The following is a 72,089-nucleotide window of genomic DNA, read 5'->3' on the forward strand; positions in this document are numbered from 1 at the left end:
TGGTGTTTGTTTTCTTTTATTGTTATTATTCCAGCCGCATGTGGCTGAGGTATATAGTGCTTGTAGAAAAGTTTCAGATTGTCCGCCGTACAGGGGAGATGCTGCCGAAATTTCTTCGGACAGAGACTCCTCTGGGGCGTGACACTAACTGCGTCTTTTGCTCCTCGAGCAATCTTCTGCTTCGGCTTCTTGTCTCTCAGAAACACTGCATGCTCCCTTCTCGTCCGTCGGTGTACTCTTCGGCAACACCTGGTCCTTCAGACGCACTGAGCCCGTCGGCTCTTTCACGTGCCATCCTTCTTGCTAGTTACATCTTTTGCTCGACTTCCTGTGCTTCTAAGTTCCTGCACACTTAGACACAAGGTTAAACACAATAAGACCTAACTTAACTTGTTTGATCACATCAAAACAACCTTAGGTACCAACAAATCCATCTTATTAGCATTGGAGGAGCTTGCTTTCAAGTATTTTGTTGCAAATCATCATGATTCAAAACAAGCGAGCTATTCACCCCCCTCTAGCTCCGAGCATCCCAATAGTTTCATCATAGTCAAGTCTTTCGACTTGACTAAATCCTTTGGCTACTAGCCTAGCTTGATTCCTATGATTTCTCTTTTTTTGTTTAGTTCGTTTCTAAAAACTTATTTTGTTTCTATAGACTTATTGCTTTTGGGTAATGGAACTAAGTCCCAAATTTCACATCTTTCAAATTGAGCCAATTCCTCTTGCATGACTAAGATTCAATCTGGGTTAAGTAAGGATTCTTTAATAGTTTTAGGTTCAATCTTAGAAATTAAGGCAACTTGACTTAGATTTCTAAAGGCTGACCTAGTTTGAACCCTCAGATCTGGGTCTTTTATTATTTGATCTATTGGATGGTCTTGGCCAATTCTTATTATTCTGGATTCAATTTGTATTTGTTCATTTTCTGGTGGTTGATTTTGTTCATCTTCGTGTTCATCTATTTGATTCAGGTTTTTACTTGCTCCTCCTAGATCTATTCTAGACCTAACAAAGTCCATGGGTTGGTATTGAGTTTGAGTTGAGTTAAATTCTTTAAAGTTAGTATTTTCATTGAATTTCACATTGGTTGTTTCCTCAATTCTTAATGTAATTTTATTATAAACCCTATAGCCTATATTGTTTAGGGAGTACCCTACAAAGATTCTGTTGTCTACTTTTGAGGTAAAATTTTCTAAGTATTCTCTTATATTTAATATGTAAATCGGGCATCCAAATACCTTGAAGCATTTAATGTTTGGTATTTTATTATAATATAGTTCATATGAGGTTTTGTTGTAATTTTTGTTTATTGTTATCCTATTCTGCAGATAGCATGTTGTATTTATGAGTTCAAGACATTGATATTTGGGTAGTTGGTATTCATTAAACATTGTCCTATTTGCTTCTTGTAGTGTTTTATCTTTTCTTCCAACTATTCCATTTTGTTGAGGTACTTTAGGACATGAGAATTTTTGATAATACTCATTTTCTAAACAGAATTTAGTAAACCTATGGTATTTAAATTTCCACCGTTATCACTTCTAATTCATTTGATTTTCAAGTCTTTTTCATTTCAGTTTGTTGCAAAAGTTACTAAAGATTTTAAATGTTTCATCTTTATTTCTTAAAAATTTTAGCCAGGTGAACCTAGAATAGTCATCTATTATTACTAAATAATATAGATTTCCATTGATTGATTTGTATCCATGAGAGTCAAATAGATCTAGATGTAGAAGTTCAAGTATTGATTTAGTTTGAGTTTGATTGGTAGGTTTGTAGGTTGACTTGGATTGTTTTCCTTATTGACAAGTATTACAGATTATTACATCTAAATAAGGTAGTTTTGGTAGTACTTTAACTAGTCTATTTAATTTAGAAAGGTTTCTAAAGTTAGTATAGGACAATTTTTATGTCATAGCCAGGTTTTCTCTTCTTATGTCAAATGACACTTAAGTGAGGGGTTGACTAGATTAATTGTGTAAATATTATTATTCATAAATCCTTTTAATTATATGTGGGGTCTTTCATATGTTTAATTAAATATTTAGTGGATGTAAACCTAACCTTATACTCTGAGTCATAGAATTGACTAATATTGAGTGAGTTGAATTTGAAATTTTCAACAAGTAGTACTTTATGAATAATGAAATTTGACTCTAGTTCAATGTTACCTATATCAATTACCTTAAGTTTGTTGTTGTTTTCAAAGACAACTATTCCTAGGCTTTTATATCTGAATTTGGTAAATTTGGTGTGATCCTCAGTTATTTGTCTAGAACAACCACTATTCAGGATCCACTTAGATTCCTACAAGAGGGTAGGAGTTAGAATTTATCTTTAAGTGTTAAATTATTATTTAATTTTAAGTTTAAACTTAAGTTTAAATTTAAGTTTTAATTTAATTTGATTGAATTTAATTTTAGTTTAATTTTAAGTTTAAGTTTAAGTTTAAGTTAAATTTAAGTTTAAATTTAATTTGATTTAATTGATCCAATCATCTCACCTAGTTTAAGTTTTCAGACAATGATATCCTATCATTTTGTGAGATGAGTTAGGTTAGATTTTTAGGGTTAATTTAACTTGTGTTAGATTCAAGTTTAACTTTGGGTTAATCAGGCAGACATTCTTTGATTCTAGCCTGCGGTGAGTCACATAGAAATCATTAGAGTAACCACGTGCTTCGAGATTTTTCAAATAGCCCTACCCAAAGAGATTAATACAAAACTTTAGTCTAGCCAGTTTAGATTAATAAGGGGTAGCTTTAATTAATTCCACTAAGCCAAATGCACCAGGTTAAACACATATGATTCTTCCTAAACATGCATAGACAGAGCTTTCTTACATATTATCATCCTAAACCTCTTTAGTACTATTTGTTAAGTTATATTTGTTAGTTAGAGCCCTAGAGCCAATCATTTGATGATTATTATATGGACTCGTTGTATCATATTCTTGTATATAAATAAAGATATTTATTTTTGGTTATTATACTTACTTGTATTGGTGCCAAATAACTAAGTATAATAGCGTCCTTGAGTAGAAGGTTCTTACCTATATCAATCGATTGGTTGAATCGATAGTGAGATGATATAGGGAACACTACTCTTAATCATTCCTAGTCAAGTATTAACATTCAGGGACAATGTTAATGCGACGAGACTAGCATGTAGGTCAACTCGATGACTTGATCTCACAAGTCATGGATATGGAGATATCAAGTTGACACATGAGTATGCATTGGAGAATGTATACTGAATGACCCACCATGAGAAAGTATCATGGATCGTTATATGAGTGTCATATACTTTCTCATGTGGCTATTAGTATGACTACTAGTCCTTGGACCTGAAGTCGCCATAGTTCCCTACATAAGGAGTTACATACTTTGACTTCGTCAAACGTCACCCGTAACTGGGTGGACTATAAAGGCGATTACTGGGTATGTAACAAATTATGCGGAGGGATGTGAGTGATGTAGATAGGATCTATCCCTCCTATATGACGGGAGAGACATCGATATTCTTGATAGAGTGAGACCACTAAGTGCATGGCCATGCCCAAATGAGTCAATATGAGATGTTGAGCTCATTTGATTGAGTGAGTCTACTTGGGATTCAAGATTTAGATTGATTAGAGGATGACACGGTCTATACCTCATATTGATCAATCTAGATGTCTAGGATAGAAGGACAATGTCATATATTGTGAGGAGCCACAATTAGTAGTCATAAGGTGATGTTGGATCTCAACATTATTATAACATGGGTAGTAATGATGTGTTGCTAGATACCGCTCATTACTTATGCTTCTAAATGGGTTTAGGAGCATTGTCAACATTATAAGAACCTATAGGGTCACACACATAGGGCAATTAGATGGTGATTAGGTTCATTTGATGAACCTAAAGGATTAGGTCCATGTGATGAACCAAATTGGATTAAGAGTAATCCAAATTGAGTTAATTGAGTTAGACTCAATTTGGTTCATGTGTTAAGTGAGTCTAATTTAGACTTAGACTCATTTAATTAATTTAATTCAATGAATAGAGATTCATTAAATTAAAATTGACTTGAACCAATGGTTAGATTAGATCAACCAAGGGAGAGAAGTGGTCAAGTTTGACTTGACTTAAGTAGGAAGATGAAGAGTCAAGTTTTGACTTGACTTTGACTTGACCAATGCCACATCATCAAGGCTTCTTCATTTGGTCAAGTTTGACTTGACCAAATTCCACCTCATAGAGGAGATCAAGAGACTTGACTCCTGATATTCCATGGGGGTTACAAGCCATGAAGTGGCCGGCCACTTTTAGTGTGGAATGGATTGATTTTCATTCAAGGCAATTCATTTTTTCTTCTTCCTCTCAAGGCTTCTTCTCTCCCTCTCCTCCACCTCCTTGGCCGAAACTTCTAAGGGTGCTAGCACACCTTTTAGTTGTTTTCTCCATCTCTTGCTTGTGTGGATACACATAGAGGAGTGTCTATTTTGATACTCTCGAGATCCGGCGAACCTTGGAAGAGTGGGATACGCGAAGGGCTTCGCATCAGGGGTAAATTTCTTTTATTCCTTGTAGATTTAGTGTAGATCTAGGTTAGAAACTCGTACATGAAGTTTTTCGAAATTTTATAAACTTTGCACGGATCCGTGGCATGGGTTTCGGGGTTTCCGCAACGCAAAAAGCGGTTTTTGCGACCCGAAAAACCCAACAGTGGTATCAGAGCCACGTGCAAAGCGTGTACGAATTTTGTTTTTATTTTTATGAAAAAAAATTCAGATCTATAAGTTTCTGTATATTTGTGATTTTTATAGATTTTATGGATATTTTTCTCGTAGAAGCGAAGCACAAGTGTTTAGACACTTATAGGCTTTGACTACCGAGAAGATCTTTCCGAAACGACAAGGTTTCACCCCAAATCGTTTTGGAAAAGTGGGCTAAGGCGCTGTAGGATCACTAAGGAACACTCGCGATGGTTATATCGCGGGTAGGGGTGCTGCCCCTGACCCCACAAGGGGCTTCGTTCCGCGATTGCGCCCGAAAATCGCTAAACGGGACCGCCGGGAATTTTTTACTCATAAAAATTGTAAAAATTATGGAAAATTTATAGAAATTTATAGAAATAACATAATTTAGAATTATGTATTATTTTGTGATAGTCATGGCCCAAAAGACCCAATTAGATTAAAAAATTGTGTTGTAATTCATAATATGGCCTGCGTGCCATTTTGTGTTTGTGCGTGTTGTACTTGATTCGTGACCTGCGCGTCGTGCCTTCCTCTATTTTATATTCCTGTTGTAAAATAGTTTTTAGACTCGAATGTAACTCGAGTTTCAAAATTGTAATGTATAAAATTGGAGCAGTGGAAGGTCCACTCGAAACGGAGTTACGAGGAGGGCGCGAGCAACACAAGGTGGTCAATGGAAGGAGCTTGAGAAGCTGTTAACCGTAGGTTGACCATCCGATCTTCTCATTAGCTTGAGAAGATCGTAGTAGGGCCATGACTAATCACAAAAAATATTTAATTAATTGCTTGTGTGTGTATATGTGATGCATGCTAGAATAATAATTAATTAGCGCCTTGACGATTAGATTAGATCTAAATCGCGTACATGATGCGCCCTAACGATTAGATTAGATCTAAATCGCGTATATGATACACCTCGTCGATTAGATTAGATCTCAATCGCGTCAACTCGTAATGCCTACCATGCCGTGATACCTATCGCTACCTCGATCACATGTTGTTGTTGAATTTGCCAAAGCAGAGCAACACATATTATCTTGGTAGGGTACGGAGGGACAATCTTGGTCCCGCCTATCAACGCATGGGTGAGTACAACTTAATTAGATTGAGCAACTAGTTAACTCAATTGGATCGAATTTAACTATAGGCATTTTCCAATGGTTGGTAGATAGGTCAAAATCGCGTTTATATTAACTCTTGGGCGTATTAGCCAAAGCTAACTCGAGTTTTAATATAAAATGTGGATCTTGATCCTATAAACAAGAGTTGCATAGAGATGTAATTGGTAATTAGTTATCTACCGATCATACTAAGTCTTGGGCGATTTAGCCAAAGCTAACTCAAGGTGTAGTATGATGTGAATCTTGTCCCACATGAATTATAGAATTCAGTAGGAGCATCATTTAATTAAAGGCCTAATTAAATGATTAATAGAATATGATATTTATTTATTTTCTGCATTTTTCTATTGTAGATTGCCATGACGTCAAATACGAACTCTTTCTCCCTGCGTTCTGTCCTTAAGAAGGACAAGCTCAACAGAGCTAATTTCCTGGGCTGGTACAGGAATATGAGAATTGTTCTCACACAAGAACGTAAACTGTACTTTCTGGAGCAGCCCATTCCGGAGGCACCTCCTACCACTGCCACACAAGCTGACCAAGATGCTTACAAGAAGCATCAAGATGACGCATTAGATGTGTCTTGTCTCATTCTCGCAACCATGAACTCTGAGCTTCAGAAGCAACACGAGTTGATGGGTGCTTATGATATGGTTGAACATCTTCGTCAACTGTATCAAGGACAAGCAGGGCACTGGAAGAGGAACTGCACAGGATACCTAGAAGATCTTAAGAAGAAGAGAAATAAGATTTCTACTTCAGGTATACATGTTATAGAAGTCAACCTCTCTATTTCTTCATCATGGATATTAGATACCGAATGTGCTTCTCACATTTGTACTAATGTACAAGCGCTAAGAAATAGCAGAGCATTGACGAAGGGCGAGATAGACCTACGAGTAGGTAATGGAGCACGGGTTGCTGCTGTTGCTGTAGGAACTTACTATCTATCTCTATCCTCTGGGCTTGTAATAGAATTAGATGAATGTTGTTATGTGCCTGCCTTGACTAAGAACATAATTTCAGTTTCTTGTTTGGACAAGAAAGAATTTTCATTTATAATAAAGAACAAATGTTGTTCAGTTTATTTAAATGATATGTTCTATTGTAGTGCACCTCTGATGAACAGACTCTATATTCTAGACTTTGAGAACCCTATCTATAACATAAGTACCAAGAGGTTTAAGTCAAATGACATGAACCAAACCTATCTCTGGTAATGTCGCTTAGGTCATATAAATGACAAACGCTTGTCCCAGCTCCATAAAGATGGTTTGCTGGACTCATTTGATTTTGAATCATATGAGACATGCGAGTCATGCCTTCTAGGCAAGATGACCAAAACTCCCTTTAGTGGACACAGTGAGAGAGCGACTGACTTGTTAGGTCTTATACATAGTGATGCGTGTGGTCCTTTCAATGTCAATGCTAGAGGTGGTTATAGGTACTTCATTACATTTACTGATGACTTTAGTAGATATGGTTATGTGTACCTGATGACACATAAGTCAGAATCCTTTGAAAAGTTTAAAGAATTCAAGAATGAAGTACAAAACCAGCTTGACAAAAGTATTAAGATACTTCGATCAGATCGAGGTGGTGAATACCTTAACCATGAGTTTCGTGACTATCTAGCTGAGTGTGGGATTCTATCTCAACTCACTCCTCCTGGAACACCACACTGGAATGGTGTATCCGAAAGGAGGAATCGTACCTTATTAGATATCGTACAATCTATGATGAGTCACACAGATCTTCCTATGTATCTTTGGGGCTATGCTCTAGACACAACAACCTTCATTCTCAACCGAGTTCATCTAAGGTTGTAATAAAGACACCATATAGGATATGGACTGGGAGAGATGCCCAGGTGTCTTTTATGATGATTTGGGATTGTGAGGCTTACGTTCGACGTCAAGTCTCGGACAAACTAAGACCCAAATCCAATAAGTTCTATTTCATTGGATATCCCAAAGAAATAAAGGGATATTACTTCTACATTCCCAGTCAACACAAGGTAGTTGTGGCTAAGACTGGGGTATTTCTAGAAAGGGACTTTGTTTCTAGAAAGACTAGTGGGAGTACGTTCGATCTTGAAGAAGTTCAAGATGTGGACCATAGCACTGAAGCCTCGATGGAAGTTGAACTGGAACCACAAAGTGTTGTGGATGATGTTGTTCCACAAGGAGTTGAGGAACCACAACCAGTTCAAGTAGACCTACCTCTTCACAGATCTGATAGGGTACGTCGTCAGCGTGAGAGATATTCATTTCTCTTGTTTGACCATGATGACGTTGTGCTCATTGAGGATGAGCCTACCTCCTATTAGGAAGCTGTGATGAGTCCAGATTCCGAGAAATGGCTAGAGGCCATGAGATCCGAGATGGAATCCATGTACATTAACCAAGTATGGACTTTGGTTGATCCACCTGAAGGGGTCAAACCCATTGGGTGTAAGTGGGTTTTTAAAAGAAAGACTGACATAGATGAACTTATTTATAAGGGTCGCTTGGTAGCTAAAGGTTTCAAGCAAATTCATGGTATTGACTATAATGAAACCTTTTCTCCAGTAGCGATGTTTAAGTCCATTCGGATCATGCTTGCTATTGCAGCATACCATTACTATGAGATATGACAGATGGATGTCAAAACCGCATTTCTAAATGGAAACCTGCTTGAGGATGTGTACATGACACAACCTGAGGGTTTTGTAGATCCACAACATACTAGCAGAGTATGCAAGCTGCATAGGTCCATTTATGGACTAAAGCAAGCTTCTCGGAGCTGGAATCTTCGATTCGATGATGCAATCAAATAGTTTGGTTTCATCAAGAATGAAGATGAACCTTGTGTCTTCAAGAAGGTTATTGGAAACACAGTTGTCCTCCTTATATTGTATGTGGATGACATACTACTCATTGGGAAAGACATCCCTTTGCTGCAGTCTGTCAAGACTTGGCTAGGGACTTGTTTCTCAATGAAGGACTTAGGTGAAGCATCCAGCATCCTAGGCAAACAGATCTATAGAGATAGATCTAAGAGATTGCTTGGCCTAAGTCAGAGTACATATATTGACAAGGTACTCCTTCGGTTTGCCATGTAGAACTCCAAGAAGGGATTTCTGCCGATGTCACATGGTGTAAGTCTTTCGAAGACTCAAGGTCCCTCTTCTAGAGAGGAGAGATACTGCATGGATCAGATCCCTTATGCCTCAGCCATAGGATCTATCATGTACACCATGCTATGTACTCGTCCTAATGTCTCGTATGCTTTGAGCATGACGAGCAGATACCAGTCAGATCCAGGTGAAAGTCACTGGATAGTAGTTAAGAATATTCTTAAGTACTTGAGAAGGACTAAAGAATATTTCTTGATATATGGAGGCGATGACGAGCTAGCTATAAAGAGTTATAGTGATGTCAGCTTCCAGACCGACCAGGATGATTATCGATCGCAGTCAGGATTCGTGTTTTGCATAAATGGTGGTGCTGTGAGCTGGAAGAGTTCGAAGCAGGACACAGTCGCTGATTCTACAACAGAGGCTGAGTATATTGCTGCATCAGAGGCAGCAAAGGAGGAAGTTTGGATCCGCAAGTTCATCACTGAATTTGGGGTGGTTCCTAGCATCGCTGACCCTATTAAGCTCTATTGTGACAACAATGGAGCAATTGTGCAGGCTAAGGAACCTCGCTCACATCAGTGGACCAAACACATACTACGATGCTTCCATCTCATTAGAGAGATCATCGATAGAGGAGATGTGAAGATTTGCAGAGTACCCAGTGAGGCTAACATCGCAGATCCCTTGACCAAGACTTTGGCACAGAGAAAGCATGATGGTCACACTAGGTCATTGGGCCTTAGAGGCTATACTGATTGGCACTAGTGCTAGTGGGAGATTGTTATTTAGAGCCCTAGAGCTAATCATTTGATGATTATTGTATGGACTCGTTATATCATATTCTTGTATATAAATAAAGGCATTTGTTTTTCGTTATTATACTTACTTGTATTGGTGCCAAATAACTAAGTATAATAGCGTCCTTGAGTAGAAGGTTCATACCTATATCAATCGATTGGTTGAATCGATAGTGAGATGATATAGGGAACACTACTCTTAATCATTCCTAGTCAAGTATTAACATTCAGGGACAATGTTAATGCGACGAGACTAGCATGTAGGTCAACTCGATGACTTGATCTCACAAGTCATGGATATGGAGATATCAAGTTGACACATGGGTATGCATTGGAGAATGTATACTGAATGACCCGCCATGAGAAAGTATCATGGATCGTTATATGAGTGTCATATACTTTCTCATGTGGCTATTAGTATGACTACTAGTCCTTGGACCTGAAGTCACCATGGTTCCCTACATAAGGAGTTACGTACTTTAATTTCGTCAAACGTCACCCGTAACTGGGTGGACTATAAAGGCGATTACTGGGTATGTAACAAATTATGCGGAGGGATGTGAGTGATGTAGATGAGATCTATCCCTCCTATATGACGGGAGAGACATCGATATTCTTGATAGAGTGAGACCACTAAGTGCATGGCCATGCCCAAATGAGTCAATATGAGATGTTGAGCTCATTTGATTGAGTGAGCCTACTTGAGATTCAAGATTTAGATTGATTAGAGGATGACACGGTCTATGCCTCATATTGATCAATCTAGATGTCTAGGATAGAAGGACAATGTCATATATTGTGAAGAGCCACAATTAGTAGTCACAAGGTGATGTTGGATCTCAACATTCTTATAACTTGGGTAGTAATGATGTATTGCTAGATACCGCTCATTACTTATGCTTCTAAATGAGTTTAGGAGCATTGCCAACGTTATAAGAACCTATAGGGTCACACACATAGGGCAATTAGATGGAGATTAGGTTCATTTGATGAACCTAAAGGATTAGGTCCATGTGATGAACCAAATTGGATTAAGAGTAATCCAAATTGAGCTAATTGAGTTGGACTCAATTTGGTTCATGTGTTAAGTGAGTCTAATTTGGATTTAGACTCATTTAATTAATTTAATTTAATGAATAAAGATTCATTAAATTAAAATTGACTTGAACCAATGGTTAGATTAGATCAACCAAGGGAGAGAAGTGGTCAAGTTTGACTTGACTTAAGTAGGAAGATGAAGAGTCAAGTTTTGACTTGACTTTGACTTGACCAATGCCACATCATCAAGGATTCTTCATTTGGTCAAGTTTGACATGACCAAATGTCACCTCATGGAGGAGATCAAGAGACTTGACTCTTGATATTCCATGGGGGTTACTGTTGGTGTGGGAAGCATCCGACGATCGAACCTGAGTTTTGATAATGGCAAAGGATTCAAAGTTAAGGGTTGTTGTTATCTAACATGTTGAATGAGTGTTTCAGGAAAGTCCTAACTGCGGTTAGGCAGGTAAAAATCCTAGGGGGTGGTAACCCTAGGTGGACAAAAGTCCTAGCTGCAGTTAGGCAAAGGGAAAATCCTAAGGGGTGGTAACCTTAGGTCCTAGGGGGCAGTAACCCTAGGTGAGGGAAAACCCTAAGGGGCGGCAACCTTAGGTCCTAGGGGGAGGTAACCCTAGGTGAAGGAAAACCCTAAGGGGCGGCAACCTTAGGTCCTAGGGGGTGGCAACCCTAGGTGGAGAAAAACCCTAGGGGGCGGTAACCCTAGGTCCTAGGGGGTGGTAACCCTAGGCGGAAAGTCCAGTCGGTCTGGAGGACCGGACTGACATCAGGTAATCTCTCCTGAGGGGAGTAGGTGAGGACGCGTTCTCCGTAGAGAGAACAGTAGACGTCGGGTCGACCTAGGGTTTCCGGTTGGAAATCCGAAGTCAGACTCGGACAGTCCGAAAACTGTCAGTTCCTCTTTACTATGATTTATCAAATTCTAACACTGTCTTGCAGGGTATTTGCTCGGACTAACCTTGTTTTGCAGGAGAGGAACCTGCTGGAAAAAGGTGGTCCGGGCGCCCGGGATGGATCCGGGCGCCCAGAGGTCCAGGCGCCCGGAACAGGTCCGGGTGGCCGGGACCAAGTTTTATCCCTGCCGCGACTTCGCCACGTGGAGCATCCTGGTTGGTTGGCCACGTCACACTCCAGGCGCCCGGAAGGGATCCAGGCGCCCGGAATATCATATAAAAAGAGGGTCGAGGGAGCATCACAAGGATACCAACAAATTCTAAGCTTTCTTCTGTGAAGAGCTGCTTACGAGACGATCCCGAAGTGCTGCAACGACACCCCGACAACCCGAAGCTTCAGATTTAGTCCTTTGTTGTCGGTATAATCTTTTTACTGCTTTGAATTGTAATTAGTTTGTAATAGTTTTTACGAGCTTATAGTTGTTGCCCACGGAAAGCGATCAAAGATCGCGGGCCTTCGAGTAGGAGTTGATCAAGGCTCCGAACGAAGTAAATCCTCCTGTCTCTGTGTACTTGCTTTCTTATTTTCCGTTGCATTTTAATTACTCGAGTGTTTTACGAATCAAACGAATTAGCCGCGAGCGCTATTCACCCCCCCTCTAGCGCGTCTCGATCCAACAATTGGTATCAGAGCGGGGTCGCTTTGAATTGGTGCAACCACCATTCAAGCATTTTTCGTGGCTTTCGTTTTTTCCCTCCAAAACTGTTTTTGAAAAATTAATTTTCATCTTTTCACCATTGGTTGGAATTAGCGAAATATTGCATTTTCAAAAATTTGTAGTAATATTTTTTAATAATATTTTAATAATATTTTATTATTTTTTCTCAAAATTCCTGAATTACTATTTTTATTTCTCTCCCGCACTACTAATCCAAGACTAAATCTTGGAACAAGTTTTATTGTGTTTATTTTGCGAGATTATCTTTCTAAGATGACCCATCAAGAAGGCTACAACACTGCTCGCCCACCGCTCTTCTCCGGAGATGATTTTGGAGATTGGAAGGGTCGGATGGAGGCGTATCTCCAGACTCACTTTGAAGTCTGGATGATCATTAAAACCGGGCTTCAACTGCCAACTAACGGCGCCGGCAAGCCACTACCGTACGAGAACTGGGACGCGAACCTTATCAAAAAGGTAGAAACAAACGCAAAAGCAACGTATACACTTCAGTGTGGCTTAACGAATAAGGAGCTGAATCGCGCCGGCCCATTCTCAAGTGCCAAGGAGCTATGGGAGAATCTGATTGAGTTACACGAAGGTATTCCTGATACAAAAATAGGTAAGCATGTTTTAATAAATAAATTATTTGAGCAGACTAATACTAGTCCGGCCGAGGAAGGTGTTGCGTTATTTGCAGGAACAAGCAAGACGAAGAAAGCACTGAAGGCAACATGGTCTGAGTCATCAGATGAATCCGAATCGGATGAAGAAGAGCAAGCGAGCCTTCTCGCTCTACCAGTACTAGCACATGTTGTTGAAACCGAGTCCGAGTTCGAGCCCGATTCAGAAACCGAGAGCGAATCAGACACCGAGTCCGAGCGAAGCCACGGATCCGTATCCGTTTCTGAAGGACCCAAAACCACTGTAAGTGCTCTAATTTCAAGTATTAGCTTAGATGATTCAGAAAATTTAATTCCTTACTTATTAAAGAAGTTGGCTAAATCCAACGTCCGGGTTAAGTCACTTCAAAAGGAGGTAACAACCCTTAAGGAAGCAACTGACTTGAGTGCTTTAACTGAGCTAGTTCAAATTGGAAATTCGACTCAAGTCCAACAACTTGAGGAAGAAAATTCTAATTTAAAAACTCAAATTAAAGAACTCAAAGACACGTTGGAACGGTTCACCTTGGGTTCCAAGAATTTGGATCTAATTCTTGGAAAACAACGAGCCATTTACAACAAATCCGGACTTGGATTTAAGACCAAAACAAAATATAAATCATATCTGTCTCTAGTTAATAGAAATAATAGAAACATAATTCAAGCATGGGTCCCAAAGTCCAAATTGATTAATCAAGTTGGACTTGGTCAATATTGGATCCCGAAGGATCAAATATACTACCTCGATAGGCCATATCGAGGCTATGATCCAGGGGGAGTTAACAGAAAAATCATTAAAATTAAACGAAATTAAATTAAATTCAAAATTAAATTAAAAATTTGAAATTAAATTAAATTTAAATATCAAAATTTGAAAGTAAATTAAAATTCAAAATTCAAAATTCAAAATTAAATTAAATTCAAAATTAAAAATTTGAAATTAAATTAAATTTAAATCTCAAAATTTGAAAGTAAATTAAAAATTAAAAATTCAAAATTAAATTAAAAATTCGAACTTAAATCAAAATTCAAAAATTCAATTTAAATCAAATAAAAAATTTAGAAGGAGGATCCAGAATAGCTGGCACCCCTAACTAATCTACCCGAAATGGGTAAACAAGAGTAGACTACCCGGCAGGGTAATTAAGGTTAGGAAAAATGGGCTAGGTTTAACTTGACCCACGGTACTGATGAAGTTTTTGGATGATAGTAAGTTAGGGAAGCTTGGGCATCGCATGTCTAAGAAGATATGGCTTCAACCTGGTGCATTTGGCCAAGTGGAACTGACCGAAGCTACCCTTAAATGGATCCTAACTAGTTAGACCAAGGTTTAGTATTAAGTTCAATGGGTAGGACTATTTGGAAAACCTCGAAGACATGGTTACTTTAATGAGTTCCTTGTGACTCACCATAGCCCAGAAGTTTATCCAAAGAATGCTTACTTGTTGAACCCAAAGTTAAACCTGAATCTAACACAAAGTTAAACCAAACCCTTAAATTGAACCTCAATTCATCTCACAAAAATTATAGGATTCCTTGATTGAAAATTCAGATCGGGTGAGATGACTAAGTAATTAAAAACAAACTGATAAATAATTGAAATTCAAATTAATTTTAAAATTACTTCAAAACTTAATTTTAAAATTCATTTAAAAATCTTTTAAAAATTATTTTGAAAATCATTTTAAAATTCCTTTAAAAGTCCTTTAAAAATTATTTTGAAAATCATTTTAAAAATTCCTTTAAAAGTCTTTTAAAAATTATTTTGAAAATCATTTTAAAAATTCCTTTAAAAATTATTTTGAAAATCTTTTCAAAATTATTTAAAAATCTTTTAAAATTTAATTTCATTTAAAAATCTTTTAAAATCGAATTTTAAAAATCCTTTAAAAATTATTTGAAAAAATCTTTTAAAAATCATTTAAAATTATTTGAAAAATATTTTGAAAATTGATTTCAAAAATATTTTGAAAATGCATTTCAAAATCATTAAATTTCTTTTAAAATCATTTCAAAATAGTATTCAATTAATTTCAGAATGTTATTCAATTAATTTAAAAGGGTTTAAAAATCTTTAATTCTCAAATCATATTATAAAATTATGATTGCAAATGTTAACTCCATCTCACGTTCACTCATATGCTAAACATGCTTGTTTATCTAGAATGAGTGAGATGGAAAGATAGGAAAATTATTTTTTAACCTCTCATGCTTGGACTCCTGAACTCAAAGAATTTATTAAGACATTTATTAAGGGGAAGTGATTTTAAATTGGTTTTAAAATTAGTTTTTCGTTAAAATAAAATTTTAACTTGACCTCAAAATTAAAAACTAATTTTTACTTATCTTCAAAAATTAAGGTTATTCTTAACTTAACTTTTAAATTGAAATTATTTATGACCTGGATTTTAAATTATAACTCTTCTAGAATGTTTTCAAAGCTAAGCCTTTATGTAAAACCTCTTTAAGCTAAGTACTTAATCAAGTCTTCTTTAACTAAGCTTAGTTAGACTATGCTCTAAACTTAGCTATTTGGCAAGAAGTTTTCTCAAAGCAATCATTTTTAAGCTGAATATATAGCTAAGTATTTTCAAATTTAGCTAAATATTTTTTAAAGTTAAAAAAAAAATTAGCTAAGTGTCTCTCAAAGCAATTGTTTTCACATGCTAAGTTTTGCTGAAAATGCTAAAGTATTTTCCAAAGCATTCTCAAAATTTCATCAAAATAATTTTTTTTAAAAACTAAGTCTTTTTAAGGTTAAATACTTAACAAAACTATTATCTTCATAAGTTTAGCTAAGTCTTTGATAAAAGTATTTTAAATTTAAAAATCTTAGCTAAACTGAGTCTTGATCAAATTTTTTTTGCTAAACTCCCTCTTTAAAAACTAAGAATTTAAAGTGTTGTGATATCACAAACATTTGTTTAGTTACTTGTTAAAGACAAAAATAACCTTATCTTAGCTAAAAGTATCTCTCAAACTAAAGGAAATGGAAATATTAAGATTAAGCATACTTGTACTTTAGGGCTCTGATACCTGATCAACACCAATTAGATAATTTAATTGTTGCTTGAACTTAAGGACCAACTAAATAAATAACCTAAATTAAAATATTAGCTACTCTCTCTCTTCAACCTAAAATCAACAAGTTCCTTTTCAAAAATAAGTATTACTTTATTCAAAATTAAGCTAAGTTTCTTTTCACTTAAGCTATATTTTCAAAATTCTATGTTTGCAAAAAGCTTAGCTAAGTGATTCATAGAGCAACTTTCAAAATTTTTTCAAACTTAGCCAACCTTGAAACATAACTTTATAAATTCTTGCTAAGATATTTTCTAATTTACCTTTCAGATAGTTTTGCAAAATTTTAACTCAGTGCTATCAAAATTTTAGGTGAAAATTTAACACTTATCCCATTTTTTTTCCTAGACTAATTTACTTTTCAAAAAGAAAAATTGAAAATTGTTTTCAACGGGTATATTTTTGATAAATGGCAAAGGGGGAGAGTAGGAAATTCAAAAGTAAAAATTCAAAAAGGAAACCCTGTATTAAGGGGGAGCTTCACAAAAGTTTAAGTGTTAGCTTAAGTTAGGCGTTCATTTGAATTTATATACTTAAGCCTGTTCACTCAAAACTTTTTAATATACTTATGCATTTGTTCTACTTAACTTTAAATTTGGGTTGCCATAATCAAAAAGGGGGAGATTGTTGGTGCGGGAAGCATACGACGATCGAACCTGAGTTTTGATAATGACAAAGGATTCAAAGTTAAGGGTTGTTGTTATCTAACATGTTGAATGAGTGTTTCAGGAAAGTCCTAACTGCGGTTAGGCAGGTGAAAATCCTAGGGGGTGGTAACCCTAGGTCCTAGGGGGCGGTAACCCTAGGTGGAGAAAAGTCCTAGCTGCGGTTAGGCAAAGGAAAAATTCTAAGGGGTGGTAACCTTAGGTCATAGGGGGCGGTAACCCTAGGTGAGGGAAAACCCTAAGGGGCGGCAACCTTAGGTCCTAGGGGGAGGTAACCCTAGGTGAAGGAAAACCCTAAGGGGCGGCAACCTTAGGTCCTAGGGGGTGGCAACCCTAGGTGGAGAAAAATCCTAAGGGGCGGTAACCCTAGGTCCTAGGGGGTGGTAACCCTAGGCGGAAAGTCCAGTCGGTCTAGATGACCAGACTGACATCAGGTAATCTCTCCTGAGGGGAGTAGGTGAGGACGCGTTCTCCATAGAGGGAACAGTAGGCGTCGGGTCGACCTAGGGTTTCCGGTTGGAAATCCGAAGTCAGACTCGGACAGTCCGAAGACTGTCAGTTCCTCTTTACTATGATTTATCAAATTCTAACACTGTCTTGCAGGGTATTTGCTCGGACTAACCTTGTTTTGCAGGAGAGGAACCTGCTGGAAAAAGGTAGTCCGGGCGCTTGGGATGGATCCGGGCGCCCGGAGGTCCAGGCGCCCGGAACAGGTCCGGGTGCCCGGGACCAAGTTTTATCCCTGCCGCGACTTCGCCACGTGGAGCATCCTGGTTGGTTGGCCACGTCACACTCCAGGCGCCCGGAATGTCATATAAAAAGAGGGTCGAGGGAGCAGCACAAGGATAACAACAAATTCTAAGTTTTCTTCTGTGAAGAGCTGCCTACGAGACGATCCCGAAGTGCTGCAACGACACCCTGACAACCCGGAGCTTCAGATTTAGTCCTTTGTTGTCCGTATAATCTTTTTACTGCTTTGAATTGTAATTAGTTTGTAATAGTTTTTACGAGCTTATAGTTGTTGCCCACGGAAAGCGATCAAGGATCGCGGGCCTTCGAGTAGGAGTCTATCAAGGCTCCGAACGAAGTAAATCTTCCTGTCTCTGTGTACTTGCTTTCTTATTTTCCGCTGCGTTTTAATTACTCGAGTGTTTTACGAATCAAACGAATTAGCCGCGAGCGCTATTCACCCCCCCCCCCTTTAGCGCGTCTCGATCCAACAGTTACAAGCCATGAAGTGGTCGGCCACTTTTAGTGTGGAATGGATTGATTTTCATTCAAGGCAATTCATTTCTTCTTCTTCCTCTCAAGGCTTCTTCTCTCCCTCTCCTCCACCTCCTTGGCCGAAACTTCTAAGGGTGCTAGCACACCTTTTAGTTGTTTTCTCCATCTCTTGCTTGTGTGGATACACATAGAGGAGTGTCTATTTTGATACTCTCGAGATTCGACGAACCTTGGACGAGCGGGATACGCGAAGGGCTTCGCATCAAGGGTAAATTTCTTTTCTTCCTTGTAGATCTAGTGTAGATCTAGGTTAGAAACTCGTACATGAAGTTTTTCAAAATTTTATAAACTTTGCATGGATCCGTGGCATGAGTTTCGGGGTTTCCGCAACGCAAAAAGCAATTTTTGCGGCCCGAAAAACCCAACAATATTAGTCCCTAATTTATCTAGTCCTAATTACCTAGCCGGGTAAACTATTATTTTAGAGGTGTCAACTAGTTTGGTGCCTTTTATTGAATTATTGAACTTGGATTTATTGTATGTTTTAGGTTTATATCGATTTATTTTATAGTTATAATGAACTTGATTATAGTTTGGGTTTAAATTGAATTTGTGGCTATTTGATTTAAATTTAGTTTTTGATTTTATTTTATATTTTAGGCTTGGATTTAAATTAGTAGTTTTAACTTTTATTTTTAGGTTTGCATTTGAATACTGGATTTATTTTGATTTGGTGTTAGGTAGTGGATTTTATTTTTAGGCATGTAATATTGATTGAGTCATACTTGCATGGTTAGATAATCTTTTGGAACCCAAGCTTTGGTTTGTTTCTTATTTTGGATTACTAGTGATATAAATATTTTATTTAGAGAGCTGGACTTGTAACTAATTCCATATTTGTTGAATACAGTTCGTTGTGATCCAAGTATCATATTTAAGTACTTGAATCTTGTTGTAAACTTTCCAAGTAAGCTTTTAAGGTTTATTATTTTAGGCTTTAGTGTGAAATTTTCTTCGTCAAGTTTGGTGTTCTGATATGAATTTTCAAGCTGACTTAGTGTAGGGTTTTATTTAAGTTGTTCTTTTAGCTCCTTATTTTCTTTACTAAGTGTATCTATTTGACTTTCAGTAGCAGATAACTTCTTATGCAGAAATGAAATAATTTTAAAAAATATAGAACTTAAAACAGGAATTAATTGGGTGGAACCTTCTGAAATGAGTGCAGACTTGTGGCTCGACTCATATTCTGACTCTTCTTCTTGTTTAGATTCGTTTTCCGATTCTGGTTCGGTTGCCATTAGGGCCAGATAGTTGTTGTGTTTTGATTCGTCGTTATCTGATTCCTCCGAAGACGGCTCGCCCCAAGTCACCTTGAGTGCCTTCTTTTTCTTGAGGTTCTTTGATTTATCTTCCTTGATTTTTGGGCATTCGTGCTTGTTGTGTCCCTTCTTGATGCATCCAAAATAGGTGATACTGGACTTGTTGATGTTTGGTTTGACGATCTTCTGATGGTTCTTGTTGCTGAACTCCTTTCTCTTAGTGAACATTCTCTTTACCATGTTCACTGGTGGCTCTTCTACATCTGAGTCTAGGTCAGACTCAGATTCTATCTCTAGTTTAGACATGTTCTTTGTCTACTTTGTAGAACCTACAAGGAAAGCTACACCATTCTCAGTCTTTTGGGTGTTAATCTGTTCATGCAGTTTAAGTTTACAGAACAGTTCATCTAATTTAAGTTTATTTAAATTCCTTGAAACTTTATAGGCATCTACTATTGATGCCCAAAGTGAAATTTAGGAAAACAAATTTAAAGCATACCTTATGATGTCCCGATTTTGAAGTTCATGGCAGATAAGATACATACCATTGAGGATGTCTTTGGTCCTTGCGTGGAGTTGCATTGTCGTTTCTCCATTCTGTATTTTAATATTGAATAATAAATTTAATAAGAGGTATCTTTTTGTTACCTTTCGCATTGCTGGTGCCCTCGTATAGTTCGATTAGGTTGTCCTAGAGTTCCTTTGCATTTTCAATTAGACTGACCCGGTTGAGTTCCTCCTTGGTCAGTCCACATTGGAGGGTGTTTAGTGCTTTGGAGTCGATCTGGGCTTTCTTCCTCATGTTCTGGTTTCAATTCTTCGGATCCAAAAGTACTTTGGTTGCTTTGTCAATCGGTGCTTGGTACCCACGTTGGATCGAGAACCATTGGTCGATGTCCATCTTGAGGTACACTGCCGTTCTCCTCTTCCAATATGGGAATTCGTCTCTTGTGAAGAGTGGCAGGTGCGCGGTGCTGAAGACTTCATTTTTTACCATGTGATTACTGAAATGGGAAAACTAAAAAGAAGTACCAAGACTTGGTCTTGGATTAGTAGTGCAGAAGAACAAAGAATAATAAAATAGAACTCGAGCGGTGTTGCACAGATTTAAGCAATTCGAGGAAATTAAAGTAACAAATTTGTCTGAAGAGGGAACAATGTCAGTTCAGATTGATAAAAAAATAAAAAAATTAAGGCAAAAAGAACATAAAAATAAATCTCATGCTTGATTGGTGGTTGCATCAATTCAGAGCTAACTTGGCTCTGATACCACTTGTGGGATAGAGGTGCATGTAGGGGGGGTGAATCACGTGGTTTTAAAAACTTAACCTTTTTTTTATCTATTAATTAAAATAAGCACACAATGGAAAATAAAAAAGAAACCAAAAACCAAGAGCACAATAACTCGGTCGGTTACTTGGTTCTGAGCCTTCAGTGACTCCTACACCAAAACCCAGGTCTAGTCGAGTGGGCAGTCGACTGGAAGCGAACACAATGCTTCTATTCGCTCAACCTATAAAAACTAGTCAACTAATCCATGGTGAGCAGTCGACTAGAATCAAGCCGTCAGGTTGTAACAGTCGAATTTCTCAGAGGACAGTCGACTGGTAAATATGACAGTCGACTGGTAGCGAAAACATAGCTTAGGTGTTTCCTCCCAAGCTTTATATAATGGAACTCGGATTGGCTGGCTTGGGTGACAAAATTAGAGGTAGTTAACTCCTAATAGTCTCCAAAGCTCAGAATAATCCAAGAGTTCTTCATCAAGTTTATGGTGAGGTTTCTCCACCGACAAGGAGGATTGAGCTAGCCAGAGTTCTAGAGACTAATCCACCAATGGATTAAGGGATCACCCACATTATGGATAACCGTAGAGTAGGATTTCATCTCCGAACCATGTAAAGAAACATGGTAGGGTTTTTTTTTCTCTTTCTTCTTGTCTCTAGGGTTAGCTTTCATATTTGGTTGTGTGTTTTTTTGTTGTGCTAACAAGTATAGGAAAGTGAACGAAGTGGGTGACCGTCCATTCCCCCCTCTAGCTGGTGATTAAGACCCCAATAATTTGTATCATAGAGAGGAGCACTCTTGATGGACTAACAGACGAAAGGAACAAGCACTAGAGGAATAAGGCAACAATTTTTAGAAATCATCCGATACCAACAAGTGGTATCGCAATGGAATCGAAAGGAGCACTACGATGGGACATTCGAATTCCACCTCCATACGAGTGCAAAGACTTCGAGTATTAGAGGAAGCACTTGGAGATATGGTTCCAAATGGGTTAGAACCATTGGATAGCTTTGGAGGAACCTTTTGAAGCTTCAATGAAAAAGAAGGGAAAGCGTCTTCGACCACAGTATTGTACCAAGGTGCAAAGGGAACAATCGGAGGCAAACACGGAGGCAATAAATTTTTTGATAAATTTATTGCCTCCTAATGTGTTATCTTGTGTAGGTGAGTACAAGTGTACTCATGAGCTATGGAGCAAAGTGATTGCTCTTCATGAAAATCCTACACAAATCCAACAAGTAGAGGAGCTCAAGGAGAAGAGCTCATTGTTTCAAGAGGAGAAGGACCAATCAGATATTGAAACACGCTCAACATTTGAAGAGGAGGAAGAAGTAGAATTATCCACATTTTCAAGGAAAGAAGTGGAATCGTCAAAATCTTCAAGGGGGGAAGAAGAGTCCAAGACAAGTGAAGAAGAAGTCTTAGAAGCGCAACTCTCAACTACCTCTATCGAGAAGAGAGAGAAGAACCACATCAAATATTTTGAGTGTGGTAAAATGGGACTCTACAAAAGTAGGTGTCCTTCACTCAAAAAAGAAAAAGCGGTAACTCCTAAACTTAATTCAATTAATTTAGAATCTAAATTGAGTTGTAGGAAGAAGAAGGAGAATATGCACATAGTATGCTTCACGTGTGGTGAGCGGAGACACTACCACACAAAATGTCCAAGGAAGAGAGTGATCAAGCAGATGAAGCAATGGAGAAAGTGGAAGAAGTCATATGGATGCCCGTGCCAAGGGGAGCTCTAATGGTAAGTAGAAAGGTAAACCCTAACTTGAATTTTAATTCGAATGTTAATTCAAATTCTAGGGATATACATGCTAGAAATAAGAATGTTGTTTATTTGCCCATGCATAATTATAATTTTAGATATAACGATAGGAATATGGTTAACATGATTGATAATCCTAGGAAATCAAATTCAAAAGTTAGACCTAATAAAAAATAACTCACTTTGCCTAAGGAGAGGAAGGTGGTAGAAAATCTAGGTATTAATCCCAAGAAAGGGAGACACATGCCTAGGAAGGTGAGTAGGTCTAGGAATGTCCATGATAGACAAGTCGATTATAGGGTTAGAAACCTATAATTGGAAAATCAAGCATTGAGGGAAAAGCTTGATAAGGTAAAAAAAGTCTTAGATGGATTCATTGTTAGATCTAAATGACTTGATAAAATTTTAGGTAGTCAAAAATCCAAAAGTGATAGATCGGGGTTGAGATACTGATCATCATCCCCTAAAGCTAAAGAAAGGACACATGCAATGATTGCATGTGTTAATGATAAGGGAGAAATCTCCAAGGTCAAAGAAAAGATATATGCAAGAGTTGCATATAATTATGGCAAGGAGAAGAAATCTAAGAATAAGTCAACCAAGGATAAATCATCCAAGGTTAAAGATAAGGAGAAATTAACCAAAGACAATGTGTCTAAGATTAAGAGAGTAAAGTGGTTATGTTAATTGTCACCCGAGGTGCATCATAATGGTCTAGCCATAATAGATAAGTTACCTAGGAAGGCGGCTAGGGTTAAGAGCTATAGGGGGAGCTCAAAGAGTCATTTGGGACTCATAGTCAATGGATCTCAAGTGGACCTTGCTTGGGATTCTAGATGAGTCATAAAATGTGTTAAAGGGTTTAAAAATTGACTTGAGTCCCTAACCTAATTGGTTGGCATAATTGAGATGAGCTTAATGCATGAACATGTGAAATGAGGTTCATATTGCATGAAAATTGGTTTTATATGTATAAATGTCATATAAACTAATGCTAGGGATGTATTATGGTTTAGTATGTGCAGATACATCAAGAGAAAGCTAAAACTATAACTTTAGCTCAAAGTTCAATTAAACCATTTAGATAGTTTTGAATTTTATGTTTATCTTGGGATCCATGATGAATTAAGTTTTAATTTTATTTTTTCCAAGTAGACAATACTAAAACAAACTTCTACACCAAATTTGAAATTTTTAGAGGCCTATAAAATTTCTGGTGTATTTTTAAAATTAGGTTCAGAAATACATTTGGGATTGAAATTGTGTACCAGTCGAATGCTATCAGAAATTAGTCGATTGGTAATACTGTTCATCAAAAACATAATATTTCTGTGAGTTTGATTCGATGAAGAGCAGTCGACTGGGGACTAGGGCAATCTACTGAGACAGTATGAAACTGTCTTTTAGCAATAAGAAAAAACCAAAATGATGATATACATGTATGCAATCATATGAGGGATTAATACATGATAATTATGATTATTAGAGGTATAAGAGTCCAATAATTAAGATATTGTTGGAGCTCTTTTTGAAGTATGGTAAAGGGGAAGAAGTTTAGGTTTAAGTGAGAAACATAAATACCTTTGTAAGGAATCCTATCTCAAGGGGGAGCTTAGCTGAAGGAGGAGCGAAGGATTAGGTTCTATTGTATATGCATGAGTAGATTGCATATTTATTTATATATGTTTTGTTGCTATATTGTTTCCCTAACTTAAATGGTTGCCAAACATCAAAAAAGAGAAGATATTGGAGCAATAGGTGTACCCTTATGTTTTGATGTTTGGGTAAAGAGTTTAAGTTAGAGTTTGTATCTGTATTTGATATGAGCTATTAAGTGTGTAGGTAACAAGTGTAAGGAAAGACAAAGTGAGATCTTGGCAAAGATGAAGTCCAAGCATGAGAGTCTTGGCGGTATAAGTCCAAGCTTGAGGCTTGGCCGTGTAAGTCTAATGTGACTTGGCAAGGTGAAGCGAGGAGCTTCTTGGCAAGGATGAAGACTCGGAGGTAAGGAGCCTCTTGTCAAATGAAGACCCCGACAACAAGGACAAGGCCAAAGAAAGCTTTTGAAAGTAAGACGTGAAGGATGGGGAAGCATCCGAGGGATGCAAAGCTGATGGAGGAGGCTAGAAGACAAGGTCAAGGTTGTGCGGGCGAGGATGAGTGCATGAGTGATTGTACTTGGGGGTAAAATCCTGAATTAGGAATTACCAGTTGACTGATATGTCTCAATCAACTCGTGAGTGAGAACTAACAAACTCGAAATGGAATTCCAGGGTTTGCTGATTACCAGTCGCCTGGTGTGGTTACCAGTAGTTACCAATCAGCTAGTAAAGTTATCAGTCAACTAGTCCAGTCGAGTGGGTAGTCGACTGGGAGCGAACAGAATACTTCTATTCGCTCAGCCTATGAAGATCAGTCGACTAATCCATGGTGAGTAATTGATTGGAATCGAGCTGCTAGGTTGTAATGCTTAATTCTACAGAGGTTAGTCGATTGGTAAATATGACAGTCGACTAGTAGCGGAAATACAGTTTGGATGTTTCCTCTCAAGCTCTATATAATAGAACTCGGTTTGGCTAGCTTGGATGACAAAATTAGAGGTGGTTAACATCTAATAGAGTCTCCAAAGCATAGAGCAATCGAAAAGTTCTTGACAAAGTTTATGTGAGGTTTCTTCACCAACAAGGAGGATTAAGCTACCCAAAGTTTTGGAGACTAATCAACTGACGAATTGAGAGGTTGTTCACCTTACAGACAACTATGGAGTAAGAGGATCATCTCCGAACCACATAAATAAATATGTTAAAATTTATTTTCTTTAATATCTCTAGGATTAACTTTCATATTTAATTATATATATTTCCACTATGTTAATAAATATAGAAAGTGAACGAAATGGTTCATCATCTATTCACTCCCTTTAACCTATGATCAAGACTCTTATCAGCAGATTCCACCCTTTTACTATCAAATTGGGCATACAGGAAGAAAAGCATTCTTTTCATTAGTACATAAGGTTTAAACTTATCCATTGAATATGTAATGAATTTTTTTTTAAGGAAATATTCAGATACATAAATTGATGACTAATCTATTACTTTTACGTGTCTGTCCCTTATATTTTTCTCCTTATTCATCTCATTTTTTCTTCTATATATTCCTTTATCTTAGCTCATTCTTTCCAAACATCCCAAATAATGCGCAAGTCTTCCACGAGGAGAAAGCTCCAGCGGACCACGAAAAGAAGAGATCGATCGAACAAGGGATGGCATCGAAGAGCAAGATTCTAGTGATAGGCGCCACTGGATACATCGGCAAGTACATCGTTCTCGCCAGCGCCCGCGAAGGCCACCCCACCTTCGCCCTCGTCCGTGCCGCCGCTGGCGCCGACCAGCCCCCTGCCAAGGCCAAGCTCCTCCAGGACTTCCAGGCCGCCGGCGTCACTCTTCTCCACGTATCATTTTCATTGCTCTGCAATTTTACACAATTTTAGTTTAAAAAAAACTTCAATTTGTTGTTGCCCTAACTTTCAATTTCTCTCCTTTGAATCCTTCTTTTTTGTGAAATTAAAACAGGGGGATCTGTACGACCACGCGAGCCTGGTGAGCGCCATCAAGCAAGTCGACGTCGTTATCTCCACCGTCGGCTTTTTGCAATTGAAGGATCAAACCAAGATCATCGACGCCATCAAAGATTCCGGCGCCAACATCAAAGTATGTGATCTTCCTCCCACAAATTCCAATCTAGCCGCCCAGCTAATGCACTCGAAACCAATTGTTGAATTTGCAGAGGTTTTTACCTTCCGAGTTCGGCAACGACGCCGATCGAGTGAACGCCCTAGAGCCGTCCAAGTCAACTTTCGATATCAAGGTACAGATCCGCAGGGCCGTAGAGGCTTCAGGGATCCCTTACACTTACGTCTCCAGCAATTGCTTCGCTGGGTACTTCCTCGCAACCCTCGGTCAGGCTGGAGTTACCGGTCTTCCTACCGACAAAGTCGTCATTTTGGGTGATGGGAACGTCAAAGGTAACTCGTCAATCTAATTCAAATGTAAAATCATTATTATTTCAGTATTTAATTGTGATTTTCTATCTTATTTTTTCCCCCCAATTCAACAGCTGTGTTTGTCGGCGAAGACGACATCGGAGCATACACTGTGAAAGCAATGGACGATCCCAGAACATTGAACAAGGTCCTGTATCTGAGACCACCAGGCAACGTCCTATCGCACAACGAGCTCGTTTCTCTTTGGGAAAAGAAAGTCGGCAAGACCTTCGAGCGGGTCTATGTTCCTGAAGAAGAAGTTCTCAAGAAGATCCAAGGTTCTACTTTGTTTTTTCTCTCTCTCTTCTTTTTGCTTTTTGCTTTTTGCCTTGTAATTTAATTGAATATTGTTCAATTGTTATTATTCCTTTTGTCATTCAGACTCTCCTGTCCCACTGAACAAGTTTTATGCAACTGCTCACTCGATCTACATCAACGGAGACCAAATCAACTTCGAGATCGAGCCATCATTCGGCGTGGAGGCTTCGGAACTCTACCCCGACGTCAAATATACTTGTGTGGATGAATACCTGAATCGTTTTCTGTAAGAGCAAGTAGAACATTGTCACTTTTCAGTACTTGTGGCTGCCAATAAATCATATGTTTGTAGTAAAAGATAATTAGTTCGTGCCAGAGTCTCTCATAATCCGTTTTTGAATTATACGAAGAAAGATAAATGTTAATTTATAATTAACTGTCAACTTTTATGCTTTGTTTACTTAGGAGGAAGGAAATAAAAATTATGGAAAAATTTTCATCATTAAAAACTCTCCTCTGTTTACGTCATAAACAAAAAGGATTATATTCCTTTCTTTAAGAAGAGAAATCCTTTTCTTTTATTTTGTTTACCAAATGGATTGACAGGCTTATAAATCCTTCCATGGATAATTTTTTCATAGTTTTTGCTTCCACTTAAATCGGGCGGAAAGCAATTCCCTTTTGCCATAATGTGCATATCTATTTTTCACTATCGCTACTGACAATACAAAATGACGATAGGCGGCTACACTCGATGCCCTTTTCTTGTCGGCGGCCCTGTGAGGGCGTTGCACGCAGTTAGGGAGGAGATGGCCTAGTGAGCATGAGCCACCTCAGAGGTTGCTCTAGGGGTCGGCGACCCACAAAGGGCGAGCGACCTAGGAGATCACTTCCGGGCTTGGCGGGCCCCAAGGGCGAGCGACCTTGGAGGTTGCTCGCGGGATGGAGGCCTCCTCAGGGCGAGTGACCTTAGAGGTCGCTCACGGGGCCATTGGTCCTCTTGAGGGCGAGCGAACGACCGCAAGTCCAGTGTCCTTACGAAGGCACGGGGTTGGCAACCCTGTACGGGCGAGCACGAGCGAGGGCGAGCGCCAGCGAGGGTGAGCGTGAGCAAGGGCAAGCAGGCAAGCAAGGTCAGTGCCCTATGAGGATGAGCATAAGCGAGGAGTGAGCATGAGCGAGGGCGGGTGAGCATGAGTGAGGGTGAGCGAGCGAGGCCGGTGGCCCTGCGAGGGCGTGTATGCTAGGTTGGTGGCCTTGTGAGGGTAAGGGCGAGTGTGATCGTGCAAGGCCAGCGGCCTTGCGAGGTTGAGCTCGGGTGAGGACAAGGGTGAGCTTGAGGAAACTCGTGATTGTCTGTTTTTTTTCTTTTTATTTTTTCCATATCTTTCCCTTCTTTCCCTTCTTCCATGGAGAGCTTTTCTTTTCTCTCACCCTGATTCTTTTCTTTTCTTTTTTCCTTTCTCCTATCTTTCCCTATTGAATTTTTTCCACCATTAATTGCTTTCCTTCCCTTTTCCTTCTTTCGGAGTAAACAGAAGCTTAATGTGGAAGAAGAGGAAGAGAGAAAGAGATTGTGTGGAGCAACGAGATAAAAACACACAAAAGGAGCAAATAGGATAAAGGAGAAAAATAAGAGTTACCGTGGTTCAACAGTATGCCTACTCCATAAAAGTGACCAAAGTTTTATTAGAATTCTTTCTACATAAGAGAATCACATTCAATGATTCTTGTGATTGTACAATAGATTTACAATGATCCCTATAAATAGTGCATAAACCTCAGACTCGGTAAAATCGTAACATAATTTTATTAAGAAAAATCTTAACAGATTTTTCTTCCATGACATCCATCGCATTGACTTTCATCCAAATATGAGTCACTCGTCAACAATCTCCACCTTTGCAAATATTTACCCCTTCTAAGAACACGAGTATTTTAGCAAAACTCCACCTAGATCTATGGGTTTGAGCTTCCTTCCTCTAGCATCTAGAGATATGGATCAAGTTCAAGCAATGCTTGAAATTCTCTGTGGTCACTGGCTTTGTCAGCATGTTTGCAGTATTGTCCGCAGTGTGAAAATTCTCAAGTTGAATTTCCCCAGAAACATTCAGCTCTCTAATCTTGTGAAACCTCACATCAATGTGCTTGGTTCTTGTATGATACACCTGATTTCTCGCCAAATAGATAGCACTCTGGATATCGCATAATAACTTGACTCCACCTTTCTTAACTTCCAGTTCTCTGACCAACCTGTAAGCCATAAAGTTTCCTTCACTGCTTCAGCTGCTACCATATACTCCGACTCCATAGTAGACAATGCAGTAATAGATTGTATCAAAGATTTTCAATAGATAGGTCCTCCTGTCACAGTGAACACGTATCCTGTAGTAGACTCCTGTCATCTAAATCTCTTGCATAATCTACATCTACGTACCCAGCAATTGAAGGATCTTCTTATTGCCTACTGAATATTATGTCATAATCAGCTGTATTTCTTAAATATCTGAAAATTCACTTCACTACATTCCAATGTGGTTGACCAGGATTTGAGAGAAACTTGCTCATCATACTAACTGTTTGCGCCAAATCTCGTCTCGTGCAAACCATAACATACATCGGACAACCAATTACACTGTCATAAGGAACCTTTGACATCTCTTGGATCTTGTCATCTGTCTTTGGACATTGTGTATTGGATAACTTAAAGTGATGCGTTAGGGGTGTGCCCACCTACTTTGCATTATTCATGTTGAACCTATCCAACACCTTCTCCACATAGCTGCATTGAGACAACCATAATCTCTCTACAACCCTATCCCTATGAATCTCCATCCCAAGAATCTTCTTGGCCTTTCCTAAATCTTTCATGTCAAATTCCTTACTCAGTAACCTCTTCAATTTATCGACCTATTTCATCTTCTTTGCAACAATGAGCATGTTGTCTACATATAGTAGTAAGAAAAGCAGTGATTCATCTTCAAGGCTCTTCACATATATATAGCAATCATACTCACATCTCTTATATTCGTTTTGAATCATGTATGAATCAAAATATTTGTATCATTGCCTAGGAGATTATTTCAATCCAAAGAGTGATTTCTTCAACTTGCAAACCAACCGCTCTTGTCCGGGCTGACTAAATCCCTCGGGTTGTGACATAAAAATATGCTCCTCTAAATTTCCACGAAGAAATATCATCTTTACATCATTTTCTCCAGCTGCAAATCGTGATGTGCCACCAAAGCCAACACCGCTCTAATTGAAGTATGTCTTACTACTAGAGAGAAAATTTCTTCATAATCAATCTCCTTTCTCTGTGAATACCTGTTTGCTACCAACCGAGCTTTGAACTTCACTTCTTCTCCCTCTGACATTGCTTCTTTCTTCTTGAATATACACTTGCACCCTATAGCTTTCTTTCCTTTAGGAAGTTCCACCAGATCTCACGTTTGTTTCTTATGCAACGACTCCATCTCCTTTACCATAGCACTCGTCGACTTGTCCTTTTCAGAGTTGTGTATCGTCTCCTGAAAAGATGTAAGGTCTCCTCTACTTGTAATAAGTGCATAAGATACCAAGTCTTTGAATTTGTATCTGATGGGTGGTTTTATGACTCGTCTCGTTCTACCATCAGCTATAGTGCGATACTCCATGTGCTATGAATCCATCTGCACAACATTTTTCTCCATGTTGCTCTGTGGTATTTTTTTGTTTTCTTCTTAAGTATGCTGTAGCATAGTCTTCTCATCAAACATCATATCTCTACGAATCACCTCCTTATTTGTCTTAGGATTCCAAAACTTGAAGCTTTTAACTTCTTTCTGATACCCCAGAAAAATGCATTGCTTTGACTTCACATCCAACTTTGATCTTTCCTTACTAGATATGTGCATATATGCTGGACATCTAAAAACTCGAAGATGAGAGTAATCTACTTGATTCTCTGTCCATGCTTCCTCTGATACTTTGCCATCTAGTGAGGAATTCTTTGCTGAGGTGTAATAAGTGCATGAGAGTAAACTCCTTGGTGATCTATTAATGAGATGACATGCCATGTTAACTAGTTCCGCCCAGAAATTCTTCGTTATCCCTGCATTCAGCTTGAGATATCTTGCATTCTCAATGATTGTTCTGTTCAACCTTTCAACTATTCTGTTCTGTTGAGGTGTCTTGCGAACCGAGAAATGCCTCATTATCCCATGATGCTCACAAAATTCCTGAAACTTTGAATATGGGTACTCAGCCCCATTATCTGACCTAAGACATTTGATATTCCTTCCAGTCTGGTTCTCCATTTCAATTTTATATAATTTAAACTTTGTAAAAGTTTCTGACTTATGACACATAAAGTATACCTAGATCTTTCGTGAGTAATCATCAGTAAAACTTACAAACTACAAGTGTCCTCCATGTGATACTACACTGGCTGGTTCCTAGAGATATGCACGTAGTCCAGAATCCCTTTCGTCTTGTTTGTTGCTGTCTTGAATTACACTTTGCTCTATTTCCCAAAAATATAGAATTTGCATAATTCAAACTTGCACATCTTAACACCCTTCAACAAATCTCTCTTGTGAAGTTCTAGCATCTCACGTTCACCCATATGCCCTAGTTGCATATGCCACAAGATAGTACTATCTAATTCAGACTCCACTGAGACGACTCCACCTATAACTGTAGTTTCTATCAACTTATAGATGTTCCCTGCTAACTTTTGTCCTTTCATTACCGTTAGAGCTCCCTTGCTAACTTTTATCACTCCACTCACTGATTTATAACTACAACTAATATCATCTAGTGTGCCTAGCGAGATCAAGTTCTTCTTTAGCTCTGATATATATCTGACATCACATAGGGCTCTGATCACACCATCAAACATCTTGATTCTGACGTTCCCTATGCCAATAACTTTACATGACATAACGTTTACCATCAACACTGAACCATAATTCACTGCCCTACAGGTGTTAAACCAATCCTTGTTAGGAGTCATGTGATATGAACATGCAAAGTCTAAAATCCATGCATCTATCAGCTGCTCCGAACTCGACATAACTGATAGCATATCTCAATCACCGCTCTCTGAATTTTCCTCTTCAACTATGTTTGCAGACTTTGCGAACTACCTTTGTTCTTTGCAACATATTTCTTTATCTCTGGACAATCTATCTTAATATGACATTTGCCTCCACAATTGTAGCACGTGATCACTTTCTTCCTTCTTGACTTAGAATGAGCCTTGTTGTTGTTACCCGATCCATGTCGAGATTTACTCCTACCATGCTCTTAGTTGCTATTTACCACAAGTCCTCTCTAAGAAACTTCATCGCTTGTTTTTTTTCTTTGGTGAAAGCCTAACAATACACCTGTGATCTCCTCCAATTTGAGAATTTTCTTACCCCACATCCAAGTAGTGACTAAATTCTCATACGTAAGAGATGAAGGTAGAGAATTCAACAACATCAGCGTCATGTCTTCATCTTCGATCTTCACATTAACCCACTTCAGATCACTCATAATCTGATTGAATACATTGATGTGCTGGCTCAGATTGATTCCTTCTATCATCTTCAACCCGAATAATTTTTGCTTGAGATACAGTTTGTTTGTCAATGACTTTGACATGTACCAACTTTTCAGCTTTCGCCAAACTGCCATCGGTGACTCTTCATCCATGACATGGTCTATCACATCATCCGTATGACAAAGCTTAATTGTTGCTACTACCTTCGCTTAAAGTTCTTCCTAATTTGATCTCTCCATGCTTTCCGATTTCCTTTCCCCTAACACTTTCATCATGCCTTGTTACACCAACATGTCCTTAACCCTTCTTTGCCATAATCCGAAGTTTCCGGTTCTGTCAAACTTCTCAACCTCTAATGCTGAAGAAGAGGAAGAGGGAAAGAGATAGCACAAAACAATGAGATAAAGACACACAAAAGGAGCAAGCACAAGGAAGGAGAAGAAGAAGAAGAGAAAGAAGGAGAGTTACTATGGTTTGGCAGCGCGTCTACTCTACAAAAACAGTTGAAGCTTTATTAGAATTATCTTTACACATGAGAATGACATTTAATGATTCTTGTGGTGGCAAAAGGCGAATACGCTCTCCCCCAGCACCCCCGCCAATCCGTCCCAAGGCCAACATGGAGGAGGTAAATCACGGGTGACTACTAGTCTTTGGAATAGTGACTAGCATATAAGGGAGGCATTTACCTCGACTTTGCCGAGATTCGAACCCCAGATCTCATGGTGGCAACACCTCATGTGCTAGCCATTAGACTGTCCCGAGGAGACATATTTAATGATTCTTGTGATTGTATAATAAGTTTATAATGATCCCTATAAATAGTGCATAAACCCCAGATCCAGTAAAATCGTAACAAAATTTTATTATGACAAATTACAATAAAATTCTGTTAAGAAAAACTGTAACAGAATTCTATTATAACAAAATCGTAATAGAATTTTATTGTCAAAAATCTTAACAGATTTTTTTTCCATAACATCCATCACATCGGCCTTCAATCTAATATGAGTCATCCATTAACACAGTGAAAGCAGTCGGATATCCTATCATTTTGTCGTGACGATCAGTACTTGGTGGAAATCACGGTTAAACATTATATCCGGAGAAACAGATGACCCGAGAATACCTCAAAACACAACCGGAAGTGGGACAAATCTGTTTCAAGAAAATTACGTCCACCATAGACCTCGGTCCGCTCTGCCCGCTCACCTGCTTTGGCAGCTCGACTACTCTGCCACTCGGTCGCTTTACCTTTCTATCTACTCGACCACTCTACCACTCGACTACTCAATCTCTCTACCCACTAGGTCATTCTACAGTATGCACTCAATACTTAACAAAAATTGCACTTAATACTTAACAAAAATCAATCCCGTTGATAGTATGAGATTGACATTCAAATTGATTTTAACGTTAATATATACCATCTTTTTTAAAAGCATGTTACATGCTATTATACATTAACATCTACTCATTTATCTTTATTTTTTATATTAAATTTTTTTTCTTTGAATTTTTTTAATATAAAATCTGTTAGTTACACATATTGAACGTTTTTTGTAACACTAGTTGAATGTTATAAAATGATTTTACCTCATCCATTAGATCATCAACGACATCAATAATATTTTATCCGAACATGTAATAACTTTTGAATAACTAAAAAATATAAATAATAACAAAAGCCGCCTTTGAACAATTTTGACAAAAAAAAATGCATAATTTTTCAAATTTGGAAAGTGCATTCTAGGCCTTTGTTTTTGCATAAGTGCACCATTTGGTCAACAAACGGCTCGATGCTTTGCCGGCACCGTAATCAACCGGCTACGAATGGGGACACGTTCAGTCACCGGCTTTGATTTCGTCCAGGTCCATTCAACAACTCCGTTCCATCTTCAATCACCGGCCCCCTACAATGATTATTAAAGATAAATTTCCGTTTACTAGGGATTTTTATTTGTTTTCACAATTACCCCTTATAATTCATTATTATCATTTCACCTGATAATTTTTGTTAATTTCCATCTAACTTATCAGAAAATGTTAACAGTGATATTTGATCCTGTCCGAGAATCAAAATAATAAATGCTAGGGGGTGTATCGTTCTTATTGACCATTGGTGGACTCCGAGCTGGAGGATCCTACAATCACAACAACGTCAATGCTGAGCCAGGGAGGGGTTCCCGATGATGACCCTCCGACACTCAAGTCAGTCTCCGGCGATGTGTAAGCAAAGAAGTGGAGAAGCATAGTAACAGTGTAGCTACAGTGAAGATTATGCATACATCCGTTGAAGCTTGGGACTCTTTATATAGGGGTCCGAAGACGCGCGTGCACACCCCTCGAGGCGCGCATGCTTCCCAAAGCTTACCCTAAAAAGATATATTAGGAAAGCGTCTCTGACACCATATCTCAATGAGCCGAGCATATCTCTGACATGACAATGGAAGCTTTTGTCGTACGATCTTCTGTCTGACTATGCCGCTAACCATGCCGTTTGTCGGTGGCACGGGTTCCCACAAGGATATTGGTTGATCCTCCTTTTGTCTGTTAGTGGGCCGAGCGAGTTGATCGTTCGGCCAACCCTCAGTCGTCCGGGTGGTCTGGCCCTTGGGCCGAGCGGAGTGGCCGCTCGGCCGACATTCCACTGTCCGAGCTTCGTTATTGTGTCGAGCTATATCTGAGTGTGTCTGCTCGGCTGTGATCCCATTTCTCCGATTCTAAGGTTTGATGTAAGTCCGAGCGAGCTGGCCGACCGACGTATGTCTCGTTGGCACACAGTTTTCTGAGCGTCAGAAGCTCGGTATGCGACCGAGCTATGATAACCTTGGGTTGATATCGGCTTGGCTATCCTTCACCTCAGTCGGGCAAGCGGGTTGTCCGACCGGCCAGCGATACGGGGGCGTTGACCGCCTAGACTTTGACTTCCACCGTGACAACGACTCTTTGAGTAAGCCCTTATCACCGGATCACATGCCTCCCCTCAAGTCTAGTCGAAGGAGGTTGTAAGTCCGACTGACTCGACAAAAAGAAGCATAGAGATCGGCTGACCGATCAGCCATCATATTGGTAGGACTCCGATCGGTTCGCCAAAGAGTGTCGGTCGACCCTAAGGCGAACCTTGTAGCCGATCGGTGCTCCGAGTATTTGGACTTGGGCTTTCTTCGTCAGTGTCTTTGAACGTGTGCGGTCAATGTCGACGTCAGCCGAATCTTCTCAAAATTCATGCAAATCGCTCCCGTTAAGGCCGAGCACGCGTCCATTAAATGCGAACTAGTGGGGGAATGCCATGCGTCACTGTCGCAGTCACCGCACACCCGAAGCGACAGGTTTTGACGCGATGTCTGGCTGTTTGAATTCTACGACTGGATCTGCGTATTGGGTTTTATGCCCTAGATCAGACAGCTCTGCTTGGCCGAGCAGTAGGCTTATAACCCCGTAGAGCCCCCTTCTCCCTTACCTTTGCGTTCTGCTCTTTCTGCTCCGGCGGTTCCCCGTCTTCATTGTTAGTTAGAGCCTTAGAGCCAATCATTTGATGATTGTATAGACTCATTGTATCATATTCTAGTATATTAATAAAGGCATTTGTTTGGTTATTATACTTATTTGTATTAGTGTCAGATAAAATAAGTATAGTAACATCCTAGAGTAGAAGGTTCATACCTATATCAATCGATTAGTTGAATCAATAGTGAGATGATATAGGGAACACTACTCTAAATCATTCCTAGTCGAGTATTAACATTCAGGGACAATGTTAATGCAATAAGACTAGCATGTAGGTCAGCTCGATGACTTGATCTCACAAGTCATGGATATAGAGATATCAAGCTGACATATGGGTATACATTGGAGAATGTATACTGAATGACCCGCCATGAGAAAGTATCATGGATCGTTATATGAGTGTCATATACTTTCTCATATGGCTATTAGTATGACTATTAGTCCTTAGACCTGAAGTCACCATGGATCCCTACATAAGGAGTTATGTACTTTGGTTTCGTCAAACGTCACCCGTAACAGGGTGGACTATAAAGACAATTACTGGGTATGTAACAAATTATGCAGAGGGATGTGAGTGATGTAGATGGGATCTATCCCTCCCATATGACGGGAGCGACATCAATATTCTTGATAGAGTTAGACCACGAAGTGCATGGCCATGCCCAAATGAGTCAACATTAGATGTTGAGCTCATTTGATCGAGTGAGTCTACTTGGAGTTCAAGATTTAGATTGATTAGAGGATGACACTGTCTATGCCTCATATTGATCAATCTAGATGTCTAGGATAGAAGGACAATGACATATTTTGTGAGGAGTCACAATTGGTAGTCACAAGGTGATGTCGGATCTCGACATTCTTGTAACTTGGGTAGTAATGATGTGTTGCTAGATACTGCTCATTACTTATGCTCCTAAATGGGTTTAGGGCATTGCCAACGTTACAAGAACCTATAGGGTCACACACTAAGGACAATTAGATGGACATTTAGTTCATATGATGAACTAAGATGATTAGATTCATTTTATGAATCATATTGGATTAAGAGTAATCCAAATTGAGCTAATTGAGTTGGACTCAAGTTGATTCATGTATTCAATGAGTCTAATTTAGATTATGACTCATTAAATCAACTTAATTTAATGAATTAGATTCATTATATTAAGTTGGCTTGAATCATATGGTTGGATTAGATCAACCATGAGAGAGATTTGATCAAGTTTGACTTGATTTGAGAGGAAGAGAAAAAGTCATGTTTGACTTGACTTTTTGCCACATCACTAGTGAGTTGGCAAGATGTGGACCAATAGGATTGCTCCACATCATCAATGTGTGCCACCTCATGGAGGTTACAAGCCTCCATAGCATTTAATGTGGTCGGCCCACATTAAATGAGGAGGTTACACTTGTTGTCATGTCATTTAGTGAGGTGGCAAGATGTGGACCAATAGTGTTGATCCACATCATCCTAGAGTGCCACCTCATGGGGGTTACAACTCTTAATGGTCTCCACATTAATTGGAATTAATGTGGGGGTTACACCTCCTAGAGTGGCCGGCCACTTGATGGCTAAGGGGTTTTTGAATTTCCTCTCATTGATTTCATTCACTCTTCTTCTCCCTTGGGTGCTCTCTCTTCTCCTTCTCCCATTCCTTGGCCGAACACTCCATTGGTGCTAGCACACCTTGTGTTTTGGTCATCTCCTTCTACTTGTGTCCGTGTGGATACATATAGAGGTTGTCTACTTTGACAACTAGAGATCCGGCGACATCTTGGACAAGCGGGAACGCGAAGGGCTTCGCTACAAGGGTAATGATCTTAACTTTAGTGTAGATCTAAAGATTTTACAAACTCATACAAGAAAAAGGTTTTTCTAATAATTTTGTTTACGAATCTTTGCACGAGATCCATGGCTTTGGGTGACTCGGGGTTTCCGCGACGCGAAGAACCCAACAGTGGTATCGAGCCACGTGCAAAGACTTGTACGAGTTCGTTTATATTTTATGAAAATATACCTTCTGTGATTTTCTGTAAAATTGAGTTTTTAGAGTTTTATGAGTAATTTTTCCGTAGAAGCGAAGCACTAGTGTCTCGGCACTTGTAGGCTTCTGCTTTCTTTAAACGGCTTCGTTTTGCCTCAAATCCGTTTGGGACAGCGGGGGGTGCCATTAGATCGCAAAGGAGCAACTCACGATGGTTAGATCGTGGGTAGGGGCATTCCCCTAACCCAAGGGAATTTGCTTAGCGATTGCACCGAAATCGCTAAAAGCGAACCCCGGGAAGATTTTTCCGAACGGCAATGTCTCGGCCCAAATCATTTTGGGACAGCGGGTTTAAGCGCTGTTGGATGCAAAGGAACCCTCGCGATGGTTAGATCGCGGGTAGGGGCGCCCCAGGCCCCAAGGATCCGTTCAGCGATTCAAACCGCTAAACGGGACCAGGAAACTCATAAAATTGTAAAATTATTTTAAAATTACATAAAATTATGATAAATATATAATTTTGAATTATATATTAATTTGTGATAGTCATGGCCCAAAATACCCAATAAGATTGGATTTGTGTTGTAATTCATAATACTGCCTGTGTGCCGATTGTGTGTGCTGTATTTTATTTTTCCACGTCCTGCGCGTCGTGCCTTTCTCTTATTCTGGTTGTAAATTAGATTTAGACTCGAATGTAACTCGAGTTTCAAATTGTAATGTACAAATTGGAGCGGTGGAGGGTCCACAGGAGACGGAGTTCCGAGGCGGGCACGAGCAACACAAGGTGGTCAAGGGAGGAGCTTGGAGAAGCTGTTGACCCTAGGTTGACCATTCGATCTTCTCATTGGCTTGAGAAGATCGTAGTAGGGCCATGACTAAATCACAAATAGATTAATTAATTAATTGTTATGTATCTGATGCATGTTTAATAATTAATTAATTAATAAGTGCCTTAATGATTAGATTAGATCTAAGTCGTGCACATGATGCACCCTTGCGATTAGATTAGATCTAAGTCGTGCACAAGATGCATCCTTCTCGATTAGATTAGATCTAGATCGAACCAACTCTAAATGCCTAACCGTGCCATGATACCTATCACTACCTCGATCACATGTATTGTTGAATCTGCCAAAGTAGAGCAATACATATTATCTTGGTAGGGTACGGAGGGACAATTTTGGTCCCGCCTATCAACGCATGGGTGAATACAAACTCAATTAGATTGAGTATTCCTAGTTACTCGGTTGGATCGAGTCAACTATAGGCATTCTTCCAATGGTTGGAAAGGTAGGACAAAATCACGTTTATATTAATTCTCGGGCGTATTAGCCAAAGCTAACTCGAGTTTTAATATAAATGCGGATTTTATTCTATAAACAAGAGTTGCATAGAGATGTAATTGGTAATCGTTACCTACCGATAATACTAAGCCTTGGGCGTATTAGCCAAAGCTAACTCAAGGGTTAGTATGATGTGGATCTTGTCCCACAAGAATTATAGTATTCAGTGGGTGCATCATTTAGTTAAAGGCCTAATTAAATGATTTTAAAAGAATATGATATTTATTTCTGCAAATTTTCTGTTGTAGATAACCATGACGTCGAACACGAATTCCTTCTCCCTGCGATTCATCCTTGAGAAGGACAAGCTCAATGGAGCGAATTTCTGGTGCAGGAACTTGAGAATAGTTCTCACCGAGGAACGTAAACTGACGTTCCCATTCCGGAGGCTCCTCTTGCCAATGCCCATGGCGGACAAAGATGCTTACAAGAAGCATCAAGACGACGCATTAGATGTGTTCTGTCTAATGCTCGCGACCATGAACTCTGAGCTTCAGAAGCAACACGAGTTGATGGGCGCTTACGATATGGTTGAGCATCTTCGCCAACTATATCAAGGACAAGCGAGGCATGAGAGATTTGAGATCTCTAAGGCACTATTTCAGTGCAAGATGCCAAACGGGGCTCCCGTAGGTCCTTATGTACTCAAGATGATTGGGTACATAGAGAACCTACAAAGACTGGGGTTCCCACTTGGCCAAGAGCTGGCCACTGACTTGATCATGCAGTCCTTGCCAGATAGTTATAGCCAATTCGTTCTGAACTATAACATGAACGAGATTGACAAGCCACTGCCCGAGCTACTTAGTATGTTACGAACTGCTGAGATTAACCTTAAGAAGGTTAAGCCCATTATGATGGTCCAGAAGCACAAGGGCAAGGGCAAGCCCAAAGGTAAGGGAAAGTCCCAAACCAAGGGCAAAGGCAAGGCACTGAAGCCTAAAGGAGGGGTCACCAAGGATGCTACCTGCTTCCACTGCGGTCAGACCGGGCACTGGAAGAGGAACTGCAAGGTATACTTGGAGGATCTTAAAAAGAAGCGAAGTGAGACTTCCACTTCAGGTATATATGTTATAGAAGTCAATCTATCTATTTCTACATCTTGGGTATTAGATACTGGATGTGCTTCTCACATTTGTATTGATGTGCAGGCGCTGAGAAATAGCAGGACATTGACAAAGGGCGAGGTGGGCCTACGAGTAGGCAATGGAGCACGGGTTGCTGCTGTTGCTGTAGGGATTTACTTTCTATCTCTGCCCTCTGGGCTTGTACTAGAGTTAGTCGATTGTTGTTATGTGCCTGCATTAACTAAGAACATAGTTTCAGTTTCTTGTTTAGACAAGAAAGGATACTCTTTTATAATAAAAAACAAATGTTGTTCTGTTTATTTAAAAGATATGTTCTATTGTAGTGCACCTCTGATAAACAGACTCTACATTCTAGATCTAGAGAGCCCTATCTATAACGTTAGTACCAAGAGGTTCAAATCGAACGATATGAACCACACCTATCTCTGGCACTGTCGCTTAGGTCATATAAATGACAAGCGCTTTTCCCAGCTCCATAAGGATGGTTTGCTGGACTCATTTGATTTTGAATCATATGAGATATGCGAGTCATGCCTACGAGGCAAGATGACCAAGACTCCCTTTAGTGGGCACAGCGAGAGAGCGACTGATCTGTTAGGACTCATACATAGTGATGTATGTGGCCCTTTCAATGTCGCTGCTAGAGGCGGTTATAGGTACTTCATCACATTTACTGATGATTTCAGTAGATACGGTTATGTGTACTTGATGACACATAAGTCGGAATCCTTTGAAAAGTTCAAAGAATTCAAGAATGAAGTACAGAACCAGCTTGGCAAGAGTATTAAAATACTTCGATCAGATCAAGGTGGTGAATACTTAAGCCATGAGTTTCGTGACTATCTAGCTGAGTGTGGGATCATATCCCAACTCATTCCTCCTGGAACACCACAATGGAATGGTGTATCCGAAAGGAGGAATCACACCCTATTAGATATGGTACGATCTATGATGAGTCACACAGATCTTCCAACATATCTATGGGGATATGCTCTAGACACGGCAGCTTTCATTCTCAACCGAGTTCCATCCAAGGCCGTGATAAAGACACCATATAGGATATGGACTGGGAGAGATGCCCAGGTGTCTTTCATGAGGATTTGGGGTTGTGAGGCTTACGTACGACGTCAAGTCTCAGACAAGTTAGGACCCAAATCCGACAAGTGCTATTTCATTGGATATCCCAAGGAAACTAAGGGATATTACTTCTACGTTCCCAGTCAGCACAAGGTAGTTGTGGCAAAGACTGGGGTCTTTCTAGAAAGAGAATTTGTTTCTAGAAAGACTAGTGGGAGTACCTTTGATCTTGAAGAAGTTCAAGATGCGAACGATAGCACTGGAGCCTCGATGGAAGTTGAACTGGAACCACAAAGTGTTGTGGATGATATTGTTCCACAAGGAGTTGAGGAACAACAACCGGTTCAAGTAGACATACCTCTTCGCAGGTCTGATAGGGTACGTCGTCAGCCTGAGAGATATTCATTTATCTTGTCTGACCATGATGACATTGTACTCATAGAGGATGAGCCTACCACCTATCAAGAAGCTGTGACGAAACCAGATTCTGAGAAATGACTAGAGGCCATGAGATCCGAGATGGATTCCATGTACACCAACCAAGTATGGACTTTGGTTGATCCACCTGAAGGGGTAAAACCCATTGGGTGTAAGTGGTACTTTAAGAGAAAGACTGACATGGATGGACTTATCTATAAGGGTCGCTTGGTAGCTAAAGGTTTCAAGCAGATTCATGGTATTGACTATGATGAAACCTTTTCTCCAGTAGCGATGTTTAAGTCCATTCGGATCATGCTTGCTATTGCAGCCTACCATGACTATGAGATATGGCAGATGGATGTCAAAACTGCGTTTCTGAATGGAAACCTGCTCGAGGATGTGTACATGACACAACCTGAGGGTTTTGTAGATCCACAGCATACTAGCATAGTATGCAAGGTGCATTGGTCCATTTATGGACTAAAGCAAGCTTCTCGGAGCTGGAATCTTCGTTTCGATGATGCGATCAAACAGTTTGGTTTCATCAAGAACAAAGATGAACCTTGTGTCTACAAGAAGGTTGTAGGGGATGTAGTTGTCTTCCTCATATTGTATGTGGATGACATACTACTCATTGGGAAGGACATCCCTATGCTTCAGTCTGTCAAGACCTGGCTAGGGAGTTGCTTCTCAATGAAAGACTTAGGCGAGGCATCCCGCATTCTAGGGATACAGATCTATAGAGATAGATCTAAGAGATTGCTTGGCCTAAGTCAGAGTACATACATTGACAAGGTACTCCTTCGGTTTGTCATGCAGAACTCCAAGAAGGGATTTCTGCCGATGCCACATGGCGTGAGTCTTTCGAAGACTCAAGGTCCTTCTTCTAGAGAGGAGAGAGACCGCATGGATCAGATCCCTTATTCCTCAGCCATAGGATCGATCATGTACGTCATGCTATGTACTCGACCTGACGTCTCGTATGCTTTGAGCATAACGAGCATATACCAGTTAGATCCAGGTGAAAGTCACTGGATAGCGGTCAAGAATATTCTTAAGTACTTAAGAAGGACTAAAGAATATTTCTTGATATATGAAGACAATGATGAGCTAACTGTAAAGGGTTACAGTGATGCCAGCTTCCAGACCGATCAGGATGATTATCGATCGCAGTCAGGGTTCGTGTTTTGCTTAAATGGTGGTCTTTGTGGTGGAAGAGTTGACGGGACACGATAGCTAATTCTACAACAGAGGCCTAGTATATTCTGCATCGAGGCGGCAAAAGCGATTTGGATCCATGAGTTCATCTTGAACTTGGGGTGGTTCTAACATCGGACCAGTTGAGCTCTATTGTGACAACAATGGAGCTATAATAAAATCACTCACACCAACGGACCAAGCACATACTACGGCGCTTCCATCTCATTCGAGATTATCGATAGAGGAGATGTGAAGATTTCTAGAGTACCCAAGGCTAACATCGCAGATCCCTTGACTAAGGCTTTGGCACAGAGAAAGCATGATGGTCACACTAGGTCATTAGGCCTTAGAGCCTATACTGATTGGCACTAGTGCTAGTGGGAGATTGTTAGTTAGAGCCCTAGAGCCAATCATTTGATGATTGTATGGACTCATTGTATCATATTCTTGTATATTAATAAAGGCATTTGTTTGGTTATTATACTTATTTGTATTAGTGCCAGATAAAATAAGTATAGTAACGTCCTAAAGTAGAAGGTTCATACCTATATCAATCGATTAGTTGAATCGATAGTGAGATGATATAGGGAACACTACTCTAAATCATTCCTAGTCGAGTATTAACATTCAGGGACAATGTTAATGCAATAAGACTAGCATGTAGGTCAGCTCGATGACTTGATCTCACAAGTCATGGATATAGAGATATCAAGCTGACACATGGGTATACATTGAAGAATGTATACTGAATGACCCGCTATGAGAAAGTATCATGGATCGTTATATGAGTGTCATATACTTTCTCATGTGGCTATTAGTATGACTATTAGTCCTTAGACCTGAAGTCACCATGGATCCCTATATAAGGAGTTATGTACTTTGGTTTCGTCAAACGTCACCCGTAATAGGGTGGACTATAAAGGCGATTATTGGGTATGTAACAAATTATGCAGAGGGATGTGAGTGATGTAGATGGGATCTATCCCTCCCATATGACGGGAGCGACATCAATATTCTTGATAGAGTTAGACCACGAAGTGCATGGCCATGCCCAAATGAGTCAACATTAGATGTTGAGCTCATTTGATCGAGTGAGTCTACTTAGAGTTCAAGATTTAGATTGATTAGATGATGACACTGTCTATGCCTCATATTGATCAATCTAGATGTCTAGGATAGAAGGACAATGACATATTTTGTGAGGAGTCACAATTGGTAGTCACAAGGTGATGTTGGATCTCGACATTCTTGTAACTTGGGTAGTAATGATGTGTTGCTAGATACCGCTCATTACTTATGCTCCTAAATGGGTTTAGGGCATTGCCAACGTTACAAGAACCTATAGGGTCACACACTAAGGACAATTAGATGGAGATTTGGTTCATATGATGAACTAAGAGGATTAGATTCATTTTATGAATCATATTGGATTAAGAGTAATCCAAATTGAGCTAATTGAGTTGGACTCAAGTTGATTCATGTATTCAATGAGTCTAATTTAGATTATGACTCATTAAATCAACTTAATTTAATGAATTAGATTCATTATATTAAGTTGGCTTGAATCATATGGTTGGATTAGATCAACCATGAGAGAGATTTGATCAAGTTTGACTTGATTTGAGAGGAAGAGAAAAAGTCATGTTTGACTTGACTTTTTGCCACATCACTAGTGAGTTGGCAAGATGTGGGCCAATAGGATTGCTCCACATCATCAATGTGTGCCACCTCATGGAGGTTACAAGCCTCCATAGCATTTAATGTGGCCGGCCCACATTAAATGAGGAGGTTACACTTGTTGCCATGTCATTTAGTGAGGTGGCAAGATGTGGACAAATAGTGTTGATCCACATCATCCTAGAGTGCCACCTCATGGGGGTTACAACTCTTAATGGTCTCCACATTAATTGGAATTAATGTGGGGGTTACACCTCCTAGAGTGGCTGGCCACTTGATGGCTAAGGGGTTTTTGAATTTCCTCTCATTGATTTCATTCACTCTTCTTCTCCCTTGAGTGCTCTCTCTTCTCCTTCTCCCATTCCTTGGCCGAACACTCCATTGGTGCTAGCACACCTTGTGTTTTGGTCATCTCCTTCTACTTGTGTCCGTGTGGATACATATAGAGGTTGTCTACTTTGACAACTAAAGATCCGGCGACATCTTGGACAAGCGGGAACGCGAAGGGCTTCGCTACAAGGGTAATGATCTTAACTTTAGTGTAGATCTAAAGTTTTTACAAACTCGTACAAGAAAAAGGTTTTTCCGATAATTTTGTTTACGAATCTTTGCACGAGATCCATGGCTTTGGGTGACTCGGGGTTTCCGCGACGCGGAAAAGCGGTTTTCGCGGCCCGAAGAACCCAACACTTCTTCTGTTGCAGCCTTCTCTATTCTTTCTGTAAGCTCTCTTCGATCTCTTACGATTCTTTTGGATCTTCGCCTTTCTCGTGCTCATTGTGCTTTCTGTCCCTCTTTGTTCCTGTCGAAGCCCTGTCTTCTTGTTTTTCCGGTCATGGCTAGCTCTTCTTGGCCGTCTGACCTTGCTTTTAGTCTCTGGTACAGTACCATGAAGACCAGATTTGATGCGAGTGACGCTAAGAGCCTTAGGAATGTCTTCGATATCCCCTTTGATCATGATATAATCTTGGCCTCCTCATTCGATCGGCCAAATAACTCGCCGACCGGCACTATTGTCTTTTTCGAGACCAAAATGTGGTCGGTCTTTGATTCCTGATCCACTCCTTTATCATCGAAGTTTGTAACTATTTTCGTGTTCTCCTTCCGTAACTCGTACCAAACTCTTTCCGTTTGCTGTGCGGAGTCGTAGTTTTTTTTCGGCTGCACGACATTCCCCTGACCCCACGCGCCTTCCATTATTGTTACTACCCCAAGCAGTCTGAGCTGTGGACTTTCCTCTTCCAGTCGCGGGTCGGGCTGGTCTTTTTTGACAAGATGCCTACTTCCAACAAGCATTGGAAGGAGTATTTTTTTTATTTTTGCGTCTTCCCGAGTGGCCCTGTTTTTGAACTCGTTGGCATGTCGACTTGCCCCCTCAGCTCGATCTGAAGAAGTACAAGAGACAGCCGGACTATCTTCACGCAGTGGCCATGCTGGCCGACCAGAAATATGGCATCCATAAGCTTCTGCTAGAAGGTGTCATGTACATCTTCGGCCTAAGTCCAATCCGATCCCAACTCCCGCGCGGCTTAGGTAAGAAACTTCTTGGGCTCTTTCCTTTGAGTGTAACTTATTTTCTTTTTTCCTTTTGCAGCCCGAACCATGATGCGAGCGCGGGTGGCCGGCTACATCAAGCTGAAAGATGCTGAGATCGAGGTGGTCGCTGCAAAGGAGTTGGCGAGCCGCGGCTTAGCGCCGGTCGGCTCCCAAGAGGACACACCCGCTGAGAGCGAGAAGAGGCCCGCTGTGGGAGAAGGTACCGCCGGCCAGTCGGCCAATGTTGAAGTGGTTGATGACTCGCTCCCAACATCTGAGGCACAGCCCGCCGCTTGGACCGGAGGCTCCGAGTCTTTTGGTGAGGTCGTGCCACTTACTAGGCACAAGAGGTGCCACACGGACAATCCACCCCGCTCCGCCACCTCGGCTGTGGGGGTCACCGAGCGGGTCGGTACCTCTTCTCCCATTACCCTCCCTGCAACGGCGAAGGTTACTTCATCCGACCAGACCTCGTCTATGGCCGAGTTGTCACCAGAGGCCCTTGTTGCCTAGCCGGTCGCATCTCTACCACTGACCCAACGGAGACCACTGCAATCCAGGATCGATCTTGCGTCCACTGTCGCACCTTTCGGTCTAGCGGCCTCCTCCCAGTCGGACCCGAGTGGCCGGCGATCTGTGACAGCGGTTCTCAACCTTCCAACAAAGGACTACCTCGAACAGAGCGCCCGTCCGCGTATCCCCGAGCACAAGATTTTGATCCACGAGCCCCTCCCTAGCATTTGGGAGGACATGAGGGCCTGAGCGGCGATGATGCCGCTAGGAGCACTCGACAACAACCACCTGCAGATGTCCACCGGGGTACATAATTTATTAACAATTCCTAATTTACCTTCGATCGACGCTCGACATTTTCCTATATCTACAGTACTGGGTGGAGAGCATGGTCATGTGCCAACGGCTCGCTCTTGTGGAGGACGAGATAAAGAAACTCGAGGTCTCAGGCGGTGCCTCTTCCTCCCAGGGGCCATCGATCGTCGAATTAAATGCCGATCTGGAGAAGGCCCAGAAGCTCCTTGAAGCCGAGCAAAAGAAGTCTGGCGATCAAGAAGTCTGGCTGGGTCAGCTCGAGGCGCATGCAAAAACTTATGATAAAAAGATCGAGCTAGCCACGACGAGGAAGAAACGAGCCATCGCCGATCTGGAGCTAAAGAACCAGGAGGTTCGACGCCTTTCTCAGAAGCTCAAAGAAGTCGAGGACTTCCTAGTTACTAAGCGAGCCTGCCGCTCGATTGAAGAAGCCTCTCTGAACGGGAAGCTCAAGGAGGTTGAGGACGTCGTGGAGGTCTCCCGCTCGGCTCTGGAGACCTACCGGGAAGCTGAGTCGAGTAGACTCGAAGCTCTGAAGCAAGCGTACCTCCGCTCAGACCATTACACCGACAAGGTTGTCTAGTGGATCGTCCGCGCCTTCGAGCTGGCCATCGACGGGACGTTTCAACTGCTCAAGATGGACGACCACCTCCCTTTCGAGATGACAGACAGCATCATCAATCGTAGCAAATTGAACGACTCAATGCCTGATGATGTTTTCGATTATATAGAATGAGGCCGAGCGTCTGTCTTGTAAATTTTTTTTTTGAAGTCTCACTCTATGTCCGTCGATCGGTGGTTCTTCCTTTTGATCAATGAATTATCTGCCCACTCAGTGGCCTTCCTCTTTAAAATGTTCCTTTGTTTTCATGTCTAGCCCTGATCCTTCCATTTGACTATAATCGTCATCTATCTTTACAATTTATGCTCTTGGGTTTAAGGTCGTCGCTCGACCGTCAATGAAGACAGGGGTTTAACATCGTCGCTCGACGATTTGACGAAGACTTGGGTTTAAGGTCGCCGCTCGACCATCGATGGAGACAGGGGTTTAATGTCGCCGCTCGACGATTTGACGAAGACTTGGGTTTAAGGTCACCGCTCGACCGTCAATGGAGACAAGGGTTTAACGTCGTCATTCGACGGTTTGACGAAGACTTGGATTTAAGGTCGCCGCTCGACCGTCGATGGAGACAGGGGTTTAACGTCGCCGCTCGATGATTTGTTATGTCGTTTGACACCGAATTTGAGATTTGAATCCTTTATTTCTGCCCAGCATACAAGGATCACAGGGATATAAAGATACATTGATTATTACATCAGCGCACCTCTCACCCGGTTCGATAAGGCTGGAGATGGTTCGCGATCCACGACCGCTCTAGTTGTCATCCGTCCTCATCTTCCAAGTAATAGGCGCCCAAACGGAGCTTCTCCACGACCTTGAAGGGTCCCGCCCACGGGGCTTCTAGCTTGGTGACATCGCCGATCGGCTTTACTTTTTTCCACACCAGATTGCCGACTTGGAACAACCTCGGGATCACCCTCCGATTGTAGTTCTGTTTCATCCTCTGGCGGTAGGCCATTAACAGGATGGCAGCTTTAGCACGCGATTCATCTACCAAATCCAGCTCCAGCAACCTCCGCTCAGCGTTGTCTTCAACATAGTGTTGAAGCCGATTGGACTCAACTCTGACTTCGACCGGGACTACTGCTTCACCACCATATATCAGGTGGAAAGGAGTCGCTCCAGTTCCCTCCTTGGGCATCGCGTGGATCACCCATAGTACACTGGGGAGTTCATCTACCCAACTTCCTCCAACGTGGTCGAGCCGAGCGCGTATGATTCTAAGAATTTCGTAGTTGACGACCTCTGCTTTGTTGGTGCAACATCCCTCAGGTCAAGGTTGACCTGGTTGACCAAGCTTGAGTCTTGGTTTGAGTTTCGATATTTGACAATGCAAGGTTGATTGAAGAAGAGTCAAGTAGGTCAAGGATGACCGGATACTTGACTGGGAAGTCCTAACTGGGATGTTTAGGCAGAAGGAAAGACCTAGTGAGTGAAGCTAGGCAGGAGGAAAATCCTGGTAAGTGAAGCCAGGTGAAAGACCTAGTGAGTGAAGCTAGGCAATTGGGAAGTCCTAGTGAGTGAAGCTAGGCAGGAGGAAAATCCTGGTGAGTGAAGCTAGGTGAAAGACCTAGTGAGTGAAGCTAGGCAATTGGGAAAGTCCTGGTGAGTGAAGCCAGGCAAGAGAAATCCAGATGGGTCAAGGTTGACCAGACATCTGGTGAGAGTCCAAGTAGGTCAAAGGGATTGACCGAATACTTGACATGAGAAAGAAAAGTCCAAGTAGGTCAGAGGGATTGACCGGATACTTGGCAAGAAGAGAAAAGTCCAAGTGGGTCAAAGGGATTGACCAGACACTTGGTGAGAGAGTCCTAGCTGGTCAAAGGTGACCGAATGCTAGGTCTTATGTACCAACAAGTCATGGTTGACTAGATGTTGGTTTAGGGGGCTATGGACATGGTTTTGGGCAAAAACCAAGATCTGGATTGATCAGCCGATTGATCCAGCAGATTTGGATTGATCCGTGGATCGATCCAGCAGATTTGGATTGATCCGTGGATCGATCCAGCAGATCTGGATCAATCAGTGGATCGATCCAGAAGATCTGGATCGATCGGTCGATCGATCCGGTGAGTCCCTGCGAACATAACCGCTCTGGATCGATCGGTGGATCGATCCAGAGGTCCCAATCGATCAGTGGATCGATTGGGACGCTGCTGCTTCGCGCGATAAGCACTGGATCGATCCGTGGATCGATCTAGGCATTTTTCCAGAGCACAGAGGCGCTCTGGATCGATCCGTGGATCAATCCAAAGCCTCCCTGATCGATTGGGAGCTTTCGAATCGATCGGGATCCGACCGTTGCGTCGTATTTGAGTTGCAGGCGTGCGATGGCTGCAAGGCATCACTACTGTTTCATCTCAGATCTCTCGCCAGCTCCTCCATAGCGCTCTCAAAGCTCAGATCGCCAGTTCTTGAAGGATCTTGGAGGTTTTCCAAGTCAAGAGGCGGATCAAAGCCAAGAAGAGAAGCTAGGGTTAGGGTTTTCTGCACTCATTGTAAGCTTTGCGCTTGTATTTTGTTTTCCTTTCCTTTCTTCTTGTATTGAGAGTCTTGTAGGGCTTCTCCGCCTTCGGTAGTTACCGAAAAGGAGTGTTTTATAGTGGAGGTGTGTGTGTGTGCGTGGATCCTTGGACTAGTCACCTCTTGTGAGGTGGATACTAAGTAAAACCCTAAGTGTTAGCGTGTTTGTTTTTGTTTCTTTGTATTCCGCTGCACATCTCTTGAAGAAACAAGCAACGCCATGCACACGAGAAGCGCGAAGAGCTATTCACTCCCCCCCCCTCTAGCTACTTTTCGGTCCCAACATGCTTGCCCGTTGCTCTAAGGGTAGGCCACTGAGGTGAAGGCTTGCTGAATGTCATATCCTCTGCACCATTCTTTGAGTCTTTGGCCAGCGAACTGCCTTCCATTATCTGAGACGAGTCGGCGCAGGATGCCGAACTGATATATGATGTGCTGTCAGACGAACTTTATGACCATATGCTCGGTTATTCTGGCCAGCGGCTCGGCTTCTACCAATTTGGAGAAATAATCCACTACGACGAGCAGAAACTTCCGCTGACCTGTTGCCATGGGGAATGATCTCACAATGTCCATGCCCCACTGGCCGAACGGGTAAGAGACTGTGGATGCCTTAATCTCCTCGGTCAGTCGATGTGAGAGACTATGATACTTATGGCAGGACAGACAAGTGGCAACCGTCAGGGCGACATCCTTCTGGAGGGTTGGCCAGAAGTATCCGGCCAACAGAATCTTCCTTGCTAGTGAGTGTCTGCCTGGGTGTCCTTTGTAGGATCCTTGATGTACCTCCTGTAATATGTAGTCGGCGTCTTCCGACCCGACGTATTTGAGTAGAGGCCTAGAGAAGGCCTTCTTGTAGAGCTAATCTCTGATCAAGGTGAACCGACCAACCCTTTTCTTTAACAAGCGAGCCTCTTCCCAATCGGACGGTGTAGCTCCCATCCGCAAGAATTCTGTCAATGCCGACCTCCAATCGTTTGGGAAGGTAAGCCCCTCTATCCGATCAATATGAGCCACTAGGGATACCTGTTCGATCGGCTGCGCTATGACGATTGACCATAATGAGCTAGCTAATTTGGCCAGCTAGTCGGCTGCCTGGTTCTCCGTCTGGGGGATCTTTTTTATGATGACTTCCCGAAAGTTGGTCTTTAATTTTTCGAAGGCTTCAACGTTGAGCTTGAGTCACGTGTTACTTATCTTGAATGTCCTGGTCAGCTGCTGAGCGGCCAATTGAGAGTCTAAGTGGATGAGCACCTTGACGGCTTCGACGTGTCAGGCGGCTTATAGGTCGGCTATGAGCGCCTCGTATTCGGCTTCATTGTTTGTAGCCCTATAGTCTAGCCGAACGGACAGCTGCATCTGTTCCTCTTGGGGGGAGATGAGCAATATGCCGATCTCGCTGCCCTGCCGAGTGGCCAAGCTGTAACGACCCAAAATTCCTCATTACGAGTCCTAATATTACGTAAAAATATTTAGAAATGCTTTAGAAAAATTCTAGAGATTTTTAGAAATTTTTAGAGTATTTTTATGTAATTTTTGGAGGTCGTTTGGTATTTTTACTAAACGAAAGAAGTTTCGACAAAAATAATGTCCGAGCCAAGATTCGAACTAGAGACCTCCGGCCAAGCCAACTCTTAAACGACTCCATCTGACCAAGTGTACCAGCGAGCGTTGCTGATTAAAGAAGGAGCAAAAATCTATTTAAGCAGCAGTTGAGGAATAGGAATTAAATTAAAATAAAAAGGGGCGGCTAAGGAATCGAACCCACGACCTCTGACCCGGTCAAGATTTAGCAAAGCGCGGCTGACCAAGTAATAGTTAATAGAAAATAGAAAATAAATGGGAATAAAAGGGGCGGCTGAGGAATCGAACCCGCGACCTCTGACCCGGTCAGAGGTTTCAGCGAATCCGGCGGACCAAGAATCCATGCAGACGGATCTGTTTAGAAAAGATAGAAAAATAATCAGCGAGCGTTGCTGATTAAAGAAGGAGCAAAAATCTATTTAAGCAGCAGTTGAGGAATAGGAAATAAATTGAAATAAAAAGGGGCGGCTGAGGAATCGAACCCGCGACCTCTGACCCGGTCAAGATTTAGCAAAGCGCGACTGACCAAGTGTCCCAGCGAGCATTGCCGATTAAAAAGGGAATGAAATTTATTTAAGTAATAGTTAATAGAAAACAGAAAATAAATGGGAATAAAAGGGGCGGCTGAGGAATCGAACCTGCGACCTCTGACCCGGTCAGAGGTTTCAGCGAATCCGGCGGACCAAGAATCCATGTGGACGGATCTATTTAGAAAAGATAGAAAAATTTATTTAAGGAGTTAACAGAAATATTAAGTTATAAAAAGGGATAAGTTGATGCTCTGTTTTCCCGTGACCTAAACCATTCTCTCCTTCTCTTCTGCGTGCGACGGCGGAGCTCGGGCAGAAAACAAAAGGGAGTTAGGGCATCGTCTTCGGCGGCCGGCCAAGGTCCTAGAAGCCCTTCTTGTTCGGTTGTGAGTCCAAGAAGCAAGGTAAGTGCTTCCTCACCTACAGTAGAGTAGCTCCGGATTCTTGTAAAGTTCCAGGTTCAATTTGAGGTTTCCGTGAGGTTTTTGAGTCGATTCCGAGGTTTTCATGAGGATTCTTGATTCGGCTTGGCATATTTTGTTAGAATTGGATAAGTTGAGTACTGATTTCTATGTTGTGCTGTTTGTTTCCGAGATAGCTTATAGTTTGGGACAGATCTGGCTTCTCTTTGAGGATGTGTTGTATGCCCGTTGGATTCAAAGAAAGAACAAGAAAGAGGAACGATTAGTATAGTTGGGCATGTAATTTAAATCCTTTCACCTTCAGTACATCATATTTAGACATGTTGTAGATGGGTTTATGTTTGGCCTTTCGGTTCAGATTTTAGACTTTTGTTTGGAGTTGCTGCCATGAAGCTTAATTCAGATTTTGATCGGATCAGCGAATTGTTTCTGATGGGGAGATATTCTTTGAATAGTTTGCTAATGGTTGTGGTTTGATTCTGTGGGTGAAATTGGATTGCAAGTGGAGTTTTTTTTCTATATGTTATAGGTGTTAATTCCAACAAGTTTTAGATTTAGTTTAAACTTGTATGGTATGCAGATTTTTATAAGTATTGCTTGCAGATTTTGATAAGTATTATGTGCAGAACTCCAATCTTAGAGCAGATTTGATTAAGCTTTTAGTGCAGAATTTTGATTAAGCTTATAGTGCAGAATTTTGATTAAGTTTGTAGGCAGATTTGATTAAGCTTATAGTGCAGAATTTTGATTAAGCTTATAGTGCAGAATTTTGATTAAGTTTATAGTGCAGAATTTTGATTAAGTTTGTAGGCAGATTTGATTAAACTTATAGTGCAGAATTTTGATTAAGCTTATAGTGCAGAATTTTGATTAAGTTTATAGTGCAGAATTTTGATTAAGTTTGTAGGTAGATTTGATTAAGCTTATAGTGCAGAATTTTGATTAAGCTTATAGTGCAGAATTTTGATTAAGTTTGTAGGCAAATTTGATTAAGCTTGTATGCAGATTTAGTTTTAGTGCAGTTTCAATAAGCATTTCAGTACAGTTCTATTAAGTATTTTCATGCAATTCTGTTAAACATTTCAGTGCATAGTTAATAAGTATTTTAGTGCAGTTTTGTATGAGACATCTTTTTAATAGAGGTATTAACAAGTATAAGCAAGATAAAGAAAAGAAAGGAAAAGGTCAAGGCCTTAAGTAGATCCCAAAGTCAAAACTTTAGGAATTTTGGCACACAAGGTGCTTGTTTAAATGTCAAGACATTTAAAGAAGAGGTAATTAAGATAAATCAGCTTATGAATCAGTATTTTACTTTTATCAGTGGCACTGTGCTGGACTCTTAGTTGTCCTTGGGTTGGGCTCCCATAGTCGTCATTAGGTTTAGATAACCTAGTAAACCCTACTAGATTCGGGACTAGCTACCTTGGGTATAGTTAGGGATGCACGCATAGCAAGTACAGTTGCGGGCCCATCAGCAGCATGGTTATTATTTTTATCTATTATAAAAATAGTTTTAAAAACTTCACAAATTAGTTACGTGAATACAGTTCAGATTCAGCATTAGCCTAGCATCAGTTTAGCTCAGCTTATGTATCAGTTCAGTTAAACTTATTATTCTGAAGTATAAAAGTATAAGTTTTGAACAAGTGAAATAAGCTTTACATGTTTAGCATTTCAGCATGTCTTGTTTCTTTTGCTTGTAGATGAGCATGAGTAGTTTTCCTTTTGAGCATTCAGCTTTTAGATTTCAGTATATTCACATGCATATTCGAGTTTTGTGAGTTAGATAGCGCTTACTAAGTAATTTTGCTTATAGATGCATTTTCCTCTTACTACAGATAAATGAAAGGAAAAGCTATAGTCAAGGAGGTGCGGATGGAAGTGTGATGTGTGGACTATAGAAGCCTTGGGATTTAGCATAAGAATTTATTAAGAGTGTCATTTATTAAGAATGTATTAGATGAGTCATTAGTCTTCCACTGCTAGTTAATTTTATGTTTTGAGTTCTCCGAGAGTTTTAGGAATTACTATCAACATGTGAACAAGGATAGTTAAGTAAAGTTAGTAGTCCAGTAGCGCTCCGCCCTCGCAGACTAGTAGTAAGGAGGGTGGGGTGTTACACAAGCCATCCACATATATCTTCCAAACGGCTTTTGGCTCAGGATTTTGTACCTCAGTGACGAAATCCTCCAAGGCTTGCGCTTTGATGGCTGTTCGGGGATGGTACTGGATGTCGAACTCGCTGAGCTCTATTGTCTATTTGATTAGTCGTCCGGATGCTTATGGATTGAGGATGACTCTCCCCAAAGGACTATTGGTCATCATGATGATGGAATGCGTAACGAATATGGGCAGAGCCTCCTATATTGATTTTAATTTTAATTTTAATTTAATTTAATTTTAATTTTAATTTAATTTAATTTTAATTTTAATTTATTCCTTAGTCATCTCACCCGATCTACGTTTTCAATCAGGGAATCCTATAATTTTTGTGAGATGAATTAGATTCAATTTTAGGGTTTGGTTTTAACTTTGTGTTAGATTCAGGTTTAGCTTTGGGTTCAACAGATAGACATTCTCTGGATAAACTTCTGGGCTATGGTGAGTCACTTGGACATCATTAGAGTAACCATGCCTTCGAGCTTTTCCAAATAGTCCTATCCACTGGACTTGGTACAAAACCTTGGTCTAACTGGTTAGGATCCATAAAGGGTAGCTTCGGTCAGTTCCACTTAGCCAAATGTACCAGGTCGAAGCCATATCTTCCTAGACATGCATTGACTAAGCTTCCCTGACGTACTATCATCCAAAACTTCACCAGTACCATTTTTCAAGTTAAACTTGAACCCCTTTCTAATTAGTCCTAAGTACCCCAGGTAGATTAGTTTGGGTTACCCTTCCGGGTATGTTAGTTTTGGAGGTGCCAGCTATTCTGGAGCCTCCCCCTGAATTATTGGCCTTTAATTAAAATTTTCTTTCTAGGTTTATGTATATTTCTTTTATAGTTATATTTAACTTCATGATATTCTAAATTTTGGTGGGTTTTAAAATGTTTAGTTTTTGAATTTGTTGATTTAGATTTGTATTTAGGTTTTTGATTTGAATTATCTGATTTTATATAGTATATTTTTTTTCTTTAGGTATATAGTATTTGTTGACCGCCGACTGTGCACAAGAGCTATGGTATGATTGAGCCATGTGGGTACAATATTGACCTCGAACAAAGAAAGTGGGAGCTCCTATATTCGGATCAAGAGGACCAGACATCAGGCAGGAAGTCCTAGTTGCGACTAGGCAATGAAGTCCTAGTAGGTCGGGTAGACTGAGGGGCAGGAAGACCTGGTGGGTCGATGATCGGACGTGGGAAGCCTATAGTCCTTTGTTTGAGGGGGGGATTGTTGGGGTTGCAAGGTTGCAAACATAGTCCCATATTGAAAACACATGGGAAAGATCATGAGTTTATAAGAGAAAAGATATCTCCATTGGTATGAAGCCTTTTGGGTAGAGCCCAAGAGCAAAACCATGGGGCTTAGGCCCAAAGTGGACAATATCATATTATTGTGGAGATATCTAAATTCTTTTCTATCCTACAGTATTGGTTAAGTCCTACTTGCATGGTTAAACACGCTTTCGGAGCCCAAGCTTTATTTGTTGGTTTGTGTTGGGTTATTAATGATTAAATGTTTTATTTGAGCTTGACTTATAGCCAAGTCTGGTTTTATTGTAAATTGCTTTTTGGTTGTTCAAAATTAGATCTAAGTTCTTAGATCTTGTTGTGAATTTTTCTAACATGTCTTTTAATTTGTTAATTTCTAATTTTAGTGTCAAATTTTCCTCCTCAAGTGTTAGATCTTAAGTTGGATTGTTATTCGTGAGTTGTTCCTTGAGATTTTGATTTTCTTCAAGGAGTAATTCATTTACTTTTTCTAATTTAATCAATTTATTATTCAAACATGAAATAATTTTAAAGAATTTTTGATTTAAGTTAAGATATACCTCTTCGGGACCTTCGGAAACGAGTACGGACTCGTGGCTCGATTCAAGTTCAGACCCGTCTTCTGATTCGCCTTCCGACTCAGCTTCGTAGGTCATTAGCGCAAGATGACTCTGGTGCTTCTAATCTTCGGCCTCCGATTTGTCCGAGGAGTTGTCGTCCCACGCCGCTTTGAGGGCCTTCTTTTTGGTCGTCTTCGATTTGTCGTTCTTCAATCTCGGGAACTTATTCTTGTAATGGTCCTTCTTGTTGCATCCAAAGCAAGTAACATTCCTTGATTCTGTTGGAGAATTGATCTTCTGAAGGTCCTTCTTGTTGAAGCTCCTCTTCCTCCTGGTGAACATCTTCCTTACCAGGTTTACCAGGTGCTCTTCATCTTCAGAGTTCTGGTCAGAATCTTCTTCAGGTTCAGGCTTGTTCTTCTTTTCTTTAGAGGAACCTGCAAACAAGGCTATACATTTCTCGGATCTAGCGTTAGTTTGTTTGTGTAGTTCTAATTCACAAAAAAGTTCATCTAATTTTAATTTAGATAAATTTTTTGAAATTTTGTAGGCATCTACGATAGATGCCCACAAACTATTACGCGGAAAAGCGTTTAACACGTACCTTATCAAATCCCTGTTATCCATCTGGTGGCCTATCGTGTGGAGCCCGTTAAAGATGTCCTTAATCCTCGCGTGAAGCTGACTCGCCATTTCTCCTTCCTGCATTTTTATATTAAATATTCTATTTAATAGCAAATCTCATTTTGTTACCTTAGCGTCACTGGTCCCTTCGTGCAGCTCGATCAACTTGTCTCATAGCTCTTTAGCGTTCTGGTGTGGTCCTACCTGTTGGTTGCTACTAGGAAAACCTATAGGTTCCACTGTACAAAAATTTTGTACAAAGGTCTGAACCTTTTCCTAGCTACCATGTGTTCTTTTAAATTAAATTTTGGATCGCCTGCGGAATTTAACACGTTTGATCCAAAACTTAATCTATTTGTTCTTTTAGGTTTTGACTTGGATCTCCTGCGGAACTTTACACGTTCGACCCAAGTCTCCTTAAGTTATTAATTCCATTAAATATTAATTTCCATAATTGGTTCCCAGTACTGACGTGGCGAGGCACATGGCCTTCTTGGATATGGGAGCAACCACCACCGACTAGACAAAACCTTTTATAGAAAGCTAATATTTAATTTCCTAAAATAACTTTAGGTTAACCGAAAAGAACAATCAAATCACAAGGAAAAGAAAAAACAAAAGAACACAACATCGAAAAACATATTCGAAATTCTAGAATCGTAAGCCTCTTGTATTTGGTATTATTACCATAAATAACTAGCATGATGCGGAAAGGGAAAATAACTAGTTATACCTTCTAGAAAGACCTCTTGATCTTCTACCGTATTTCTCTTCTAACCTCGGACGTTGTGTGGGCAACGATCTACCGAGATGAGAAACCACCAACCACTTTCTTCTCCTCCAAGCAAGGTTCGGCCACAAAGGAAAAACTTCACCAAGGAAGAAAACTAAAACACTAACCAAGCTCCAAGAGATGCTCGCTTCCTCTCCTTCTTCTTCTTCTTCTCCTAGTAGTATCCGGCCTCCACAAGAGCTCCAACCAATAGAGAGTTTCGGCCACCACAAAGAGGAAGAGGAGAAGAGATGATGGCCAGCCACAACACCAAGGAAAAGAGGGAGAGAAAATAATAGAGGTTGTGTCTTGTGAAGGCACCCTCACCCCTTCTTTTATATTCCTTGGCCTAGGCAAATTAGGAAATTTAATTAAAATAAAATTTCCTTAATTCCCTTGACATGATTTAATTGAGAAAAATAAAATAATATTTCCCCAATTAATCTCTAATGGCCGGCCATATCAAGAGGAAATAAATTAGACAAGTTTTAATCAACAAATTAAAACTTCCTAATTTGTTTCCGGAAATTTTAAAAATAAAATTTCTCTTTAAAAATCTCTTCATGGTTGATAAAAGGAAATTTCTATAATTTTAATTTTATCAACATGTAGATAATTTTAAAGAGAAAATAAAATATCTCACCAATCTACAAATAAGGAAAGAGATTTAATCTCTTTCTTTAATCTTTTGTAGATCTTTTACAAGAGAGATATTTTAATTTTAATTCTCTTTAATAAATTATTTATTCCATATAATAAAAATTAAAATTAAAATCTCTTTTTAATTTAATTTGGCCGGCCCTACTAGCTTGGGTTCAAGCTAGGGCCGGCCACCCAATATTATACCTAGGCCGGCCCTAGCTTGTTCCCAAGCTAGCTTGGCCGGCCCCTATTGGGTGGGTATAGAAGGTGGGTATAGGTGGGTATAGAACTCTATAAATAAGAGGCTACGATAGGGACCGAGAGGAGGAATTGGTTTTGGTCTCCCAATAAAATTAAGCATCCCGTGTTCGCCCCGAACACACAACTTAATTTTATCAATAATAATTCATTCCTATAGAGAACTATTATTGAACTACCGCACCAATCCCAAATTACATTTTTGGGCTCCTTCTTATTATGAGTGTGTTAGTCTCCCTGTGTTTAAGATATCAAATGTCCATTAATTAAGCCAGTTACTGACAACTCATTTAATTAATATCTTAGTCCAAGAGTAGTACCACTCAACCTTATCGTCATGTCGGACTAAGTCCACCTGCAGGGTTTAACATGACAATCCTTATGAGCTCCTCTTGAGGACATTCTCAACCTAGATTACTAGGACACAGTTTCCTTCTATAATCAACAACACACACTATAAGTGATATCATTTCCCAACTTATCGGGCTTATTGATTCATCGAACTAAATCTCACCCATTGATAAATTAAAGAAATAAATATCAAATATATGTGATCGTTATTATATTAGGATTAAGAGCACACACTTCCATAATAACTGAGGTCTTTGTTCCTTTATAAAGTCAGTATAAAAGGAACGACCTCAAATGTGTTGGTTGCTACTCGAAAAACCTATAGGTTCCACTGTACAAAAATTTTGTACAAAGGTCTGAACCTTTTCCTAGCTACCATGTGTTCTTTTAAATTAAATTTTGGATCGCCTGCGGAACTTAACACGTTTGATCCAAAACTTAATCTATTTGTTCTTTTAGGTTTTGACTTGGATCTCCTGCGGAACTTAACACGTTCGACCCAAGTCTCCTTAAGTTATTAATTCCATTAAATATTAATTTCCATAAAAGGTTCCCAGTACTGACGTGGCGAAGCACATGGCCTTCTTGGATATGGGAGCAACCACCACCGACTAGACAAAACCTTTAATAGAAAGCTAATATTTAATTTCCTAAAATAACTTTAGGTTAACCAAAGAGAACAATCAAATCACAAGGAAAAGAAAGAAACAAAAGAACACAACTTCGAAAAAACATATTCGAAATACTAGAGCGTAAGCCTCTTGTATTTGGTATTATTTCCATAAATAACTAGCATGATGTGGAAATAAAAATTACTAGTTATACCTTGTAGAAAAACCTCTTGATCTTCTACCGTATTCCTCTTCTAACCTCGGACGTTGTGTGGGCAACGATCTACCGAGATGAGAAACCACCAACCACCTTCTTCTCCTCCAAGCAAGGTTCGGCCACAAAGGAAGAACTTCACCAAAGAAGAAAACCAAAATACTAACCAAGCTCCAAGAGATGCTAGTTTTCTCTCCTTCTTCTTCTTCTTCTCCAAGTAGTATCCGGCCACCACAAGAGCTCCAAGGAAGGGAGAGGTTCGGCCACCACAAGAGGAAGAGAGGAGAGGCCGGCCACACCAAGGAACAAAAGAGGGAGAGAAAATAATAGAGGTTGTGTCTCATGAAGGCACCTCTACCCCTTCTTTTATATTCCTTGGCCTAGGCAAATTAGGAAATTTAATTACAATAAAATTTCCTTAATTTTTCTTGACATGAATTAATTGAGAAAAATAAAACAAAATTTCCCAATTAACTTGAGATGGTCGGCCACATCATTGGAAACAAAAGAGGACAAGTTTTAATCAACAATTAAAACTTCCTAATTTGTTTCCGGAAATTTTAAAAAATAAAATTTCTCTTTAAAATCTCTTCATGGTTGATAAAAGGAAATTTCTATAATTTTAATTTTATCAACATGTGAATAATTTTTAAAGAAAAAATAAAACATCTCTCCAATCTACAAATAAGGAAAGAGATCTAATCTCTTTCTTTAATCTTTTGTAGATCTTTTACAAGAGAGATATTTTAATTTTAATTCTCTTTAAAATATATCTTCCACATAATAATAAAAATTAAAATTAAATTTCTTTTTAATTTTATTTGGCCGGCCCTACTAGCTTGGGTTCAAGCTAGGGCCGGCCACCCAATAATATACCTAGGCCGGCCCTAGCTTGGTTCCCAAGCTAGCTTGGCCGACCCCTTATTGGTGGGTATAGAAGGTGGGTATAGGTGGGTATAGAACTCTATAAATAAGAGGCTACGATAGGGACCGAGAGGAGGAATTGGTTTTGGTCTCCGATAAAATTAAGCATCCGTGTTCGCCCGAACACACAACTTAATTTTATCAATGATAATTCATTCCACTAGAGAACTATCATTGAACTACCGCACCAATCCCAAATTACATTTTGGGCTCCTTCTTATTATGAGTGTGTTAGTCTCCCCGTGTTTAAGATATCGAATGTCCACTAATTAAGTGAGTTCTTGACAACTCATTTAATTAATATCTAAGTCCAAGAGTAGTACCACTCAATCTTATTGTCATGTCGGACTAAGTCCACCTGCAGGATTTAACATGACAATCTTTATGAGCTCCTCTTGAGGACATTATCAACCTAGTATCTCTAGGACACAGTTTCCTTCTATAATCAACAACACACACTATAAGTGATACCATTTCCCAACTTATCGGGTTTATTGATTCAACGAACTAAATCTCACCCATTGATAAATTAAAGAAATAAATATCAAATATATGTGCTTGTTATTATATTAGGATTAAGAGCACACACTTCCATAATAACTGAAGTCTTTGTTCCTTTATAAAGTCAGTATAAAAGAAACGACCTCAAATGGTCCTACTCAATACACTCTGAGTGTACTAGTGTAATTATATAGTCAAGATAAACTAATACCTAATTACACTACGACCTTCTAATGGTTTGTTCCTTTTCCATTTTGGTCGTGAGCTACTGTTTATAATTTATAAGGTACTGATAACATCATCTTCTGTATGTGACACCACATACTATGTTATCTACAATATAAATTAAATGAACAATTACAAACAAATGTAGATAATTAGACCAAATGTGATTCTTTATTCATAATAAATGTTTACAAAGCTTAGGCTTTCAGTATACATTCCAACAAAATGGTCCTACTCAATACACTCTAAGTGTACTAGTGTAATTATATAGTTAAGATAAACTAATACCTAATTACACTACGACCTTCCAATGGTTTGTTCCTTTCTATCTTGGTCGTGAGCTACTGTTTATAATTTATAAGGAACCGATAACATGATCTTCTGTATGTGACACCACACACCATGTTATCTACAATATAAATTAATTGAGCAACTACATTTATCATAAATGTAGACATTTGACCAATGTGATTCTTATTTCTAGATAAATGTTTATACCAAAAGCTAGGCTTTTAGTATACACTCTAACACTACCCGGTTCAACTCTTCCCTTGTCAATCCGCATTGTAATGTGTTGATCGCCTTGTTCTCCGTTGATGTCTTCTTCTTTATGTCTGACGTCCATTGTTCAGGATCAAGTAGATTCCCGGAGTTGTCAACTGGTGCTTTGTAGGTTTTTGTGGTGCTCAACCATTGGTCAAAGTCCGTCTTTAGGTAGACCTCAATCCTTTTCTTCCAGTACGAAAAATCATCCCCGTTGAATAGGGGAGAACGCACCGTACTGAAGCCTTTGATCTGAGACATCCTGCACACAAGAGAGTAGCTAGACAAGCAACGTCCCAAGACTTGGTCTTGGATTAGTAGTGCGGGAGGAAATAGAAATCATAGAGAAAAACCAAATTGGTGTTGCACCAATTTAGATTAACTACAACGAGAAAATATTTTCAAAAAGGTAATAATACCAGTTTGGAATTATGCGAAAAACTGAAAAGCCGAAAAAAATGAAAAAAAATATCACCCCCTTGTCTGACTGGTGGTTGCACCAAATCAGAGCGATACCTGCTCTGATACCACTTGTTGGATTGAAAAGAATTTAGATATCTCTACAATTGCATGATATTGTCTACTTTGGGCCTAGGCCCTCATGGTTTTGCTCTTGGGTTCTCCCCAAAAGGCCTCACGCCAATTGAGATATCTTTTCTCTTATAAACTCATGATCTTTCCCATGTGTTTTTAATATGGCACTATTTTTGCAACCTTGCAACCTTGCAACCCCAACAGGTAGAAGTCCTTTGGGCATGCCTTGTTGAGGTCCCGGAAGTTGATGCAGACTCGCCACTTGTTACCCAGCTTCGAGACCAACACGACATTTGCGAGCTAGCATGGGAATTGAACTTCCCGTAAGTGGTCGGCCTCCAACAGCTTCTCTATTTATGCCTGGATGATCAAATTTTGTTCGGCGCTGAAGTATCTCTTTTTCTGCTTTACAGGTCGAGCGTCCGGCCGGACGTGTAACTCATGCTGTGCGACGCTCGGGGAGATCCCGGGCAGCTCGTGCGTCGACCACGTGAACACATCGTGGTTTTGCTGGAGGCAGGCGATCAGCTCCGCCTTCTATTCGGCTTCCAGATTGGATGCTATGAAAGTTATTACTTCCGCTCGGTGAGGATGGATTTGGACTTCCTCTTTTTCTTCATAGACTAAGGTGGGAGGCTTTTCAGTAATAGCACTAACCTCGAGCCGCGGATTCTTTAGAGCGGACCTGGCCTCAATCTTGATCATCTCGACATAACATCGCTGAGTGACCAGCTGGTCACCCTTGACTTCCCCGACCCGGTCGTCTATCGGGAATTTGATCTTCTGGTAGTAGGTTAAAATTGTTGCCCGAAATTCATTGAGGTCTGGCTAGCCCAGGATGACGTTGTAGGCCGAGGGGGCTTCCACCACGATGAAGTTTATGGTTCTGGTTCTCCTGAGCGGCTCCTCCCCGAGCGATATGGCCAACTTGGTTTGGTCGATCGGCAAAACCTCATTGCCCGTGAATCCATACAACGGGGTTGTCATTGGTAGCAGCTCGCCTCGGTCGATCTGGAGCTGATCGAAAGCCTTCTTGAAAATTATATTCACTGAGCTCCCTATGCCAACAAAAATTCGGTGGATAGTATAGTTAGCGATTACCACTCGGATGATGAGGGCGTCATCGTGAGGGACTTCTATGCCTTCTAGGTCCCAGGGTTCGAAGCTGATTTCGGGTCCGCTCGCCTTCTCTTGGCTACAACCTACGGAGTGAATCTCCAACCGCCGAGCGTATAACTTCCTGGCTCGGTTAGAGTTACCATTGGTCGGCCCACCGACGATGATGCTTATTTCTCCCCGAGCGGTATTGCTTCTGTTCTCCTCCTCCCGAGCGGATGGCATGTTATGCTCGCGAGAGGTTAAGGGGTGGTCGACACTTTCCCTTTGATGATGGTATCGTCACCCAGGTGATCTTCTTGCATCCTCCCGTCGTCCGGCAGATTGATGCTCATGTTGTCGGTTGGGGGAGGGAGATCGGCAACGATAGCCCGTTGGGGATGGTCTGGTGATTGGCGTCAAACCATGACAATCGTGTGTGTTGTGCGACGCCAACTGATGGAAGGAATAGAACATAGGTGTTCATACCTTGCCCTTTGATGCCTTTAGCCGGTCGGAAGCCACATGCTGTATGGCATGCACCCTCATTTCCTAGTGGAGCCAGGCTTCGGCTCTTGGCCCCTTCGACGGCTAGTGGATGCTCGGCGATCGCAGTTCGGTCGGCACCGAGGGCTCGACCGGCACCTCCTTCCTTCTCGCCGCTTGGGCCTTTCCCACATTTATATACTCATTAGCCTTCTTGAGCATGTGGTCGTAGTCGTGAGGCGGCTTTCTGATAAGTGATCGGAAGAAATCCCTCTCGATGAGCCCTTGGGTAAAGGCATTCATCATGGTCTCAGATGAGACCGAGGGGATATCCATTGCTACCTGGTTAAAGCGCTGGATGTACGCTCGGAGGGTTTCTCTCGATCCTTGTTTCAAGGAAAACAAACTGACGCTCGTTTTTTGGTAGCGTCTACTGCTCGCGAAGTGGTGCAGGAAAGACGTTCGAAAGTCCTTGAAGCTTTGTATCGATCTGTTTGGCAGTCATATGAACCATCGTTGTGCCAATTCGGAGAGTGTGGTGAGGAAGACTCGGCATTTCACCCCATCCGTGTACTGGTGAAGTGTAGCCGCGTTGTCGAATTTGCCCAAATGATCATCCGGGGTTGTCGATCCATTGTATTCTCTGATTGCTAGAGGAGCGTAGTGCCTTGGCAGTGAGTCGCACAATATCGCTTTGGAGAATTGGTGATTGATCCACTCAGGGGACGCATCGCCTCACGAGACTTTACCTTTTCGGGCATCCTGAACGGGTGCTTCATCCGAAGAAGATCCTCGCTCTTGATTAGCCTGCGCTATTTCCGAGGGCGTCTGGAACAGAGCCCGGTGGAATGGTATCAGCACGGGGGGTGCTTCACCTTGCGTGTCGATCGGCCCTCAATTTTGTCCCCAGATGGAGAGTTGCTCTGGTCGGTCCTCCTGCGCCGCTCGGCATCCTGACGCTAATATGACCTGTTGCGCCAACCGATTAGCCAACGTCTTTTGCTGCTACTGCTAGATTATTTTGGCCGCTTGAGCTTGCACGAGCATATCGAGTTCTTCTTGAGTGAGCGTCACGGTGTGAAGTCGTTCAACTTCTTCCATCTTCTCAGCTCGGATGCAGGTATGTTCTCACAGACAGTGTCAAATTTGATCCTGCCCGAGAGTCGAGGCAATGGATGCTGGGGGCCGTGTCGCACCTGTTGACCGTTGGTGGACTCTGAGCTGCAGGATCCTGCAATCACAGCAGCATCAGTGTCGAGCTAGGGAGTGGTTCCCCAGCGATGACTCTCCGACACTCAAGTCAATCTTTGGCGATGTGTAAGCAAGGAAGTGGAGAAGCAGAGTAACAATGTAGCCAGTGAAGATTATGCATACCTCCATTGAAACTTGAGGCCCTTTATATAGGGCTCCAAAGACGTGCGTGCATGCTCCTCAAGGCGTGCATGCTTCCCAAATCTTATCCTGAAAAGACATGTCAGGAAAGCGTCTCTGACACCATACCTCAATGACGACCCGAGCATATCTCTGACATGACAGTGGAAGCTTCCGTTGTATGATCTTCTGCCTGACCATGTCGCCAACCATGCCGTTTATCGGTGGCATGGGTTCCCACAAGGATATCGGTTGATCCTCCTTTTGTTTGTTAGTGGGCCGAGCGTGCTGATCGCTCGGCCAACCCTCAGCCGTCCGGGTGGTCTGGCCCTTGGGCCGAGCGGAGTGATCGCTCGCTCCGTTATTGTGTCGAGCTATATCTGAGTATGCATGCTCGGCTGCGATCTCGTTTCGCGGTTTCTAAGGTTCGATGTAAGTCCGAGCGAGCTGGCCGCTTGGCGTATGCCTCGCTGGCACACGGTTTTCTGAGCGTCGGAAGGTCGGTATGCGACCGAGCTGTGATAACCTCGGGTTGATATCGGTTTGGCTATCCTTCATCCCGGTTGGCCAAGCAGGTTGTCCGACCGACCAGCGATACGGGCGTTGACCGTCTAGACTTTGACTTCCACCGTGGCAACAACTCTCTGAGTATGTCCTTATCACCGGATCAATATTATTTCGGGATGAACCAACAACAATAAACTAATGACAAAATAATAAGGATAATTTTTAAAATAATTAGACTCTGAGGGGTTAAATTAACATTTCTCAATAATTCGTGTCCATTCCGCAGGCTTTGAGTCATTGCTGGCGTCGGCACAGTGGCACGGTGCGTTTTGTTAACATCCAGGTTACTACTATAAATAAAGTCATCCCACACACTTCTTAAAATCACCGATTCCTTTTCGGAGAAAGCTCTAGCGGACGGCGAGGAAGAAGAGATCGAACGAACGAGGGATGGCGTCGAAGAGCAAGATTCTAGTGATCGGCGCCACCGGATACATCGGCAAGCACATCGCTCTCGCCAGCGCCAGGGAAGGCCACTCCACCTTCGCCCTCGTCCGTGCCGCCGCTGCTCCCGACCAGCCCCCTGCCAAGGCCAAGCTCCTCCAAGACTTCCAGGCCGCCGGCGTCACTCTCCTCGACGTACAATTTTCATTGCCCTGCAACTTTACACAATTTTAGTTAAAAAAAAAAACTTCAATTTGTTTTTGCCCTAACTTTCAATATCTCACCTTTGAATCCTTCTTTTTTTCTGTAAAATTCAAACAGGGGGATCTGTACGACCACGCGAGCCTGGTGAGCGCCATCAAGCAAGTCGACGTCGTTATCTCCACCGTTGGCCAGTCGCAGTTGAAGGATCAAACCAAGATCATCGACGCCATCAAAGATTCCGGCGCCCACATCAAGGTCTGTGATCTTCCTCCCCCAAATTCCAATCTAGCCACCCAACTTATGCACTCGAAACCAATTGTTGAATTAGCAGAGGTTTTTACCTTCGGAGTTCACCCTCGATGTCGACCGATCGAACGCTGTAGAACCGGCCAAGTCAGCCTTCGCTCTCAAGGTACAGATCCGCAGGGTCGTAGAGGCTTCAGGGATCCCTTACACTTACGTGTCCAGCAATGGCTTCGCTGGGCAATGGCTCCCAACCCTTGGGCAGGCTGGAGTTACCGGTCTTCCAACCGACAAAGTCGTCATTTTGGGTGATGGGGACGTCAAAGGTAACCCATTAATCTAATCTAAATGTAAAATCATTATTATTTCAGTATTTAATTGTGATTTTCTATCTTTTTCCCCCAATTCAATAGTTGTGTTTGTCGACGAAGATGACATCGGAACATACACTGTGAAAGCAGTGGATGATCCCAGAACATTGAACAAGGTCCTGTATCTGAGACCACCAGGCAACATCCTATCGCACAACGAGCTCGTTTCTCTTTGGGAAAAGAAAGTCGGCAGGACCTTCGAGCGGGTCTATGTTTCTGAAGAAGAAGCTCTCAAGAAGATCCAAGGTTCTGCTTGACCAAAAAAAAAAAAAAGAATATCTTCTTTTTGCCTTCTTATTTAATTGATCGTTCGATCGTTGTTTATCCCTTTTCTATTTCAGAATCGTCTGACCCATTGAACCTGATTTATGCAATTCTTCACTCGGTCTCTATCAAGGGCGACGAAACCAACTTCGAGATCGAGCCATCATTCGGCGTGGAGGCTTCGGAACTCTACCCCGATGTGAAATATACTTCTGTGGATGAATACCTGAATCGTTTTCTGTAAGAGCAAGTAGAACATCGTCACTTTTAAATCATATGTTTGTAGTAAACTGTAAAAGGTGATTACGTTGATGTTTGTTATCTGTGTGAATTCCATTGAATCTACATGATGTGAATGATATTAGAAGCCTCAAGTTTGAATACTATATCAATAGTTGCTTCATTTTAAATTGAGCTTGGTTTAGGTTAGCTTACTTGTTAATCAAGCGACAATTTAAAACAATAATCAGTAACAACAAATAAGTCTTTATCTCATTAGTGAGGTTGACTATATAGATCTTTTTACACTATTGAACTCTATTTCTTACTATATTATCATTTATATTTAAATAAATTTTATCTTATTTTATTGTTGATAATCAAATCTTTTTTTCATCTTTCTCATTTAATATGTGTATTTATCATAGTTTCACATCGTCTAACTGGAGCATTTATTGGTCGTCTAAGCACATACTCGTACAATCTTAAATGTCTCTCAGAGTTTTTCTTTAATAGATGCAACTCTGACTTTCTCTCTAATGCTCTCATTTCTTATTCTGTCTATTCTCATATATTCACTCATTCACCTTAACATCCTCATTCCTGTAACTCTCATCTTTTGCTCATGTGCTCGAGTCATAATCTAACATTCAACTTCTATATAACATAACAGATCTAATTGCGATTTTGTAGAATTTTCTTTTAATTTTTAGAGGTACTTTACAGTCACATAAAACATCCGACGCTCTCCTCCATTTCAACAATTCTGCTTGTATTCTATGTACACTATAAGAAAATTGGGATTCTACAACACTTAAACGACAACGTTTTTTATAATAAGCGTTGTTTATTTTTTTTTAACAACACTTTTAGTGAAAAGCGTTGTCTATTTCATTATTTTCTTATTAATAGACAACGCTTTTTAAAAAACCGTTGTCTATTAGTGATTTTTACGGATCAAAGACAACGCTTCGTAAAAAGCATTGTCTATTAGCCTTTTTTTTAGTGTCTACGACAATGATTTTTAAAAAGCGTTGTCTACTATCAAGTTATCATCTCAATCTTAAGTGATCTAGATCGCTTATCTCAAGATCTGACGGCTGGATCTTCATCACAATATGGACGGCCCAGATTAAAGGAGGAGAAAACTTCGTTTCCTTTTACTCATGCGACGACACAGTGCTGGTGATTCTTTTCTGTTCGCGACATCTCCTCTCGCGCGGCTAGGGCACGTAACCTCCCACCGCCGGGCGTCTCTTCTTCCTCACCACCGGCCGGCAGCTCTTTCTTCTCTTCACTGCCGCACAGACCCCTCTCAAGAATCGGGAAGTGCGGTGGTGGATTTCGCCGGCGATGACGACGCCCAACAACCTTCCCAACGGCAGCCACCACCAGCGCCCACACCCTCCGCCCAAGCCTCGGAGGCAGCGCCACTACCTTGGCACGCCCATCGCCACCCCTTCCTCCTCCTCTTCCTCCGCCGCCTCCTTCAAGGGTTGCTGCTGCTACCTCGACGGCGCTCGATGTGATGTACCGCGGCGTGCCGCTCGGCGTGGCGACGGTGCCGGGCTTCGAGCAGCCCGCGCACATCAACCGCCTCGTCCAGACCCACGAAAGATTGAATACTCACTTTGCATTATCGAGCTTCAAGAGAACAAGAGAGCTGTGCGTGGTGATAAGTGTCTAAAAGTTTATTTGTTTCATTTATTTCTGTTGAATCAAGTGATCACTAGAGATGGGCAAGACATCGGGTTGGTTTACGCTCATCAAAAGAGCCTTCACTTCGAGCTCTAAGGATAAATTGGTCTAGACAAGTACCCCAATCCAAGTAAGTCGAACTAAAGGTGCCCTTAGATTCAGACAATTCCTAAATGTGATATTTGTGACTGCAGTACTCGCAGGACAAGCAAAAAAGAGAGAAGAAAAAGTGGGGATTTAGCAAATCCAACCATGATGACAATGGTTCCTTTATTCAAATGCATAGACAACAAAACATAATTGAGCGAATACTGGAGGATGTTCAAAATGAGCAACACCAACAACATAGAGTGCAGCAAGTGCTCCCCAAGAAGGCTCAACAATCGAAATTGCCTTTAAGAAAACCAAGGACTGTTCCCAACTATGCCCACATTTCAGCAATCAAAATCCAAGCAGCATATAGAGGTTACAGGGTAAGATCAATCTGTTTGTCATGCATCATTTAGCATTATAAAGGATTGACCAATACATACGATCCCTTGTTGGGCTAGTAAGTAATGTTCATACTTATCATGTTTCTTGAAATTTAAAAACATGCATCAACCTAATCTTGATATATCAGAACATAAATGCAAACAGAAGAGAACTCTAGCCATAAATGCAAACAGAAGAGAACTCTAGCCATGCAACTAACAATGAGTATGCGATAACACAAATTCCAACAATATGATCACAAGATAAGAAATTGTTTCACAAGGAACATTCCCAGAACCAAGAGTTCAAGTTGTGCCAATTAATAAGATTGCTATTCTTTTTATTCATTTCATCTCCCTGTTCTTCTGCAAGAAAAAATGTTCCAAAACACCATAAAATGTTCCAAAACACCATACAATGTAATATTCTTCATTTCATCGAAGGAATCATTTTCCTCTTCCTACTTGTTGCTGTAATTGCTATCGTTCATAGGAAAACCCTTTGGATGCTGATAGGTTAGCTGATTGAGTCTTTGCTATTTTAGAGCTTCATGTAGATTTCATTTCATGCTTTAGGTTTCGTTCTATGTTTTTCTTCATGTTGTCTTTCATATTGAGTAATGTTTTATGTGAATGTTAAGTGCTTGTATTAATTTGACATCCTATGTTTCAATTTGCACACATTATGATTTCATTGACTCATGTCCATCAAGTGTTTGATTAAATGTCTCTTCCATTATATAGATTTTAGTTGATACATTTTCTTTAGTTTAATTCCATGTAATGCTTGTTAGTTTAGTGATTTATGTTCCTATGATGTTTGTTCTTTATTTGAATGCAATTAGTTTAGGTTTTGTTACATGCTCTAGTGTTTGTTTCACTAGATGTTTACTTGATGTGTTTTTACTTTCCATGCTCTAGGTTAGATTGGATCAAAAATTCAGACTACGAACATGTGAGTTTCCTACTTTTCTTTGCAAATTGTTGATAGTTTGTCATTGGATGATTATCTCATCTGTAATAATTCTTTTAAGAATTCAGTCTGCTCAAATTTTTCTTATCTTGAATCTGTTAGTTCTTTTATTTTTCTAGAAGTTGTGTAATCATGAATTGGTTTATATTTTGAATCTTATTTTTTCTCCTATTTCATATTTCATGTCTATTATCTTATACTTGAATTTTCTTTGTTATCTTCTACTAAGAAAACAATGCTTTTTATGCATTGTGAGACCTTACCATATGTTTAGAACAATTTGTATTGATGGATGTCTGGTGAGCATGGCTGGTGAATGTACTAGAATGTGTTTTATGCTATATGTTATTTTTAGTCTTCTTAGTAGATATTAGTCAACCAACAATATTTTTTGGTTTCATTCACTATTCTGAGATGTGCTCTTTAAGATATATTTTGGTTAGTCTAGATTAGTTCATATGTTTGCCCATAGAGCTGCTGTGATATTAACTACTAAGAATTCCTACGAGTTTCATCCTATTTCTGTGATGCAATGCTTTATATAATCCAGTTCAAGTTCAATTAATAATTTATGATGGTCCTGAAATTACTGTTTAGTATCACATTAACAATGGCTCCGTTTTAGGTTGATTCTGAAGTTACGAGAGTGGAGTGATCAAAGAGGAAGACAGTAGAATTATCACAACTAAGAGTTTAATCTCTGTAGCTTATCGCGCTTAGTTTCCTATTGATGTGATGAATTTATTCCATGAAATTAAGAAATTCTTGGTACTCCATGTGTCATATATGGACTCAATTCAAGTTGATGGTTTTTTGTTCATGGTACTATGTTTCAGCTTATGTACTGATTTTGATGTTCGAGTTCTTTTAGGTACTTGATCCAACCATGAGGCCGAGTATAAA

The 72,089-nt window shown here is 40.5% G+C and overlaps 3 protein-coding genes across 3 annotated transcripts; 2 read left to right on the forward strand and 1 right to left on the reverse strand.

Moving 5' to 3' along the window:
• The first annotated feature begins 25,635 nt into the window (after nt 1–25,635).
• On the forward strand, nt 25,636–27,128 carry LOC122038696 (eugenol synthase 1-like). Its single transcript, XM_042598581.1, has 5 exons — nt 25,636–25,922; nt 26,044–26,181; nt 26,258–26,495; nt 26,588–26,791; nt 26,895–27,128. Exons 1-5 carry the CDS (start codon nt 25,734–25,736, stop codon nt 27,059–27,061), a joined length of 936 nt encoding a protein of 311 aa, XP_042454515.1. The 5' UTR covers nt 25,636–25,733; the 3' UTR covers nt 27,062–27,128.
• Nucleotides 27,129–48,344: 21,216 nt separating this feature from the next.
• LOC122008107 lies at nt 48,345–48,725 on the reverse strand. The gene has a single exon (XM_042563713.1). It carries the CDS (start codon nt 48,723–48,725, stop codon nt 48,345–48,347), a length of 381 nt encoding a protein of 126 aa, XP_042419647.1.
• Nucleotides 48,726–66,666: 17,941 nt separating this feature from the next.
• Nucleotides 66,667–68,226, forward strand: LOC122038697 (phenylcoumaran benzylic ether reductase Pyrc5-like). Its single transcript, XM_042598582.1, has 5 exons — nt 66,667–66,936; nt 67,063–67,200; nt 67,277–67,514; nt 67,602–67,805; nt 67,901–68,226. The coding sequence occupies exons 1-5, from the start codon at nt 66,748–66,750 to the stop codon at nt 68,065–68,067; spliced, it is 936 nt and encodes a 311-aa protein (XP_042454516.1). The 5' UTR covers nt 66,667–66,747; the 3' UTR covers nt 68,068–68,226.
• The last annotated feature ends 3,863 nt before the right edge of the window (nt 68,227–72,089 follow it).

Source organism: Zingiber officinale, chromosome 1A, assembly GCF_018446385.1.
Source record: "Zingiber officinale cultivar Zhangliang chromosome 1A, Zo_v1.1, whole genome shotgun sequence".
In the NCBI taxonomy this organism is placed as follows: domain Eukaryota; kingdom Viridiplantae; phylum Streptophyta; class Magnoliopsida; order Zingiberales; family Zingiberaceae; genus Zingiber; species Zingiber officinale.

Coding starts and splice junctions, on each gene's coding strand:
- LOC122008107 (XM_042563713.1), bottom strand. CDS start 48,725: ATGCCCAAGGAGGGAACTGGAGCGACTCCTTTCCACCTGATATATGGT.
- LOC122038697 (XM_042598582.1), top strand. CDS start 66,748: ATGGCGTCGAAGAGCAAGATTCTAGTGATCGGCGCCACCGGATACATC. Junction 66,937..67,062: donor CCGGCGTCACTCTCCTCGAC/GTACAATTTTCA, acceptor AAATTCAAACAG/GGGGATCTGTACGACCACGC. Junction 67,201..67,276: donor ATTCCGGCGCCCACATCAAG/GTCTGTGATCTT, acceptor TTGAATTAGCAG/AGGTTTTTACCTTCGGAGTT.
- LOC122038696 (XM_042598581.1), top strand. CDS start 25,734: ATGGCATCGAAGAGCAAGATTCTAGTGATAGGCGCCACTGGATACATC. Junction 25,923..26,043: donor CCGGCGTCACTCTTCTCCAC/GTATCATTTTCA, acceptor AAATTAAAACAG/GGGGATCTGTACGACCACGC. Junction 26,496..26,587: donor GGGTGATGGGAACGTCAAAG/GTAACTCGTCAA, acceptor CCAATTCAACAG/CTGTGTTTGTCGGCGAAGAC.